We start from the raw sequence: 72089 nt of genomic DNA, 5'->3' as shown, positions 1-72089 counted from the left end.
AGACAGACAGATCAACCCGAAGGAGGAGAAAGCGAGCCGCCGTCACGACCTCCGCCACACACACACACACACACACACACACACACCGGGGGGCGGGGATAGCGTCGCCTTGATGGCCGCGCCGCTGCAACGCGACACACTCACGCTGCCTTTCACTCCCCGGTGCGTGTGTCGGTCAAGGCCGCCCGTGACTCCCTGTGGCGCGGCGAGGAGGGGGAGGCAGGGAAGGTGTAGATAGGTATGTAAAACCGATAGGAGGGAGGTATATGTAGGTAGAACAGTTGAGAGGGAAGTAGAAAGGATGGTAGGGAAGACTGGAGATAGGTCAGTGGGAAGATGAGGTGAGAAGAGGCAGAAAAGCAGACAAGACGGACGGAAAATATGGGAAAGAAAGAATGAAAGTGGAAAGGAAATAGAGTAAGCAGAAAACCAAGTAAGGTAAGGGAAGGTAAGATACGGTAAGTAGGTAGGTAGGTAGAAGGTAGGTAAGTATGCCATGTAAGTAGGTATGTAAGTGAGATGGGAGGGAGGGAGATAGATGTGACAGGTGAGAGGGAGTTACCGCATTCAGTTAGGTTCGTAGGTAAGTAGGTATGAGTAAGTAAGATGGGAGGGAGGTGGAGGGGTTGGTAGGTAAGATGGGAGGAAGGTAAGGTGAGAGGGAGGTAGGAAGGGAGGTAGGCAGACAGGTGGGACGAAAGGAAGGGAGAAAAATGAGATAAGAGGGAGGCTGAGAGGAAGGTGAGGCAGAGAGATTGGTGAAAGGGGAGGCGGGAACAAGGGGAGGAAGGTGAGAGAGAAGGTAAGATAGGGAGACAGGGAGGATGAAAAATGAGAGAGAGGCGGTGGAAAGGTAAGGCCATAATAAAGAGAGTGAGGGCAAGGGAGGGAGGAAGGTAAGGGAGAGAAGAGGGCAAAGGAGGGAGGACAAGGATGGAAGCAGGTAAGGACATAATTACATAGGTAAGAAGGCGAGCAAGTAAGGGAGGCAGGGATTCGGTAGGTAGGAAGGGAGGGACAGCGATGGGTAAGTAGGTATGAAGACGTGTAGCCAAGAATTAGGACATAAGAAAAACAGCAGGCAGACAGACAGACAGGGAGAAATTAGTGAAAGTAGAAAGGAAGCAGAGCAGGGAGCAGGTAAGGTCAGGACACCTCTCCTACCGAAATTGATCTCTCTTTTTGGCCACTCCTCTGTACTCTATTCAGGAGCAGTAAGTACCGGGCCTTTTTTTTTCATTATTGTTTTATTTTTGTTTACGCCCTTGAACTGTCTCCTTTGCTGTTAAAAAAAAGGTGAAGTGAGGTAATGTAAAGTAAGGTAAGGTAAGGAAAGGTAAGCTAAGTAACTAGGTAACCAGATGGGTAAGGAAGACATGGAAAACAAGAGAATAAAAGAATGAAGGTAGAAACAGAGTAAGTAGAGATACAGGTAGTTGGGTAAGTAAGGTAGGTAGGTAGGTACAGGAAGGTAAGAAAAAAACGACAGAAAACAATAGCATAAAAGAACGAAGGTAGAAAATAAGTAGAGTTGTAGGGGAAACAGGTAAGGTAAGGTAAGGTAAGGTAAGGTAAGGTAAGGTAAGGTTAGGTAAGGTAAGGTTAGGTAAGGCAAGGTTAGATAAGGTAAGGTTAGGTAAGGTAAGATTAGGTAAGGTTAGGTAAGGTAAGGTTAGGTAAGGTAAGGTAAGGTTAGATAAGGTAAGACAGACAGGTAGGTAGACAGGATATACACAGGTAGGTACAGGTAGGTAAGGAAGGCAGGTGAGGGGACGACGGGCACGCACCGAATACATTTTTAGGAGCGATTCCATTTTCCCCCTAAAGCCTAAAATCCCTTAATGCAGGGCCGAGCTTCACAACAGAATTCATGTTAGGCCTTTCTTTTTTTAGACCCCCTGCCACCCCACCCCCCTCCTCTCTCTCTCTCTCTCTCTCTCTCTCTCTCTCTCTCTCTCTCTCTCTCTCTCTCTCTCTCTCTCTCTGTGTGTGTGTGTGTGTGAGAGAGAGAGAGAGAGAGAGAGAGAGAGAGAGAGAGAGAGAGAGAGAGAGAGAGAGAGAGAGAGAGAGAGAGAGAGAGAGAGAGAGAGAGTGAGTGAGTGAGTGAGAGAATGTATGAGGCGTAACTTTAGGGTGCAAACTATTTACTGCCTCTGCGGGTCGAGAGAGAGAGAGAGAGAGAGAGAGAGAGAGAGAGAGAGAGAGAGAGAGAGAGAGAGAGAGAGAGAGAGAGAGAGAGAGAGAGAGAGAGAGAGACACACACACACACACACACACACACACACACACACAGGCCTAACTGACGCATCCTCTTATCCTACCCTTCGTCTTCCCACCCTCCTTTCCCATCACCCTCCTCCTCCTCTTCAGGGTATTTGTGGGCCGCGCCTCCACACTTGCGTTACCTACATACATACCCTCGCCCTCCCTCTTGCCCTCCTCCCCTCGGCATTCCTACTCATAAAGATGCCATTCAAAGGGTACCCGCGTGAGACTGACAGGGGAGTGAGAGAGGGAGAGATTGAGGGAGAGGGAGAGGAGGAGGAGGGAGGGAGCCCTGGAGAGAAGGGAGATGAGATGAGATGCATGCGTGGGTACTTGTGTGTGTGTGTGTGTGTGTGTGTGTGTGTGTGTGTGTGTGTGTGTGTGTGTGTGTGTGTGTGTGTCCTCTGTCCTCGTATCTCTCTCTCTCTCTCTCTCTCTCTCTCTCTTCATCCTTTTCCTCACTCACTGGCGAGGGAGAAAAGATTAAAAGGTTTTACTCTCTCTCTCTCTCTCTCTCTCTCTCTCTCTCTCTCTCTCTCCTTTAATCCATTAGAGTAATAAAAGAGAAAGAAAAAGAAAGTTAAACTGGGCAGCTGGAGGCCATGATACACACACACACACACACACACACACACACACACACACACACACACACACACACAGAGAGAGAGAGAGAGAGAGAGAGAGAGAGAGAGAGAGAGAGAGAGAGAGAGAGAGAGAGAGAGAGAGAGAGAGTCACCCATCTACATAATTATCGCCAAACATAATTAAATATTCACGAGCACGTATTAATTAGTTTGTGGGGAAAGGGGAGGGAAAAGGTAAGTATTCAGGTAGATTGGTAAAGGTAAGGAATGCGGGGAGGAGGAGGAGGAGGAGGAGGAGGAGGAGGAACGAATGGAATGGGTGAGAAAGACCACGTAATGAAGACAGGAAAGAGGAAAGGAAAAGACAAAAGAAAGAGGAGAGAATGTTAGAGGAGGGGGGGGGTAGGATGGAAGGGAGGAAAAAATATGGGGGGGGGGTAGATAGGAAGGGGTGATATTGGCAGGAGGGAAGAGGAAAGATGGAGAGGGGTAGAAGGGAGGAAGGAGGGAAGGGAGGAGGAAAGATAGGGAGAGGATAAAGGGAGGGGCTTGGGTTGGAAGGGGAGGAAAGAGAGAATGAAAGATAAGGGGAAGAAAGGAAGGGGGTGAGTTGGAAGGGGAGGGAAAGGGAAGAGGTGGAAAGACAGGGGGTAGAAGGAAAGGGTTAAGGGAGGGAAGATGAAAGATAGGAGGGAAAGAATGGAGAGGGTTGGACTGGAAAGGGAGGAAAGAGAAGAGGAAAGATAAGGCGAAGAAGGGAAGGGGTTAGCATGGAAGGTGAAAGATAACGGTAAGATGGGGAAGGGTAACGGGAGGAAAGAGGCAACGGGAAAGAAGGGTTGAAGGGAGAAGGTTAAAAGGGGGGAAAGGAGGAGGAGGAAGAGGAAAGATGGCGTGGGGGTGAGGGTAGAAGGGAAGGGAGGGGATGAAGTTGGAAGGGCAGAGAAGGGGAGTCCAGAACCTAATTAATTCCAGGTATGCTAATTACGCCGCCTTCATTAAGTCGGAATTTCGCCCATTCATGAATTACGAACTATTATGAACGAGACCGATCACAAAGGAACGAAAATGGGACAGGTGTGCAGAAAAAAATTATAAATGGAGGAATGTAAATAAAAATAAAAATAAAAACATGTTCACGACTTGTATAACACTGTAAAAATAATTAACGACTCCTTGTTATTATTACTATCATAATTATAGTTATCTTGCTGCATATGATATTAGCTGATGGACTGGAAGCAAAAAAATAATGGGCATGTATAATCGTGATGACCTCTCTCTCTCTCTCTCTCTCTCTCTCTCTCTCTCTCTCTCTCTCTCTCTCTCTCTCTCTCGAACAACAAGAAAAGCACGCACAGAAATAATTGGCGAGAGCTGAAAAAGAGGACGATTAACCCGCACTTTGTAGGCTGATTATCAAAGGCTGTTAGTGGTAATGAGTTGACGGAGGAGGAGGAGGAGGAGGAGGAGGAGGAGGAGGAGGAGGAGGAGGAGGAGGAGGAGGAGGAGGAGGAGGAGGAGGAGGAGGAGGAGGAGGAGGATTAGGAGGAGGAGGAGGAGGAGAAAATATGTCGTAGAGTAAGAAATATAAACACAAGTTGAAGAAAAAATAAATAAAGATAAAGACAAAAACAAACAAAAAGGAAAGAAGAAAGAAAAGAGAAGAAACGAGAGCAAGAAGTAGGAAGAAACAGACGATGACTACAATGATGGAAATAGAAGAAAAAAGAAGGAAGACATAAACAGAAAGACAAACAGAAAGAAGAAAGAAAACTAAGAAAACGAGAACACGAAGGAGGAAGATAATGACGACGACTACAATGAAGGTTTAAACTTTAAGCAAATCGTGATGACAGACGGACGGGTTAGCCAGGTAATGAGTGATTCCAGGAACGCTAATGATGATAACAAGCTTGCCGTGACCTTTCGGGGTAACGACACACACACACACACACACACACACACACACACACACACACACACACACACACACACACACACACACAGTAACACGTACACCACTGCCAAGGCCAACACATTATTAGTTTATTACATTCATCACTGTGTTGTATAAACGTCACATAACACTACTAAATTATAATAATATACAATTTAAAGAGTAAAGGTTAGCCGTACACCTAGTTTATACAAGTACTTACTAAAAACTAGCTGCTTAGAATTAAAACAATATCCTAAAATTTATAAAAAAAATATTAATTTCAGAAACTTTAAAAATCACGATAACATTACTGGTCTGTTATTGGCCGCATATCTCAATAGCAATAACTTCACAGGAATGAGACACTGATTAAAACACCCGATCATAGAAAAGTACAGCGTGAAAGGGATGTTGCAGACCTGAGACTGTATCTGGAATTTTAAGGGGGACTACGTCAATATCCTTAATTTTACCTGAAAGGCTGTTCAAGAAAAAGGCCGTCCCCGCCAAGGCCATGGGCGGCATGCAGTTTGATGTGAATCTGCCACAAATCTAAATTTCAGCTTTGATTCAAGAAATCCATCACGCAGAGAAAAAAAGAAAATGCAGATCACTACGCTTTTTATCACGATAACGTAGAAAATTACCTTCACTAAATTAGCTCAAAGTTCCTCGCTGCTGTCATCTCATGTGGCTAGAAAGACACGATAATACCATACAGCGCCTCAGTAGAGTGGCCGTGCATGGCGGCACTTAAAAGGCAAATTGTTTACTTCCATATTTACCGTTCCGCAGGTTGTCTGCTGTCGTCTGCACCCGGCAGCCAGTGCGCGTGCGCGGGCAAAAGTTTAAAAACACCAACTCTCACTTTACGGACTGCTATTTCACTGCATATTTTAGATTCCTGACATTGCCACTGTCATTTATAATTACCACACCTTCCCCCGTCACCAGCCCTCTCTTACCTGTGAAGCTGAAGGTGATTTAAAGGCCACAGCCTGAAGAAATTGTCGAAATTCACCGAGCTCCTCGTCCGTGACTGAGGGCACTGGATGCCAGAGGGTAATTGATAGAAGTAGTAGCAGTAGTAGTAGTAGGAGGAGATGGAGGTAATAATGGTTGGAGTATACAAACACAATCAAAAACATGACAAAAACAAAGGTAGCTAATAATAATAACGATATATTTTACACTCTGGGTATGCAGGAGAGCGGCGGCGCTGCGTCATACCAGTGTGAAAATTGTGTTAGCGTCCAAATCATTGTCAAGTCTGATGAGATTTCGGTTTTAAATGTCCCCTTCCACTCTCGCATTATTGCAGGAATACTCTCTCTCTCGCACACATACACACACACAACGGGGTCAAAACAACATTACATAACAACATAAACATGACTAAAGGTAAGACTCATAAACACACTAACAAAATATAGAAAGATACATCTCCTCCTCCTCTTCCTTGTTACCTCCTCATCACCGCCGTCTAAGCCGCATCACCATTCATCACCATCACCCTCAACACCACGGGAACAACTTCTAAGCACCGCGCGTGAGGATGAATAAACGTTAGCTGGTGAGGTAAGGAAGGTGTGTGTGTGTGTGTGTGTGTGTTACAGGGACGTCACTCACTCACTCAGCCCATGCCTCCTCCTCCTCCTCCTCCTCTTCCTCCTCCTCCTCCTCGCACCACCATCCTCCTTCAACAGCTGCTGATTCGCCCCTCTCCTCCTCCTCCCTGCTGTGTGCCTCGTCTCCCTTCCAACCATATCCCACTCATCTCCTTCCCTCTCCTCTCCTCTCCTCTCCTCCCCTCTCCTCTCCTCTTCTCCATGGGATAGACAGCTTGTATGGTGGTTACACGCATCACCTCCACCTCCACCATCACCACCACCACCTCTACCACCATCACCACCACCAGTTCTTGCTCTCTCTCTCTCCTTTTCTCTCTCCCTATCTGCAACACAAGCAACGTTATTTTTTTTCTTTATTTTATTACCCAGCAAACAAACGTACCTAACCCCCCCTCTCTCTCTCTCTCTCTCTCTCTCTCTCTCTCTCTCTCTCTCTCTCTGGTCGCCGTATTGTTTCTACTTTATTGTTTTCTTTTCTTCTCAGTTTCCCTTTCCATATCTTTCCTTTTTTTCTCTCTCATGGGATCTGCGGCTTCTCTCTCTCTCTCTCTCTCTCTCTCTCTCTCTCTCTCTCTCTCTCTCTCTCTCTCTCTCTCTCTCCCTGGTCGTCTTTTTTTTCTATTTTCTTCTCAGATTCCCTTCCCATACCTTTCCCTTTCTTCTCCCATAGGATTTGCGGCTTCCCCTCTCTCTCTCTCTCTCTCTCTCTCTCTCTCTCGACCCCAAACTTCCCATTCACTTCCGCCATATTCCTTCCTTTCCAGTTCCCTTCCTTCCCTCCCTCCCTCCCTCCTTCATGTGGCTTTCCTCCTCTTCCTTCCTTTTCTCTCTTTTCTCCCATAATTTTCCTTCCCTTTCCTTTTTTTCCTTCCTTTCTCTTTACTTATCTTTACTACCTCACGGGTCTTCCATAACATTCCTTTTCTTATTTTTTTCTTCCCTTTCCATTACTTTCTCTTTTCTTCTCATATCTTATTTTCTATTTTCTTTGCCTTCGTATCCTTTCCCTCGCTTCCTTTTCCTTCCCTTCCTTTTCACTCCCTTCTCTTCCCTTTCCTTCCCTACTTTTTCCTTTCCTTTCATTTCCTTGCCTATCCTTTCCTTCCCTACTCTTTCCTTTTCTTGCCTATCCTATCCCTTCCCCTCCCCTTCCCTTTCCTTCCCTACGTTTTCCTTTCCTTTTATTTCCTTGCCTATCCTTTCCCTTCCCCTCCCTTCGATTCCCTTTCCTGCCCTACGCTTTCCTTTCCTTTCTTATTCTTCCCTATCCTTTCCCTTCCCCTCCCTTCCCTTTCTATTCCTTCCCTACGCTTTAATTCCTTTCATTTCCTTGCCTATTCTTTCCCTTCTCCCTTCCTTTCCCTACGCTTTCCTTTCCTTTCATTTCCTTGCCTATCCTTCCCCTTCTCCTCCCTTCCATTTCCTTCCTTTTCTATCTCATCCCTCCCCTTCCCTTTCCTGCCCTTCCCATCCCATCCCTTGCCTTCCCTTTCCTTTCATTTCTCCCCTCCCTTCTCTTTCCCCTTGTGGACTTTCACTGCATGCCCCTGGGAACCCGCGGCGCCAGCTGTGCTAAATAAATAAATAAGGAAACAGGAAAAAGGAAAAATGCCAGAGCAGCAACGTTCCCTGAGAAATTGTGGTAGATATATTGTGAGAGATTATCCTGTGATGGTGGTGGTGGTGATGGTGGTGGGAGTGGTGGTGACGGTGACGGTGGTAGTGGTGGTGAGGAAGGTGGTTGGGTGGTAGTAGTAGTAATAGCAGTAGTAATAGTAAGTTAGATGAGGTTAGGTTTACAGGAGCTGCCTTGTATATACCTACCAGCCTCTTGCAGCCTCCTGACGTTCTTATATTCTTATGATTAAATTGGACGATGGTTGTGTGTATAAGGAGGAGGAAGAAAAAAGAATGAGAAGGAGTGTGACAATGGCTAAGGAAGAGGAGAAGGAGGAGGAGGAGGAGTGGGACGATAGCTAAAGAGGAGGGAAGACTCTTTTCTCTCTTTGATTAGTTCGGCTCAAGTGGGTGCGAACAAGTCTTTGGGGAGAAGGATCTGTGTGAATGAGGGAGAGCCGGGGCGTGGGAGAAACGGTTTAATAGGGATGGAGAGTCTTGAGGCGTGCTGGAGAGAGGTGGAGAGTGGAAGGGGTGGAAGGAGATGGAGTGGATGGGGTGTGGGTGGAGAGGAGTCTTTAGTTTGTGTGAAGAAGGACTTGAGGCGTGTGAGGGGGAGTAGGGTGAAGGGGGAGGAAAGGGGGGAAAAAGGGAAGGAGATTAAGAAGATTACCAGTGAATGGGTTGAGGTGAGCTGAATGGGCGCTGTTAATGGTCGTAATGTAAGTGTTTATTGGGCTATGCTGGCTTTGTTGTTAATGATGATGATGATGATGATGATGATGATGGTGGTGGTGGTGATGGTGATGTAGTTAGGTGTAGGGATGAAAGTGTAATTACACACACAATGATATATTAAGTTATGTGGACAGCGTCGTTGAAGAAGAAGAAGAAGGTGAGGAAGAAGAAATAGGATAACGATAATGAAGGTGATAATGAAGCAAGCAGAATAATAAGAACAAACTGAGAAACAAATAAATAACCAAACACAAAACAAAAGAAGACAAGGAGAGGAAGAAGAGGAGCAAGTAGAAAGAGGAAGACCAAGAGAGAAAGAGGAGGGAAATAATAAACAAAAATGACAATAAATAAACAAAATGAGGATAAAAGCAAAACAAAAGAAGACAAGGAGAGGAAGAAGAGGAGCAAGTAGAAAGAGGAAGACCAAGAGAGAAAGAGGAGGGAAATAATAAACAAAAATGACAATAAATAAACAAAATGATGATAAAAGCAAGACAAAAGAAGACAAGGAGTAGGAAGAAGAGGAGCAAGTAGAAAGAGAAAGAGGAAGAGCAAAAGAAAAAAAAAGAGGAGGAAAAAAAGAACCAATTTAGTTTTCATCGTAACGTGACACCCCCATTTATGCGTTGCGTTATCATATGTTGCAGCAAACGATGACACTCGCCCTTGCCTGCCCTTCTGCGTCCCGCTGGTGTGCAAGAAGGAGACCAAAGAGGAGGATGTGGTGCTCGAGGTAATGTGTCGCTTTAAAGGACTCTATATATACACGGAAAGAAAAATAAACTGTCCTTATCTGTATCACTTTAGCAATATTGGTTTAAAGGTGAGGTATATTGCGTAATGTGAGATAATTTAAGTTTGCTTGTTTTTCTGTATATATTGTCTTTGAAATGTGCGAATAAATGGTAGTAGCAGTAGTATATATAGTAGAAGTATTGGTGGTAGTAAGAAGAAGAAAAAGAAGAATGGGAGGAAGAAGAATGGGAGGAGGAGGAGGAAGAAGAAGAAGAAGAAGGGAAGGAAGATGGAAAAAGAGTGAAAATGAAACATAAAGAAGAGGAGTTAGAATGAAAATAAGAATAAAAAGGAATAAGAAAACAAAGCCAAAAACAAATTACATCCATATCATCACCAAGAACGATCAGATGAGGCAGGCTGTCAGGTGAGGCAAGTGTAAGTTACCGAGCACACAAAACGCCAATAAAAAAACGTATCCTCTCCCCGCCAAGGTTAAACACGCTGATTGACACTTCTTATCCCGCGAGTCCATCCCTACTCCTCCACCTCCTCCACTTTTTTCCTTGTTTTATTTTACCTTCTCTTCCATTCGCTGATTCCTCTCCCTTCACCCACATCAATCTCCACGTCCATAACCCTCCACCTCCTCTCTATATCCACTTTTTCTTGTTTTGCTTTTCCTTCTCTTCCCTTAGCTGTTTCCTCTATCTTCAGCCTCATCAATCTTCGTGTCCATAACCCTTTACTTCGCCTCTTTCCCGCCCCGCCCTTGTGCCCTTGTCAATCACACCCTTTGCATATGCCTTTCCTTCTACCTTTCTTTATCAGTACGCCCATTCCATTACTCTCTCCCTCATCTCTTCCCGCCCAGTTCGTCTTACATTATACGCTACTCTCAAACGCCACCTCTTCTCTTCCCCCTCAATGGCCTTCCCACCCCGTCCCTCTGCTCTTCCTCATCTCTCACTCATCCTTACTTCTCCTCCATCGTCCCGCCCTTTACGCTCCTCGCTATCACTCCTCACCCCTGTCCCACACCCTCTTAGCCTTGCTCTACCCTGTTCCTCACCTCTCTGGCCCATACATCACTCCACACACCCCTTATATGTCACTTCTTCATCGCTCCTTATACCTTTTACCTCTTCATTTTTGACCCGTCCCATAAATCAGCTTCTATCCCTTGTTATTTCATCAGTGTTGTCTCCCATTCCTGTTCTACTCCTTCCTCGGTCACCTTTTGCCTCTTTCTTTCCCCGTCCCAACCCTCAGTTTCTCTACCTTGTTTTCATCAGTATTGCCTCCTATTCTTCATCCTTTCTACCTTTCTCTTTCATCAGTATTGCCTTCTATTCCTGTTTAACTTTGTACAGTCTCAAACATCACTCCACCGCCACTAACACTCCTTCTCCATCTCTTACTGCCTCTTGTGCTTCACCCGCCCTCTTCCCTCCCCATCTCATTCCCTCTAGCATCCTCCCTCCCCGTCTTGTACCCTTTGCCCTCCCTCTCCCCACCACACAGGCACACACCCTTGCCGCACCCTTTCCCGCCCGCCAGCCAGCCCGCCCCGCCCACGCTAGGCTGACACACTCCTCCCCGCCTCGGAAATGCTACCCACTCCCCTCCGGCGTCAAGTTACATCTCCACAAGAACTCCTCGGGGAATGAGCCATCGTTTGGGGTGGTTTGGGGCAGGGGTAGCGGGGGGGTGAGGAGGAGGAGGAGGAGGTCATCCTCGAGCAGCTGGGAAGGATAAATGATGCTTCTCAGGAGGGGTTGAGTGAGTGAAGGAGAGGAGGGGCGGGAGGGAGGGAGTGATGGTGTGGCAGTAGATGAGTGTACGAGTAATGCTGTGTGTGTGTGTGTGTGTGTGTGTACATGACATACCATTACGAAATACTTTTTAATCAACCGTATGTATGCGGGACGACAAGAGACACAGGTGACATCCTTGCACCATGACCCCCGCGAACCCGTCATGGCAACAACAACGACCTGCACCCGGAAAGGAAGTCCCGAGAGGAGGAGGAGGAAGAGGAGGAGGAGGAGGAGGAGACTTCAACAAAGCATGGGTCGGGGGCAGCCAGCGGCCACAACCACCTGCCGGACGGACGCACCACCTTCTGCCACTTCGCCACACTCACCTTTTTAGCATCTTTGGGGGCGTCCTTCGGCAGCTGGTCCTCGGGGGCGTCTGGCACTTTGGGGTGGGTGCCGTTCACGATGGTGGTGGTGGCGTTGGGCTGCTCCGGGACTTGCTGCGGCTGGGAGGAAGAAGTTTCGGAGGGAACACTTCCATCGCCGCCGCCTCCGCCGCCACCGCCGCCGCCGCCCGCGTCCTGCTGTCCATTCTGGTGGGACGTGTCGTTTTCCACTGGCATCTCGTCAGTAGGATCAATTTCACAGTAGAACAAGAAGAATTACGTGGGGATCATTAAAATCTGCACAGAAGTCGCGCGTAGCCACCTTCACCCACTGATGTAAGAATCTCACTGACTCTTCCTCGCATCCCGCGCCCCGACCCGCGGCTGTCCGTGTCCCCCGCTCTTGCCATATGCGGATTCATTTTCCTATTTAATTCCCTTAAAAACAACTGGTAAAGGTTCTCAGAGTTCCCTATCGCTTAATTCATGTCTGGTTTATTGTCCACTGCAGTATTACGCGGTGTCATTCCATAGTGCAGGAGAAAAGAGTGAAGGTTTTAAAGGATCCTGCGGCGTGTATTGACTGGAGCCTGTCTAGCGCTGCACAGCGGGCGCGGCGCTGCTCAGGGCGGGGCGTTCAAATCTCCGCCTCGCTAACTCAAACACTATTACACGATGTCATTCCCTAGTGCAGGAGAAAAGAGTGTATGATGAATAAGGTTCCTGCGGCGTGTATTGATTTGGACCTGTCTGGTGCTGCACAGGCGGACGGGAAAAGGAGATTAATCGGATTTTCATGAGGGTTTTTTCAAATTCAGAGTACAGAAGAGAGGTCGCACTACCACCAGGGTCATCAAACTACCCCTGGAAATCCCCAAAACGCCTACGAAAGCCTTGTTAAGTAAATGTACTTGGCGCCGAAAGGTTAGAGCATACGAGCATTGTCGGTGTTCTCAGATGCCTCCACCTCTCATGTCATTATTTCTAAGGGTCAAAATGGAGATTAATCGGGTTTTTGTGTGTGTTTTTCACGAGTATGGTACAGAAGAGGGGTCAAACTACCACCAGGGTCATAAATGTACCTCTGCAAATCCCCAATACCCCTTCAAAAACCCTGCCAAATGTGTGTGAAAGCGGCGAACGTTTGAGAATATGGTTCCAGGGCGGGGCGTTCAAATCTCCGCCTCGTTAACTCAAACACTATTCTTATCTTGTCATTACTATCAGAGTTTTCATTCGACTTTTCCCCAAACATCATAACACACAGGACTTGTCGCTGATCCGCTGCCTTATAATTGGTATAATGTTTAATATCTCGCCGAAAAACAGTGCTGGGGGCAGTATTCTCTGATCCTTCCGCCGCTCACATCAACTATTTCCAAAGTCCAAAAAGGAGACCAGTCGGGTTATCATGAGTGTTTTCTTGGTTCATAGTACAGAAGAAGGGTCAAACTACCATCAGGGTCATAAAACTTCCCCTGGAAATGCCCACAACTCTTACGAAAGCCACCTGGTCGCTGCAATGTTGAAGAATACGACCCCTGGCAATGCTGGTTTACCAACGAACCTTACCTGCTGACGTCATGGTCACACTTCTACACCTGTCTCGCCTCTGCTTCCTCTTCCTGCCCTTCGCTTCCTTCCTCGCCTACTCCTCCCTCGTATGGAAACTACTACTGCTACTACTACTACTACTACTACTACAACTACTACTACTACTACTCTACTACTACAACTACTACTATTACAACAACTACTACTACTGCTACTACTACTACTACTACTACTACTATTACTACTACTACTACTACTACTATTACTACTACTACTACTACTACTACTACTACAACTACTACTACTACTACTACTACTTCCTACCTACCTACCTACCTACCTACCTTCCTACCTGCTCTCCTGTAAAGAAGAAAAAAAACTTTCAATACATCGAAATCTTGTAATTTTCATTCACTACACATAACTTTATAACCTTTTTCCTGTGGGACTTTCATAGAGGTAGGTACGGCCTTCATATCCATAACACGTGGTAAACACATCCTCTGTAACACATGACCCCCTGGCGGTGGTGCTGAGTGTTCCTCGCATCCCACTCGTGGCTGCGGCAGGCGGCGGTGCACTCCGTACGCACCCCCCCCCCCTTCCCTCCGCCCCCTGCACGGGCGGTCGATAATGGGAAGCCTGTGCGCCCAGGTATCCCGGATGTCACGGCCGCTCGAGTTCCGCACTAAAATGGCTAAAAACGAGGAGGCGGAGATGACCACCGTGTCCTGGTGGACACGACGTGTCCTGGTGCCACAACTTCGGAACATCAATTCATCGAAGAAAAAACATTGCATGCACAATGTAAATTTTCTCTGCTACTACATACTATTACTACTACTACTACTACTACTACTACTACATACTACTACAACAACTACTACGACATGCTACTACTACTACTACTACTACTACTACTACTACTACAGGTATGCCACAGTTATTGCCATGGATAATGTCGGGTCAAAAGCAGGGCCCCGTGTGTCACCTTTGGTACTGACGAGCATATCCACTTTGAGGCAGCGCCGAAAATAGCAACTCTATGAATACGATATGTTTTTAAAAGTTTTTCGAGCTATGTTTGTTATCTAATAAACATTAGTTTTTGGTGCGTGATTTAGCAAAACGCATTAGAAATTCTTCTTGATGACGATAATTATTCTTTGATAGTTTACGGAGAAACTGCTGCAGTGTAACACCCCAATGAGGATAAAGAAACGCATACCTAAATTAATTCCCCTGCCCCGTGCAACAATGTAAGCCAGCCGAGAGGTTCTAAAACGTGATGTATAAGTTACCAGGCTTTAAAATATGTCACCAGGCCAAAATACATTCAAGATAAATGTAACATGAATCAGAAGCTTAGAGCTAGGCACTTCGGACCATGCCTGTTTTTATTAGTTAGGAGAGTGCTATCTTTGGCAAGGTCTTGAGGTCTTTGGTCTCTACCACGGAGAAGCTGCCTTACCTGAGGTGTAAATTTTCCCAACACAAACCGACTTATGATTTTACTTTTTTACGCCCTTGGTCTCCACAGGGTTACTTTGCCACGCAAGGGTAGAATTTTCATTTGGTTGCATAAATGTTTTCCTGCAATATTGGAAATACTTCACCTTCCAGACCCAGGTGAAATGCCGTTTGCCACCTCCTCGGGACTCATTTAAACGCGGATGCGTCAACACTCCAGGAGGAAGAGAAACAGATTAACGATGATTCAGGTGATGGGTTTTAACACTGACTTCCTTTTGCACTCTTGATATACACACTTACTTTCACGCCCGACAGCGAGTTCCTTTTGTGCCAGAACACACTGATTATGATGGGAATAACGAAAAAATCAGTATGTAGATCGGTGATTTTATTAAATCCGGCAAATAAAGCAAAAGGATAAAGGTATTGCTATGATTCCACATCAGCTGACCTCAAATATGGAGAAAGTTTAGAAAGATATGGAACCTCTATTAAATGCTCACACTCAAAAAGGCTTTGCCCAACATCCATCGGGTTACATGTAACCAGTGGTGAGCACCGTTAACCGAAAAGTTAGCCTCGCTAACTGGTAATCCATTAACTAAAAAGTTACCTTCCTTTACACTGAACCGCTAAACTGATAAAGTAATTAGTGGAAGCTAACGCTAACCGCTAACTTCTAGTTTTTAATATGGATTTAGCTTCGGTTTAGTATTTTGGCTCTAAAAAACCTTAAAAACAGACCTAGTGACATGAAATTTCAATATGTTGTAGCTTAGACAAAATGTTTCCCTAATTTTTGTCCAATTACCCTACTTTAAGGCTCATTTTAGCCAAAAGTGGAAGCCCTGAAATTATTGGACCATGTTGCTCAACTGGTGCTCTGTCTGCCCACAACGGAAAAGAACAAACCTGTTTTTCTTGGTGGACTTAAAGTTAGCGGAAGAGGAACTACATTTAGCGGAAGCTAATTGGTCCGCTAACTGTTTCCGGGTAGGCGGTGGCCGAAGTGATAGCGTACTGGACCCACATTCGCCGCGTGATGGACGACGCGGGTTCGAATCCTCACGCTACCACTCGGATTTTTTCCCGCCGAGTGGAGTAAAAAACTACCACATGCTGTGTCCATGAAGACCCATCATGGGCCGACCATCAGGCCCCACCTGGAGATGCCCTACCGCGCATCAGGCCCACGTAAAAAAAAAAAATAAAAAAAAAACGTTAATCCGCTAACGAAAAAGTTAGTTTCGCTAATTAGCGGATGGCGGATTAGCGGAACCGTGCCCATCACTGCATGTACCCAATTACCACTGGTGATTGGTTACATGGTCGCTGGTGATTCACCAGCGACAGAGAGGCCATGCTCTTCCTACATCGTCTATATGGAGGGGCTTCACACCTGATTTAGGGTCAAATGAAGTGGAATAGACATTACTACTACTACTACTACTACTGCCACCACTACTACTACTACTGTTGATGCTACTACTACTACTACTACTACTGTTGATGCTATTGCTACTACTACTACTAGAGATAACAGAGCTGGGGGCGTTACTGGATTTGGGGTAGTCCGCTACCGCTCCTCCGCACCTTGGACGCAGGTAGTCCGCACATGTACTTCCGCGCCTAATTTTTTTCGCTCGGTCCGCTACCGGACCTCCGCACCTCCGCTACTGTACCCGAAACTATTAAAGCGCGCCTGAAAAAAAACTAGTCCGCACCTCAAAAACAAAACAAAATAGTACAAGACAATAATACATCAGAGCTTCATATATATATATATATATATATATATATATATATATATATATATATATATATATATATATATATATATATATATATATATATATATATATATATATGTATATATATTTAACTTCAAATAATCATCAAATCAGTTAACATAAAAACTGTCTTCAGTCTTCACAGTTTACAAATGACAAATCAGTTTAAATCATAAGCTCACTTTGGAGTCTACAAGTCCTCCTCCTCCTCTTCCTTCTCCTCCTTCTTGTGCTGCTGCTGTACCTCCTTGTAGCCCAGGAGGTGCATGTTGCCCCTCACAAACACCAGCTGGTAGCACAAAGCCCGCCAAAACGCGCGAAAGTAATGCCGCGGACTGTTTGTAGTCTTCGTTTTTTTATCCTTGAAAATCGCAGGTGCGGAAGTCTGGACCCAAAATTTCGCCTGTCCGCACCTGTTACTTCCGCACCTTTGAAAACTTTCTGCACTTCCGGGCTTCCGCACCTCGTTCGGCGGTCCGCAGGTGTGGAGGAGCGGAGGTCCGGACCGAGGTGCAGAAGTGCCCAGGTATGAGAGATAATAACACTGCTATTGGCACCATTTCGAACCCCCCGCCGCGTGCGCCACTCGGCCCGGGCCACAACACGCGGCGAGGGGCGGGGCGAGCGGCAGCTGGCAGGGACGGACGCACATACACCTACTGCCCGTGAGATACCCTTATTTACGCCCTTTTATTAGTCACGACGATAACTACACCTTCTTAGCGACCTTAGGACACCGAGGAGGGTAGTTTGTTGCATAGGGAGAGGAGGAGGAGGGGGGTGAAGAGCGGGGTTAGGTTTTTAAGGCTTTGGGGTAATTTTGTGTTTTTTAGGCCTAGGGACATTTATTTTGAGCCCTAGCACCATATATCAGCCTTTGGTATCTTGTGTCTGTTGTGTGGGTTGTTTCATGGCAAGGTGACTGGGTGGGTTTAAAATTCGTACGTTTCATTGATTTCTGGGTTTGCTGCGTCCCATTTCTTACCTGGCTGACCTTTCCTATGAGCCATGCTAGAGTAAACCGTCAGGCAAACGAACCGAAAGGTCTCACCAACCAATGCGCCAGCCTATCCAGGCTCATCAAACAACAGAACAAAATCCAATAAGCCATAGGCTAAATGGTACATTGGGAATTCATTTCATATGGTCAGGGATAATAGCCTTTGGTAAAGATTCGTTTTAGGTCCGTGCCAGTATCTCATAATCTACTTTATGAAACATCAGTATCTCTTCATATATCTTTTCTACAAACCTTCAACAGTCATGGAAATGCTTTGAAAATCCAATTCAAGGACTTTTTTTTTACTCCTGAAAATAGGGGATAATGTTTACGAAAGTGCGTCGCCTCCTCTGGCGGCGGCTTCGGCCAGCAAGCCGTAAAATAACTCGCAGAGGGTTTAGGGTCGGGGAGCATATTTAAACTACTCCAACCGAACTTTACGACCTACTAACGGGGGGGCTGCGCCCCCCTTGACCCCCCCTTCTAACCAGGGGGGGCATAGTCCGCCCTGGACCCCCCCCCACATGTATATGTGACTTATTTTAGCGAGGAGGTATTTCGCGTAACCGGCCGCAGCGTTGCCGTGCCCGCCGCCACAGGAGGCGACACGCTTTCGTAAACATTATCCCCTATTTTCAAGAGTAAAAAAAAGTCCTTGAATTGGATTTTCAAAGCGTTTCCATGACTGTTGAAGGTTTGCAGAAAAGACATACGAAGAGATAGAGATGTTTCATAAGGTAGGTAATGAGATACTGGCACAGACCTAAAACGAATCTTAACCTAGCCTTTTAATCAACCCATGATGGTACATACAATGTTTATATGCTATAGAGAAATGGCAACAACGCAGTGATAAATCTTAAAATCTACATCGCTAAGTGCCAGGGATTGAACCTTGCACTTGTACTCAGAAGTTCCAGGTTCCATCCCCAGCACACTGGTGAACATTTCAAGATTTTTCACCGTGTTATTGCAGTTTCTCTAATGTGCCTCTAACAAACTTTGGTATTATTCTAGTGTTTGGGGGAAGAAGAGGAAGTATGTGCAAACACTAGAATTTTATCTTTTTTTTTTTACCTGGAATCCCAAGTGGATCTTCTTTAGTTTTCAGAAGAAATCAAGTTAGCCAAATTGGTTCATCAGTTTTGCACCATCTGGAAACCTAACTCTGTTTCTTTTAGTTTTTATTGAAGATGGAGTTTGCTGAGTTGATTCGCATCTCTCGGTGTGACCGAGTGATGCTGCACCGGCCCCACCATGGGATGCTGGACGGAACGCTCTGCATCACAGGTCACCACCTCATCGTCTCAGCTCACGGGGAGGAGCCAGAGGAGCTCTGGGTCAGTACTCTTGGAAGATGTGTTGAACTGCATGCAGAATGTTTTGAATTTGGTTAAAGTGATTTGTAGATATAAAAAAATTGTTACAAGACTAGATAGCAAAATCCATTCTTGTAAAGGGTACCCAGATAACAATAAGGAAAAATAATGGTCTGCTATGAGTACAAACTGAATACTCTTGTTTGATGGGATAAATAAGAGCTATGACATTTTAAAATTTTCTAAGAATCATTTACAAAAAATGCTCAAATTTATGTAAAGGTATGTCTATACTTCTGTAGTACTATTTATCACTTGTCAACTCTCCTTTAGTTACTACACAGCAATATAGACGCAATTGAGAGGAGGCAGCAGGGCATGACGGGAGGAACACTGTGGCTCAAATGTAAGGACCTGCGGATTCTGCAGCTTGATGTCATTGGAGCTGACCACTTCGCCAAAGTTGCAGACACACTGGAAGATCTGATTCGTGTGGGTACGTATAATACATCACAAAATGCTCCTCCTTTCACACGAATTGGTTTGTCATATAAGTCGATGAAGTTTTCACCCAAGGTAATAATCTTCAGATTCAAAGGCAGAATTAACAATCTATAGTGCACAAATGTACAATAGAATAGCTTACCCAGAGCTTACTTGTAATATTGGGCTCAGTTTAGGGCATTCTGAATTCACCCCTAAAATTTAACCTGGTAGCAGCGGGGACTATGTTTTTTAATGGTCCCTCTAAGCGAGAAAAATGAGAAAAAATCACTCACGCAAACCATTTCATAGTAATATATATCAAAGCATTTGTGATCCATTTATGCATCATCTATTTTTTGGGGTTTATATCATGGCACAAATTTGGCCCGTCGCTGCTTCACGGTAAAGCCACAAATTTGGCCCGTCGCTGCTACCGGGTTAAAGTTATTCAAAGTAGTACAGCAAAAAGGATTTCTTTTTGTAACAAACTATGAAGAGATGCAGACGGATAAATTTCTTTCCTCATGACATATGCTGTAATCCCAAAAAATGATAGTAGTACTTTAAAGTACTTCATTATCATCATCGTCAGTGAGGCAGGGTTTCATAGGTCTTTGATCATTCTCAGGAGGCTGAAGAGCAAGAGAAGTTGGAGGGATCAGTCCCCTGCCTCGGCCTCCTGTATCTCTGGTGCCACGTCCCATCTTGTCCCCCAGCATGACACACAGGGAAACACAAATGAATACTTAATATTGATCGAACATCTGAAACTAAATGTGCTGAACCTTACTATGATTGAAATTAAAAAATGGATTGCACTAATTTATTTTTTGTCGTGGACACTGAGAAAGTGGAGTCTGTTCCCCACCTCGTAGTCTGCATTATAGCATGATCATTTTGTTCAGAAGGAAAATCCATCACCACCTCATCCAGTTAGGTATCTGCTAATTTTTGTTAATACCAGTTCTTTTTTCACTTGCCATTCATTGTATTTATCCATTGATATTGGCATTCATGAGCCTCATTACCATCAGTACCCTGGCTTTCTTTGAGATACAGTGGAGAGGCTTCTGTGTCCTAAGATGAAAAGTTAGTGATCCTTTGCATATCTTTCAGACGATCCCACATTCAAGTATCCATTCTTCTACCGAGCCATGTACACTGTCCTCGAGGACGGCTGGACCACCTTCCTGCCGGAGTCTGAGTTCTCACGCCTCATCCAGCCTGGTGATGACTGGAGGATATCTTATGTTAACAAGGATTATAAGGCAAGGAGCCACTGAAGTGTAACATTTCCCAGTCCTAAGCACATAAATTCACATGTACTGAAGAGAGATATGCTATTGAGATTCCAGTAGCTATATCTGAATATTTCAGATTTTTTTTTCATTGTAATCTGGGTTTTTACTCATTCATTTTATTTATTAATTATTTTTATCATGTTTCCCCTGTTGCTCCAGTATCATTTATTGGTGGGGCCTGGTGGTTGGCCCCAGGCCATTATGAAGCATATAGTGGTGCCATCTTGCTTGTCTCATGCTGCCCCCCCAGAGCTCATTTTTTATCCTTCTTTTTTAGAAAGAATCTAGAGCTTGGATTGATAAGTGGTCTTCAGGCTACTCGTCAATGACTGAAAAATTGCCAGCTTGTTTATAGTGGTGAGCAAGACGTGAACCTGCATCCTAGGCGCTGTGGCTGCACACTGACCACTCAGCCACTGCCTCCCCAAATTTATTTTTATTCATTTAAGTGACGAGAATGTAAAGTCTAGGTGTTAAATTGCTTTATGATACTCTTAAGTTTTCTAATGCATGTTAATGTATTGTTCTGTTTTAGGTGTGTCCTTCGTACCCAAATGCTGTTGTTGTCCCAAAGAATATTGAAGACAGTGACCTTGTAGCCATTGCCAACTTCCGCCAGGCAGGTCGATTCCCTGTCCTGGCCTACCGCCACGAAGGATCGGTAAGAAGTGAACATTGCTGGGGAAACACTTCACATTTTTTTAATTCTTAAATTGAAAGTCACTTTTTGACCCAAGAATTCTAATGGGGTAACAGATGTCAGTGATGATGATGTGGTCAGCACCTACATTGTGACATTTTACTGGGCAGTCTTGTCTGATCTTGCCATAATTACTGTATTCCATGAATTTGTATCCCCATATTTCCTGTTATGGGAATTGGGTTTTAAGGTGGTGGTGATAGCGATATTCTGTGGCGGTGTTCACAACCAACCCTTCCAGGCTGTCCTCCTGAGAAGCGGTCAGCCGCTCATCACAGCCAATGGTAAGCGGTGCAAGGAGGACGAGCGGCTCCTGAACAGCGTGCTGGCCCGGGAGAAGCGCGGCTACATCATTGACACCCGCACACAGAACCTGGCACAGTCGGCAAAGGTATGAACTTATTAGCATCATCCAGACTACCATTGTGCAAAGGTTTTGGTTTGGAATTATTATTTTCATTTAATGAAGCATGTTTTAATGCTTTGAGATACATTTTTTTTAAAGGTTGATGCACTGATTTTATTTTATAAGTAGGTGGAGTATATTTCTGAGCATGTTGTTATGGATATGGCATCATCATGTTTTGTACATGTTTGAACATCATTCAAGGTTGTCATAAAGCTTATGTTTTTGGTCCCATTTTATGTGTCTTTTTAACTTTGCAGCTTAAGATGCAGCGGTACTTTAAGGAGAAGTTGGAAAATATGATCTTTGATTTATCATTCATCGCTGGTTGTCTTACCTTGCAAGCAAATATAAATAAACTTGAGATCTCAATTATCTTAATTGACTCTCTGGACTGAGCTTTGTAGATGTGTTCCTGTGGACAGTGACCAGAGGCATTCCCTAAAACAGGCAGTGGCCTGCGGGACATCTTTTTTTTTTTTTTTTTTTTTTTTTTTACGTGTCCGCCTATAGCGCTGGTAGGCTTTCTTCAGGGGCCTGGTGGTCGGCCCAAGCCCGTCATGGTGCAGGCAATTTTTATGGTGGTGCCATTTATTCTTGGCTCATGCTACCCCCCGGAACTCATTCTTGATTCACTTGGACGTTTTTTTCTAGAGTCCGGAATATTGCTGAAGTGATTTAGGAATTTTGGATTTAATGAGAAATTCAGTCAAATTTGTTAGACATTGAAAAAGAATAATTTATTCTGTACAAGATACTTTATGAAAAGTTACTATGAATACATAATGGCCTTCATGTCTACATTATTTTCTTGTAGGATGAAAATCCTGAATGTTTACTCCATATTTGGATATACATAATGCTTCCCCAAGTTCTCAGTATAGATGAAATTATATTCAGACATCCATTCCTGCATGATTTGGTCTGAATTTGGTTTTGACTCCTAGTGCTTATGCATGTTAACATGGATGATATTCTGGTAAAGCTAACAACCATCTACATAAGACTCACGCCTAGTAATAACACGCTGAGTTTTAAGAAAACTTGGTAAACCCTCACTTTATGGGAATCATTGGGTCTGCTGATGCCGAAAGCTTATTACATTGAATATATAAAATAACAATTACACTAGAGGAAAGAGCAGTTTTCCAGAGGAAAATGGCAGTGCTGGACCAAGCCTGGCTTGCTGGTGCTATTTTGATTACAAGGAGCAGGCCAGCCATTTATGTGTCTCATCATCCTCTTAGTTGCACAAGACACAAACAGTCCTTGTCCGGCGCCAGTTCTATCGTATGGCAATTAATACTGAAGCAAAGCTTTGGGGCTTTTCAGCTCATGGTGAGGCACAACATTTCCTCACTTTGATCTTCAGCATCACACCTAGTCCAGTATGTCAGCACTATATCATTTTCTAAGAGCTGGCTGGCAGCTTCTGTGTATTACCATTCTCTTTTAATTGTGATTATATTTAGACAAGCAGTGCTTATCAGCATCAGTCCTATCGTATTACATTTATACGTACATTAATGCAAAGCTCTAAAGCTTTGCAGCTCATGGCCATGCACAGCCAGTGCAGTACTGATGCCGTGTGTGTTGTCCGGTGGACATTTCATGAATTACAGTTGCTGTTCAATAAATGTTTGTTTTGAAGCCATTCCTGGTTACATAAATTATCATAGATAATACCAACAGTGGATAAGTGGTGACACAAAGTGAAAACTATAGTAAAACCATCTTGCCCAGACCGTTTTGGCGTTGGCTGCCGTGGGTCAGCCCCGCCCCGCCGCTCTGCCACAGTCCCAACACCTAGCTCTTCTTCTCATATATGAACTACATTTACTACCTCTAAATGAATATAATTAATGATTTAATAATCCAATAAGGTTATATAGTGTTAACTAACTAATGGGGAGCATACGCCCGGAGACGCATCGCTTCACTCACTCGCTGCCTATACTCCTGGTGGTCCTCCCAGGCAAGCTCCCACGCAGCTGCCCTGTCCATCCCAAGTCCTTCCCGGCAGGATTGGCTGACTTGGCCCATCCATGAGTTACGTGGGCATCCCCTTGGTCTCCTCCTCTCAGGGTTGTCTCGTACAGAAACAACCCTGTGAGCAGGATCAACGTCTGGGAGGCGCGCCATATGCCCATATAGTCGAATTTGGCGTTCATGGAGTAAGTTGGTAGCAAGCCTCGGTTCAGTGTCACGGAGTAGTCACTGGTTCAACATGAAGTCATTCTAGCGATACCCCATGATCCTGCGAAGGCACTTGGTACAAAAGGCATTGACAGGCTTCTCTAAGTCACTATTCTGTGTCCACGTCTCACAGCTATACAGAAAGACAGGGAGCAGAAGTAACTTAAAATTTGAATCTTTGTCCACCTGCATAGATATCGAAAATGCCATATACTTGTATTGAGTGAGTCCATAATGCTGTGGGCCAGGTCAATTTGTTGAGTGAATTTCTGGTGAGACCCACCATTGTTATGCACTATGCTACCAAGGTATGTGAAGCTTTTGGTGACCTTGACATCCTCATCACATGCATGGACAGACTGAACTGTGTCATCCAGCAAGGCTCCAAACAACTGGACCTTGGTGTTGGCTTAGGAGACTTTCAGTCCTAGAGGCTTCGCCTCCTCATGCAGCACTTTGAGAGCCATCACCAGGACCTCCAGCAATTCCGCAAGGAGTACAGCATGATCAGCAAAAACAAGATCAGTTACCATGATGTTGCCAACAGATGCTCTGCAACATCTTTGATCAGCAAATTTGTCTAATACCCAGTCCATGCAAGTGTTAAAAAGTGATTGAGCAAGGACGCACCCCTGCCTCACTCCTGTAATAACAGTGAAGAAGCCGGAAACACCTTCCCACTTCACAGCACTCTCAGTCCAAGGGTCTCAGTGTTAAGATTATATGGACACTAAATGGGGACTTGGAGAGGCGGATTGATGCCTTTGGTAATAAATGTCTACGCAGAATCATGGGATATCGCTGGAATGACTGTGTCAAACCGGTGACTACTCCGTGAGACTGATTCGACATATAGTACCTGCATTGTCAGTCAATGCCAATTCCGGCTATACGGGCACGCGGCAGGAGCAGGAGGAGGAGGCCAAGGGGGTGCCCACGGAGTTCGTGATTTGAGCAAGTCGATAGATCCTACCAGGAGGAACTCAGGATGGGAAGGGGGCCTGAATGTAGAAGGAGGGATCCCCGGACCTGGCGTCGTAGGGTGGGCGAGGTGACGTGCCCCCCCCCGGCGGATGCCCCCGTTGATTGATTGATGATTTAGGATAATATCATTGATTTAGTATAAATACCACAGCACTTGACAACTTTGTTTTCAAACGTTGTCAGTGTGCTGATGATTTGACCCCAGGTCCCTCAAGGTCACATGCCAGGATGGAAGCTGTACTGGCTGTCACTCTTCCCGTTGCCCTGCGCTCTCATTCGCTACACATTTGAAAGCTGATCCACTTATTCTAAAGTTCTTCCTTCCTTTAATTCTATGGAATGTATAAAATTGAAACTTATTAATAACTTTAGACAGAATGTATGGTTTTCTTATAAGCAGAGAGAGAGAGAGAGAGAGAGAGAGAGAGAGAGACTACTTTGCACCTAGACTCTAATTCGATAATTGGAGACATTGTTGTTGCAGCGTAGCAGGTAGGGAATTACCCTCAGGAACCAACGCCAAAATGGTCTGGGCAAGATGGTTTTACTAGAGCTAGAATTACATCTCCCATGGCTATCAGCCAATAACAATTGCTGTGGCCTGACAGGGTATTTTGGGCCAGAAAAAGGTGAATTTGGCACCAAACACAACTGATTGGTAACTGTGGTCTACCCAACATTACTCAGAACCAGTGCAATAGAAAGTGGCAAATATTTTTTTTCTATCTATATACTGTTTATTAAACAAGGATTTTGTGACAAAGAGGTGGAACTTGTGTGAGTTTAAAACCTGTTAGCAATCACATGAAGTTATGAAGCAGTGAAAGTGCTCTGCACATCTTTGTCTTAGGTGTGTCAGCATGACACTTTTAAACTTGCCATAGTATTTGTATACCTCCTGACTCCATCTGTTGCACTGTGTTTAGTGGTAACTGCAGAGTGACCAAAGCAAACAAAGTATATTCTTTCAGTTCCATCATTTCCGGTGAGTGTGTGCCATTCCATGCTTTAGTATTTAAAAAAAAAAGAATAATTATATTAAAAAAAACTAACATTCACTTGGTACCTGCCTCTAAAGCTCTTGAAGAGCTCTTCAGAGCTGCACACATTCTCACAAGCATACAAATAATAGAACCAATAATAGAACGGCATTAATAGTAATTGCAATTGAAGAGTTTTGACAGATTGTCACCTGAAATGTGAGAAGAACAGCCACTCCACAACACAGTTTTGCCATAATTACTAACTCGATCAATCTGGTAAAGTAATTAGATATTAGAATTTATTTTGTCAATTAGAATTTTCTCTGGGTGGCTTCTGTGGATTCCTCATTCTATAAGTGTGTGCTTCCCATGGGTGGACCCTGTAAATGTCCTTCACTCTGTCATTTCCTCAGTGTTCACTTCTGTCTGCAATGCTCATACAGGCATTTGGTTCATCCTCATCCACTCTGCATTCGCTGTTCTCCTTTGAGAAGGAGATTGCTGTACTCTCCTAGCGAAACTACGGCCTTGCAGTGGTGTGTGCTGTGGTGAGGGGTGTGAGGCCATGCCTTGCCTTGCCTTGCTCTGGCCAGTTCTTGCAGGTTTTCTGTCCTTATTTGGTGCTCGACAGAAAGAACCTTGATCAGACCACCCTTCTTCATCTTCTTTTTTTCTTCTTCTTCTTCTTCACCTTCTTTTTCTTATCTTTTTTTTTCTTCTTTCTCTTCTTCCTCTTCTTCTTCTTCTTCTTCTTCTTCTTCTTCTTCTTCTTCTTCTTCTTCTTTTACTTTTTAAAGTTGTATGTATAATGTATGCATGCTTGCATGCACACAAAGTAATGGAACTGAAGGAACATGAGCAGCATTAAGCCTAGTGAAGGAGAAGTCGGTTCCATGATTTTGTGCACACGCATGCGCTCATGCATGCATGCACACTCGCACACACACAGGCACGCACGCACGCACACAAAATATTCAAACTGCAAGAACATGTTTCAATCACTCATCATTTTTAAATGTAATTTATTATTAATAGCATCATGTATAATTACATTGTTTTGATGTTTTGTATTGCAAATAATAGTTCTGGAATACTGATTAAAAATTATGTAGACTAAATTAAATAACCTTTTAATATCAGCTTCAAAAGGCTCAACACAATCAACATTTGCCCTCATTAAGGAAGTTGAGGGGAACTTTTTCTCAATGAAAAATAATGCCACTCATTGCACTGTATGATTGGTCTGGTCTGTTTGATCCAAAACCCATAATATCGGGGGCCACTAATTGGAGGATTGTACTGGCCAAGGAAAAAAGTGTGGGGACTGAAATGACACAGATTTGGATTAAGGATTGTTCTTGATTATCATGTTATGGCAGTTTGCACATCTTTTTGGATAAGTTAAAGCAGAGAGAAATGTATAGCCTATGCCCAAAGGGAAAAGAAAGAGTCACACACATGGTCTGGGGCAGGACCAGTGACTGCATTAGAATAGACTTCTAATGCACACTTCCATAAAATAGAAAATGCTGCATGGATTCATACAAAATACATAATGGTGCGGGGAAATTGAATAACTAAGTGGTTCTGCTTATACACAAGTAACTCCAATCACATTTTCTTCTTTTGGAAGCCATGTTATCTCTTAAATTAATTGAATTGAAAATATTGAACAATATTTTCAGCTTCCTCAAGTGTCTAGAGTGATTACCTAGGTTCTTTATCTTAATACAGACCTATTGACTGCCAGGCAAGGTGCTTGTCCACCTATAATTCTGATGCAAATTTGCAGTCAACTGCTGAAATTGCAGAGACCTGAACAGTCTGGGTTTGTGTCTGGTAAGTCAATAACTGACTGTATCTTAGCGCTTCATGCACTGGTGGAGCGCCGATATGAGTTTTGACAGGGGATGCTGAAGTCTCAATCTCAAGAAGGCGTTTGACTCAGTGCATTGTGAGGCACTCTTGGGATTTCCTGTGACTCTGTGGGATTCCTGCAAGGACTGTTGGTTTGCTGACTGGCCTGTACTCTGGGACTGAGAGTGCTGTGAAGTGTGGGGGGGGCTTGTCCAGCTTCTTTCCCTTAAATGCAGGAGTGAGGCAGGGCTGTGTCCTTGCCCCATCGCTTTTCAACACTTATATGGACTGGGTACTAGGCAGAGTCATTGTGGAATATCCATTGGCAATACTAGGGTCGCTGACCTTATTTTTGCTGATGATGCAGTAATCCTGGCAGAGTCACTAGAGGTTTTGGTGATGGCTCTCAAGGCACTGCACAAGGAGGTGAATCCTTTGGGACTGCAGGTCTCCTGGGCCAATACCAAGGTACAGGTGTTTGGAGACTTACTAGATGAAACAGTACAGTCTGTTCATGCGTGTGGCGAGGATATTGAGATCTCAGAATGTTTCACGTATCTTGGTAGTGTAGTTCAGAACAACGGTGAGTTTTGCCAGGAAGTCTTATGGTGGATTGGCTTGGCCCACGGTGTTATGAACTCACTCAGCACAAGTATATGGGGTTTTCGATACCTGTGCAGAAGGACAAAGATCCGGATATTCAAGTCCCTTGTGCTCCCTGTCTCACTGCATGCCTGTGAGACATGAACACTAAGTAGGGACGTGGGGAGGCAGATTGATGCCTTTGGTAATGAGTGTCTACGCAGAATCATGGGGTATCATTGGAATGACATTGTGTCAAACTGGCGACTACTCCGCGAGACTGATTTGACATATATTACCTGCATTGTCAGTCAACGCCAGCTCTGGCTGTACAGGCATGTGGCACGTTACCCAGAGGTCGTGGCTTGAGCAGGTTGGTAGATCCTTCCAGGAGGTACTCAGGATGAGGAGGGGGCCTGCATGGAGATTTATCTGGAGGGACCCCTGGACTTGGTGTCGTAGGGTGGGCGAGGCAACGTGCCCCCCATCGTGTGCCCCCATTGATTGACTGATATAGACTGACAGGAGTTGTGCACTAGTAATGGCGCCTTGCTGTCACCACTTCTCTTTGTCCTTTAGAATTTTTTTTTTTTTTTAACTTGTTTGTTTGACCTTTCTTCAAAAATATGCTGTACAGAATTAAAAGGAAAATGCAATATATATTGTCATGATACAAGAAAATGCTTAGAATTAGGTCTTCTTTACTGTCAGAACTGTAAAAGCTGCAGCAGTATTACACTGCTAAGTGTCCCAGACAAGGTGCTTGCCCATTTTTTTTGCTCCTGTGGGTTTACAGCCAGTGGCTGAAGAAGTAGAGACCTGAGCAGTTTGGATCCATGCCTAGTAAGTCAACAACTGATCATATCCCAGCATATCATGTGCTGCATTTTGGCATGGCATGGGGTGCTTGCAGCCTGTCAGTCTCAAGAAGGTGCTTGATTTAATGCATTTTGAGATACAGAATAATCTCATGCAGCTCTGGGTACTCCTTCAAAGATTGTTGGTCAGGTGACTGGTCTGTACTGTGGGAGTGAGAGTGCTGTGCATTGTGTGGGGGCATATCCTGCTTCTTCCCTGTGAATGCAAGAGTGAGCCAGGGCTGCGTCATCGCCCAAACACTTTTCAGCATTTGTATGAACTGGATATAAGGCAGAGTTATGGGTCAGAGTCATTGTGATGCATTTGTCGGGAAACTTGCTTGCAGGGACCCCTGGGGGAGGTGTCATAGGGCAGATATGGCAATGTGCCCTGGCATATGCCCCTGTTAAATGAGTGATTGCAATGCTTGACACTGATAGCTAATAGAGTTGACTTGAATTTTTCATTCGTGAGTTTTAGGTTGGTTAGCTAGTAGGTGTTGCTCTACATAAAGGAAAGATCCTTGCAGCCATGTTGCACTATTAAGGTAATGTATGTGGAAGCGTACATGGGGACTGCCGGGTTCCCCTAATATGGTACATTAGGGCTGAAAAGCTACTTACTATGGTAAAGCGAAAATCCCCATGTTGATTTCATGAAAGTATAAAGTTGTGTAGGGGATCAGTTGTCTTGCCAGTATTACCTTCAGTTGAACTTCTGGTTATAACAATATTTCTTGTTTAGATAATGTGTTAGAGTTCAGTGGAAATATCCTGATGTGTTATGAATGTTAAAAGGTGTGGCATTCATTATGTGTTTTGAAACCACATTGTTTACTTATACTTATGGTGGCTTATGAACAGAGTATTGCACGAGTGTCGGCATTGTAGATGAAGTGTTGAAGTAGAAATGAACAGGGAGTTTCTTTAAGTGTATTGATATTGTTAGTAACTCCTGAGGTATCTCAGTACGTATCATTAGGTATCCATAACTTGTGGCACATTCATGATTTTTTCTAGTTTCATTCAAGCATTAAAGCTGATTACCAAAAATAATCTAAAATCACAGTTGATTTTGTATTATATTGTGTTTAAGATTATGTTGTATTTTGATTCTTTATATTTTTCACAGTAATGTGTGATGAGCAGCCAGTTTCAGGCATGTTTCTTTTCACAATTCAGTACAACACTGACTTGCTTAAAGTTAAGGTTTGGTAAATATGATTAGTGGCACTAAGTATACCTAAATTTGTAATGTTCTAATAACCATAGTTTTGCACAGATTGCTTTCACAGTTAATTCTTTTTATACACAGAATCTTGCGCAGTCAGCAAAAGTTCAGGTATAGGAAACTGTTTTAGTAAATACATGTTGTCCATGTTATCTGCATGCTGTGACCTCTTGATGAAATGTACACAAACCTTTCTGTACTCTCCACCTGAACACTAAGGAAGACTCTGAAGAAGCATGAGTACAGGTGACAGGTGACAAAAATATATTTTTAGAAAGAAGCAATATAATCATGTTTCATGTTGTAAAAGGCAAATTTCTGAAATTAAAGCACCACATTGTTCTTACAGTCCTTAGGACAAAAATATGATTTAGGTCAACCAGTTCAACAATGAAAAATTGCTGTGTTACAGTAAGTTTAAATTGCTTTTGTTCAGTCACATATTGACTTGACTTTTAGTTCATTGGGTCAGTCGGCTGTGGCAAACTTCTCAAGGGTAGTTCCTGGAGGGAAAAAGCTGCCAGATCCATACATTGAGATTTGATTCAATCTTGCCTTTTTTATTATTTTCTCCAGAAAGTACAGAAGTGAGTGTACATTTTGTTTCAGATGTTTCTTTTCTATACTTTGATAAATTCAAGAAAAGTTTGCTTGCATTTAATTTAAGCCTGTATGCCTTATATAAGCTTCTACTGAAAATACGTATCAACCTTAAGCAACTTTTAATGTATGTTCATTGTAAATTTATTGAATTGTAAATTCACGTTAGTACATTGAACTTCATGTCTGTTGTACATAAGTATCATAGATGTGGCTCTTCTTGTATATAATTAAATGATTCATTGCTTTCTTTATTATAAACATCACTGTAAGTATAATTGTTTTTAGAAACTGTATATAGCATGATTTTGTTTGGTTGTAAATTATCACAGGTAAGTGAAGACACTTCAAGATCCTTACAACTGACTGTGAGGCAAGTTAGTTGCAACACTGGGCAGGCTACTCACTTTTCATCATGCCTTCATTCCTCCAGAGATCTGAGGATTATAATACATTAGAAAATATAGTCAAAACAACAAATGCAGTAGTATTACATTACATATTTCTTCCAATTCCTCTTAGATAATATTCTTAAATAATAGTTTGTGTTAATAATATCTAGGTAGAGAAATAATGCAAATAAGATTTATCAAATCACAGAGAGAGAGAGAGAGAGAGAGAGAGAGAGCAAATACAATCAAAGCTTCCATTTGTAGGATTATACACCCTGGTTCTAATGCCATCAATATTGCATATCACATAATGAACATTAGATTTATTTCACAACACATAAATAAACAAATAGTAGATATGTCTGGAAAATTTATTCTCATTATATTTCCTTCATGTTTTTAAATGTTGAGTATCAAGTTAGCCTACAAAAGCTTATTGTATCCTCAATCTTTCCTGCCTGTTACTAACAAGGTGCTTCATGTCTTAACACTCTTGTGGCAGTCTGCTGCAGGTCAGACAGAAGCTGGTCATTATACTTTATGATACATATCAGCCAAAATGGACAGCTTTGCACAAAATGAAAAACTGACTAAAATAAATTATATAATTATTTATTACAATTTCTTGACCAGATAGATTTAGACCACCTGCTTTAAATGTTAAAAAGGTCAGTTATGCACAACAGCTGGATGCACATTTATTCAGGTTTGCTTGGCTGTCTAGAAGTGGCTTGTAATTGCTCTAACAAAACAAATGAAGTAATGGTATCATTGCTGGAAAGATAAATGTACAGCTGTAAAGAGTAGTTCTAAAACAAATTCTACTTCATACTGAGATATTTGTAAACATCCCTAATGCCATCATTTGGAATGAAAGGCTTGCACAATGTTTCAAGTTGTTAACTATCCACATTATAAAGATATTGGTGAATTTCTCTACCAGTGGTGTTTGGCATCATGGTCTTGTGCAAATTGTTTAATTAATTAGAAGTCCTCAAGCCATTTAACTTCCAAAGGTAGTATGAATTTAAATATTTAATATTTGCTCAGTTTTATTGCGCTGTTTTTTCAAGTAATGTCCCTTCATTATTGCAAGTGTAAAACAGTGAAATGTTAATAGATTGGATTGTAGAAAAGCCACAAGAGTGTTAATCTCTAACTTATTACTACTATTATAGATTATATTTTGTGATATTCCTGTGCAAGTTTTTTAGCATAGAATGATTTGGTCATACTTTATTATGATATTCAAGTATATTTACAATACTATAGCATGATTTTTCATGTAGTCTAAAAGTACTTAAATGTGCTCAGACATGTCTATAATCTGAAACTAAGAGTCATAAGGTTTTAGTTTTCACTGTGCCTTGTTCCCTACTGGTTCAGTCCTAGAACATGATGCAGCAGGCTGTTATGACAGACAAACTAGGCCATGGCTAGTCAGCTTAGGGCTGGATGAACCAGTACACGAGGCTTGGCTTAGTGCATATTGTTGTTGTGTTTGACAGCTACGAGGCGGAGGCTATGAGCCGGAGGTGCACTACCCCAACTGGCGCCGCGTCCACAAGCCCATCGACCGCCACCACGTGCTGCTGGACTCCCTCACCAAGCTGATGGATGGTATGGAGGAGTTCTCCTTGTGCTGCATCTGGATTATCAGATGAAAAATTTCCTTGAATTTCTTGAATATTCATAATGTTAAGAAAAATGCTTACTTGGATTGGGTTGATAATTTTCTTTTTTAGGTGTGAATGACACAAACTCCGGGACTGACAAGTGGCTGAGTCGCCTTGAGAGCAGCAACTGGATGAACAACATCAAGGAAACACTGAACTGTTCATGTCTTGTGGCACAGTGCCTGGACCAGGTAGGCCGGGGGGAACACAGTGCCTTCTTGTTACTGATTAACCTGGTAGCAGTGGGGATCATGCTTTTTCATGGTCCCTCTAAGCGAGAAAAATGAGTAAAAATCACCCCTCACACAAACCATTTCATAATATATATCAAAGCATTTGTGATCATATTATGTATCATCTATTTTGGGGTGTTTATATCATGGCACAAATTTGGCCCGTCGCTGCTATACGGTAAAGCCACAAATTTGGCTTGTTGCTGCTACCGGGTTAAGTTCAGAGTAGATGATTTGGGTGTTTGAAGTGTAAGCTAAACAATATCATCGGCAGACATCCCTTTCGGGTAGCTCATTTCCACCACACACAAGTTTGCCAGTGGTGCCGCATTCCATGTTGAGCACAGACTGTGGCTGTTTCAGGTGGTAATGAAGCCCAACTACTGCGCTGTGTTGCGGTGAAATAAGGCTGTTTTTTGTAGTATCAATACATCCTCATTTTAGTTCTTTTATTTGTATGATGCAATGTGGTTGATAATTTTGTAATGTTTTTTTTTCTTAGGATGGAGCTTCAGTCCTGGTCCATGACACAGAAGGATTAGATTCCACCCTACAAGTTACGTCGCTGGCACAAATCATCCTTAATCCTGACTGTCGGACCGTCAGAGGGTGAGTCTACCTAGCAAAGGTTTTGTATCTTGGCCTAGAAGCTAAGTGTTATGATAGTATTATAAGAGCATCTTGCATAGAGTTGATGCCAATCCTCTTTTCTATACCATGAAACATCTCCACAGAACACACCTTTGAATAGATAGATGCAAAATTAAGCTGATCCTGAGATGAGAGAGAAAAAAGCTTGGTAATGAAGGTAAAGTAAGGTAAAGTTGGGGGCATAGGCTGTAGCAGCGCGTGGCCTCGGTGCTCATCTCCGTAACATTGGCCCTTGAGCCTGTGGTGGGAGGGAGCCCATTGCCCCGGGACACAGGGCCAGTGTGACATCCGGGTTACCACAGTTTACCTTCCCCTGGTTTCCCCAGGTAATAAAGCCCCTTGTAAACTTATGAATTTACTGAAGAGAACCCAATGGCAGTCAGCCTCTGAAACAGATATGCAGCCCTCAACAATGAAGATCTTGACATTGGAGAAATTAACCTGATTAATGTAACCTAATTAAAAAAACATTGTAAATAGTATATATGTATATTTTATCCCAGCTTTGAGGCGCTGATAGAGCGTGAGTGGATCCAAGGAGGCCACCCCTTCGCCACGCGCCACGCCCGCTCCTGCTACACGCCCAGTGCCCAGCGCTCTAAAGTCAACTCCCCGACCTTCCTTCTCTTCCTTGATTGTGTCTACCAGATACACTCACAGTTCAGCTGCAGCTTTGAATTTGCTGAAAACTTCCTTGTCATGCTGTTTGAGCATTCATACTCATCACAGTTTGGTAAGTTATGTTTTCCTTTTTAGGAACTATAACTTTGACAGTGTAAAAGATGATAATTGCATACTGATTACAAATGAAGAGTATTGGAGAGTATGATAGGATGGATATTTTGAGAGACTTATGAATGAACATGTGAACAGGGTGAATGCTCTTATGATTGGATTAGGAGCAGTTTTGAACTTGTGAGTGAGGTCAAGAAGGCAGGAAGGCCTCCCATTGGAGAAGGTGACAAGGGCTCTAGACAAACTGAAGAATAACCAATCACCTGGAGTGGGTGAAGTGTGTGGTGAAATGATTGAGTGGAGTGGAGAGAGGGCATTGAAACTTGTGAGGAGGATGTGCCAGGTGGCATGGGAGAGTGAAATCATGGAGGACTGGTTGTTCCTATCATCATCATCATCTGCCATTACTAGTTTACAGCAGTGGTGGGCACGGTTCCGCTAATTCGCAAACTGCTAATTAGCGAAGCTAACCTTTTCGTTAGCTGATTAGCATTTTCGCTAACTTTGAAAACAGTTAGCCGATCAGTCAGCTTCCACTAAGTGTAGTTCCTCCTCCGCTAACTAAAGTCCACTAAAAAATCATACAGGTTTGGTCTTGTCCGTTGTGCACAGACACAGCACCAGTTGAGTCACATGGCGCAATAATTCCAGGGCTTCCACTTTCGAGTAAATCACCCCTTAAAATAGGGTAATTGGACAGTTATTAGGGAAACTTTTTGGTATTATAGGGTAATGCATCTTCCATTTCCAACTCTTTGAACTCGGGATTTAATAACAAGAATTCAATATTTTTCAACTGACAAGAAATGATAAAATTAAAGTGTCAGTTATGGAAAAAAGTAAACAAATGCGTAAATTTGCGGGAAATCTTGGGTAAACTATACGGATTTAGGATAACCTGGAGACTTCTTTCTCTTCTTGTTGTTGTTCAGCTGCGACGTTGTCACCGTGTAGTTGCATTCATTATTGTCGCCTTGTTTATCATTATTGACATCATGGAAGGTGACCCGAGTGAGGACGTTTTTGTTCCCCCTGAGGATGCTGACCCTGTTAGGGAGCTGGCAGCATCTGTGGGTGAGGCGGACACTCAAGCTGACGGCCAGGAGTCCCAAAAGTTCCAGAACCCGTGGCCCCACCTGGAGAAGTACTGTGTCCTTAAATCAAGAGATATGATGAATGCCAATGTCTTGCACTTCCAATGTGTCATGTGGCAATCCACGGAGACCATCATTAACAGACAGATGGGGTTTTAGAGCCAAAATACTAAACTAAAGTTAAATCCGTAAAAAAAGTTAATGGTTAATTTCCACTAATTTCTATATCATTTTAGCGGTTTAAGGTAAGCAAAGCTAACTTTTTAGTTAGTGGATTACCAGTTAGCAAAACTAACTTTTCGGTTAGCGGTGCCCACCACTGGTCCACAACAGGGCACAGGCCTTCCCCATTATCATCCACCTCTCTCAGTCTGATGTCAGTGTGCTCCATCCTGCTCTGTCCAATGCTCTAATTTCATCTTTCTACCTTGTCCTCTGTCTGGCGGAATGTCACAATTTCTGGGTTGCCACTCTATTACTTTGGTTGTCTAATTGTTATCAGTTCTTTGCATGATATGACCTGCCTAAGTCAATTTATTATTCTCATGGGTCATTAAAATATCTTCAACCTCTGTCCGTTTCCTAATCCATGATGCTCGCTACCTGTCTCTCCACTTTATATCCAGTGTTTTTGTCTTTATTCCATGTTGTGCACTTCTTAGCTTTCTCTCTATATATTTTGTGAGGCCCCAAGCTCCTGAGCCTTATTTTATGTACTTAACCACTGGAGATCTAAGCAGACTTTATTTTCCTCCCATGCAGGCACATTCTTAGGCAACAATGAAGGAGAGAGAAGAGCAATGAGGGCTCCTGAGAGAACTGCCAGCCTGTGGTCGTACATCAATCGCCACGAGGTTCTTCCCAAGTACCTGAATCCCATGTATGAGCCAAACCAGCGAGTAATATGGCCTTCAGTGGCTCCAATGAGTCTGGTAAGGAGAGATTAAATACTTAGAGAAAACAATTGATATATCTCCCAGTCCCTATTTACAGTTTTGTCATCCTGCATACATAAATCAAGCTTCAGCTGCGTAGTCTGACGTTGGTGATTGTTACTAAGCTGTACAGGCAGCTTCTCTCCATATAATAACATGCTTTGTTGACATTAATCTGACTCACAGTTATAATAATGATGGGAGCAAGGGTGACAATTGAAGTGTTGTTTTTGTCATGTTTTCCTCTTGCAGCAACTGTGGGGTGGCGTGTACCTGCGCTGGGTGGTGGACCAGGGGCCGCAGGAGGCTGCGTGGCTGGTGGTGAAGGACATAAGGGAACGTGATGCTGCCCTCAGGTCCAAGGTGGCTCGTCTGAGGCGGCAGCTGCAGGACCTGGAGAGGGAGGCTCTGGAGGTTGGTATATTGTCTCCCTCAACAGAGGTGGAGGTGGTCTAGAGGGAGGCCTTGGCAGGGCTGGTTGTCCTTGAAAGCATTCATGTGTTTGTCAGGCAAAACCTCATGGTGTTTCCTTTTACTGTATTTATGTAGCTCTCTTTTCTCCACTACACTTTACAATGAATACAATAATTATATTTATATTTAATTTTCATATTGCCCTAGTCATTATACAGTGAACCCATAAGTGAAGTTATACTATAGGGGTCAGAAGTTGTGTCCATGAATACAGTTCAAATCATTATTTATTTCCTTCTCACTGCTGTTATTGTTTGAATTTAATATTTTGTTATGAATTTTAACTACTTATATAAAAATATTTTATTCAAAGTTGTATCAATATTTTGTTCATAAAACGTTGTGAACATTCTAGTCTCTATCTGGTTTCCCTTTCACTTCTTGAGTAGAAGTGTCGGGAACGGTTGGGGCATCTATGGCAAGCATCAGCTAAAAATACTCTGCCTTGTTACTTAAAAGGAATACGTTGCCAGCTAACTTGAGCAAAATTTGGCCTCTTAAGTACTCAATACTTAATCATACTTTGTATAAGTGTAAATTATTGACACAGTTTCACCCTCCTCACTTCGTAGTAGAAATGTAATACTTTTCCCAGTGGCAGTCTAGCATGTGAGGGGAGTGATAGGAAAGACAGCAGATTGTATGTGACAGGTATGTTTTGAGTTGCCATGAATTGGTTTGTACTCTAGTAGACACACACACACACACCACACCACACACAAAGTCTTCAAACCTTGCACCAGTAAATTCTCACCACAGCAACATTGATTTCCACTATACTTGTGTTAATATAATTGCACATTTTTTTATTGGTGGTTGACTGGGTTAAGTAAGACCTTTACAGTGGGAAATCAGGCTGTTACAGTGTGTTAGAATACTGCAGAGGAGAGGAGGGAGGAAGGGAGACCACATTGCACAAGGGATAAGTGTATGAACAAGATAAACTAACACTTCCTCCATGGCCACTCCTTGGACGAAGCCTCAAGTGCTGGCTACAGGAATAGACAGGATAATATAAGAATAATATAAGGTATACTTGTTCATAAAGTGAGCTGTGTCCTCGAGAGAAAAATATAATATACATCAACATAGAATAACCAACACAGCTTTGTTTCATATCACAGAGTAAGTGTATGTTGAGCTCTTTACTTCCTTGAGCATGATTTTTAAGCACAAGTAAGGGCATGGTGTACTTCCACAAGCCTAATAAAGTCAGTGCAGCATATCAGTGTTGGGAATAGTTAGAACATGCTGGTATGTATCACTGTGTTAAAGGAGTCTACCTTTAAAGTGTGTTTGAAACCTTGAATTTGTACAATTTTGTGTCTAGATGTACATTTCTAGTGAATCCTCCAAATAGTTTCTAGAAGGCTGAGGGTTTCTCATGTGTTGTGATTTTAATTAATGATTTTTGTATCATGTTTTATATTAAATTGTAAGTGGAATTACTGCAGGGGCAGACAATGGATGAAATACATAATGGGAGAAGTAATTACATGGTTATTACAAATCGGTGAAACATAAATCTGCTAAAAATGTCCTGGATCAGCAGAGAGGATATTGTTGGTAAAGAAGTCTTGCAGCACCACAGATTAAGAAAAGCATTGCAGTTTTCCCGCCTTGCTTTTGGGAAAACTTGAAACGCCAGAATTTTCTCTTTACTACACTCCCACATGACCTCTGTGTGTAACGAAACGCCAAGAAATTAATCCAGACAAGGAAAGGTTTTGCCGGCGCCGGGGACTGAACCCATGACCAGCGAGACGGGAGAGCCACTCCTTAACCAGTTGGCCAAAGAGGTACCTCCCTCACAGTGAGTTATGGGAGGCTTGTCCATCAGGCAAGTCAGCTGCACTACAAACTTACCATGTATGATTGGCATCTGCATTAGCTGCATGATAATCAGTTTTATTGAATAAGGTCTAAACAGTACATTCCTTTCTTATTGTATTAATAATCATTCAGTTTTATATTTTGTAATAGTTGGGGTTCTGATATGTAATCAGCAAAACAAACAGATCACTTAATACAAAAGTCTTGAGTTTGAGTTCTTTGACTTCATTATCTTCCTTGATGATACACTTCTTTACTGCATGAAGTTGAAAATAAGTGGAATATTGGGTGCAGTGTTAATATTGTAAATAGTGAGTATAATCTGAAAATGGTAGATCCATAGGATGAGTAAAGCCTGCTGTGTATACAGTATGAATTTACCTACTTCGCATTTCACTGCAAGGGGAAGGGAGTAGTAACCAAATAACTCAACATAATGGTTATACTCTAGACTTCTCTGTTTGTTCATTGTTTGTGCACATGTATACAGAAAAAAACAGCAGCATTAAAAGGAGATTAGGCATAGCTGAAAGAAATCAGCACTACCATCAATACAGTTTAAATATGTGAAAGACGAGGTTGACAGCTGCACATGTCTAGGACTCGAGAAAATAAATTTTGAAATGGAGATACAGAACTGTTAGAAGTAACATTTGACAGCTGGGCTCCTTTCCTAGTACACTGACACATGAGAGTCTGCAGCGATTACCTGTGAAACTGCGGAGAACTAGGGAAGTGCATGCGATTAAAAGCTGTGATTTTTCTTCAATCCCTCACCACACTTAGGTTTTATATAGCACTATTTGGTAAGCAAAGGTTTGTTAAAAGAACTGCTAATTTTAAAGTATGACAACCCATTGTTTATATTCAGGTTGAATTTTATGACTTTTCCACTCGGTCACCAAACTTCCCTCGAGTTACTCATTCCTGTACTACTTATGCCTTGATGCCACACCTGTTTCATGTCGGCATGCCTTGTGCTGTATAGATAGATATATTAGACAAATATTAATTAGTGATAAATGTAAGTCTAAAGTAACCCAACTCTCATATAGGGAGTTGAGCAGATCTTACCTGTGTGGTATGCATTCCTGGGCAAGTGTTAATGTTTGTATATTGAGAGTTTTAACTGTTGAAGGGACATGATGTACACTGGAACAGCTGTAGTCTGTGCTGTGTAGGTTTTGAGGGTTTTTATGAAGAGATGCTCAGTTCTAGTCATCACTTAATGATGAGTCCGTGTAGACTGTAGAGGGTCGGTGTGTTGCCGGCCCCCTGAGTTCACCCACCTTACATAACCATTTCTTAATACAAAGTGAATAAAAATTCAGCTTTCATAGAAAAGCTGAAAATTAATATATAATAATATATCAACTATGACATTATTTTGTTCCTCAGATATATTTTGTACTTTAGTCGTGTCCACTTGTAACTGTGTCATGGCTCCGTGCAGATCAAGAGCCACGGCTGGTTCTTGACGACTTTACTTACTTGTCATACACAGGCTAAGTTAGACCATGTACATGCTGTCATGGGTAAATGGTCAAGAAAAATAAATGTTTGTATTTTATGTTGTATTAGAATTTAAGAGATTATGTCTTGCCAATTTTTTTTTTTTTATATGTTGTTATAAACTGTATATTTAAGAAATGTTTTTGTTTTAAAGACATTGTAGAAAATATTGGTGCACTAACTAATATTCCTAGTTATACATATAAAGGATCAGACACATGTGCATCTACCCTCCACATTATAATTTCATTATCCTATGCTCATGTGGTAAGGTAAAGTAGGGGGCATCCACTATGGTTGTGCATGGTGGTGGTGCTCATTTCCATCACTTTGCTTGCCCCTTTGAGCCTGTGGTGGCTAAGAACCCATCTTCCTGGGTCATGGGGTCAGTGTAACTTTCAGGTTACCACTGATTACCTTCCCCAGGTTTCTCCAGGTACCCATTAACTGACCAGCCGGCAAGGGAAGATGAAGTTAGTTGAGCTGCACGCTGACTGCCCAGGACGGGATTCGAACTTGGGCCTGCAGATTCATAGCTAGGCACATGAACCACTGCACCATGGAAATGCATGTTCACGCGGATGAATTGGATTACATAATTTTTGCAACAACTCGGTGGTTGGCCTATAGTACATCTATTTAAATCTTCAATTTTTATTGTTTTCAATGGGACTCAAGTTGAAACTCCTTGGTTGTTGGTTGAGCACCATGCCAAGCACACCTACGTGTGTCACAAGAGGGATTGACACTACAGGGGAAAGGCAGTTGGGTGGGTTTTGTGTACCTTGATCTGGAGAAATCTTTGACAAGGGTCTTCATGCCACAAGTGACTGATGTGGAAGTTGGAATACATAGTAGGACCTGAGGGGAGCCCTCTGGAGTGGATAAAAGCCTTCTTAGGCCAGCATATGGGGACAATGTTAGGGTGGAGGGAAGTAATATGTGGAGCTCTGTTCCTGATCAACGTAAATTATATGATGGAAGGAATCAACATTATAGGAGCCTGCTTTCAGACAATGCCAAGATCATAAGGAAATTAGAAGTTGAGGAGGATTGTAAAATGCTGTAATAAGATTTAGTCAGGATTTTGTAATGGATCCAAGCATGGGAGATGAATTGCAATGCAAAAGAATGCAAGTTACTGGATGTGGGTAAGTGTACCAAGAGGCCATCACTGAATTATTTGAAGAGAAATTAAAAATAATCACAAAAAGGGAGAAGACGTGGGGAGCATTGGTCCAGGATGACCCATCCAGGAGGGGACAAGGCCCTTTTATGCGGTTAGCGTAAGTGGGGTGAAAAGGATTTGTGGAGGCAATATAGAATGCATAACTTGAGGAAGGTGATTTAGACAATGCTATGAAGTTTTCAGTACAGATTGAGTTAAGGATAGGCTGAGAATGTTTAGGGAAGAAGGGGACAGGCGAGTGCTATCTAAGAATAGGGGTTAGGTTTGGAAGGTTGCATTGAGTTGTCAGGTAAAGAAATTGAGCTTTTGAAGTATTGAAGAACACCAAGTTTCTTTTGCTCCATTGAGAAATAATAGCAAGGTCAGAAGTTAAGCATTTTGTGGCATCCAACTTTGAGATATAATTATTCCTGTTGGGTGGGACGTTGCTGAGAATAAATTGTCTCTAAGAGTAATTAGAAAAAAATGTTCTGAAAAGAAGATGCAAAATAGAAAGAGTGGGAGGAGAGTGCTGCGAAACATTGGTTTTTATAAGATACGAGGTAATGAAATTGGGCCAGCAAAATTGATAATGGGGCTGCCATCTCTAAAAGGAAGGAGAGGCTACATAACTGCAGTGGTCTGGGCAGTAAAGGGCGTAGACCACTGATGAAGAAGACCTCTTTGGGAGTGGGAGTAACAAGGGGACATGAGATAAAGTTAAGAAAGATAAAATGCTTTAAAGACACTAGGAAATACAGTGTTCCCAATAGACACATTGACCAATGGAACAGCCTGGGTGAAGGTTGTCCAATCCTGAAACTTAAATGAGTTCCAAAGTTTCGGGACCAAGACACTGCCGCCGCTGCTTGAGACGAAACCCCTTGAACGCAGCTTATTTCCTGCACTTGATGAACTAAGTGTATACAGAGGTTTGGATGTAAACACATCACCGCTGAGTAAACAAAAAAACAAAAAAGGACAAAAACAAAATCTACGGACGCACATACCCACGATTCGTTACTTAATATACTAGGCCTACTTAAAGTTAAAAGACAGATATACCCATAAAATCAAATCAAATCCCAAACCAAGAGAATGTTACGGTATCCGTGCCCAGGCTGCAAGATGACTGCATAGATGTTAAGCTGGAAGGTAGAAATGTACAGAGCAGCAGACGGGAGGGTTAATTATAGGCCGGGAATCACGATGCTCTAATTTACATCCCCGTCTCTTGGGCCATGGATGCAGGACAAGGGGCAACGTTTCCATGGTTACGCTTAATACCTGTGTAGCGGGCGTGTCAAGTCTGCAGCAAACTTCAAATTCTTAAACATTTCGGCGTCTAAGCACACACGTTTGACAAGGCCTTCGTACGGGATTTGAGAGACATTTACAGGAGTAGTTTCATGACCCTGGTGGTAGTGTGACCATTTTTCGGTACCATGAATGTGAAAATATACTCATAAGAACGTGATTAATCTACTTTTCGTTCGGCCGTTGGAAATAGCTGAATTGAGAGGTGGACGAGTCTGAGAATATCGACCTAAAAAGTGTTCCCAGTAGCCGTATTTAAATGCCTTCCATGATTTTTTATTTAGTTCCCGTTATTTGTCCGAGCCTAGGTGAGGTTTGTCCTAATTGGCTGTGAAAGCGATCGAGGCAGATGTTGCACGAAGAAACAGTTTAGTATTCCCCTTTTGTAATACGGACCGGCCATCACAAAAAAAGATAGTTTCCAGCCCTCCAAGCCCTCCATCACGCCTATAAGTCATTCCTTCTCTCCCAACACTGCATAGGAAAGCGATGACTGCGCATTGAAACGACTGAATCCTGCCTACCATGGGTGTGTGTGTGTGTGTGTGTGTGTGTGTGTGTGTGTGTGTGTGTGTGTGTGTGTGTGTGTGTGTGTGTGTGTGTGTGTGTGTGTGTGTGTGTGTGTCATTGCATACAGAACTCCGTTTCTAAACAATTAAACACGAACTCTTAAATCCTACTGTGTGTGTGTGTGTGTGTGTGTGTGTGTGTGTGTGTGTGTGTGTGTGTGTGTGTGTGTGTGTGTGTGTGTGTGTGTGTGTGTGTGTGTGTGTGTGTGTGTGTGTGTGTCATTGCATACAGAACTCCGTTTCTAAACAATTAAACACGAACTCTTAAATCCTACTGTGTGTGTGTGTGTGTGTGTGTGTGTGTGTGTGTGTGTGTGTGTGTGTGTGTGTGTGTGTGTGTGTGTGTGTGTGTGTGTGTCCGGTACCTTTAGCCACCCTCTGGACTGGACTGCAGCCATTGGGAAACAAGCAGAACGAGAAACAAACAGCAATTGCCAAAACAAACTTCTGCATCACACACTCCGAAGTTTACGAGATAAAAGCGCGCGCGTGTGCGCGTGTAGGGGATTGGGCAGAAAGACAAGCAGAGGAATGAAGTAGCAAAAGCCTCAATCCACGGAAAGGCGGACGGCAGGAATACCAACGCGCGCGCGCGTGTCTGTCTCTCTCTCTCTCTCTCTCTCTCTCTCTCTCTCTCTCTCTCTCTCTCTCTCTCTCTCTCTCTCTCTCGTGCAGGGGGAAAGCGCTGATGGAAACATGTGCACTAACTGAGTGTGTGAAAACAGATCAAAAGGAGCACGGATCAAAAGGAGCACGGGGAGTGAATAACCTTTTGAGGGAGATGAAGCGAGTAAAAGAAGGAAGAGCATGAACAGGAGGAGGAGGAAATAAATGTAGAAGAGGAGCAAAGTGAATAAACAGGAAAACAAAGTGCTAAATGGTTTAATACTGGGACTGATATCCGTGTTCCGCCTTCCTTCCTTCTTTGTGAGGAGAGAGAGAGACACATTGTGAGTGAATTTCCTTTTAGGGTAAATTAACCAAGAGCAGGCGGAGGAAAAGGATGAGAAAGGGATGTAGAGGAGGAGCAGGAGTGAAATGAACAAGAGATCCTTTTAAGACAAATTAATGTAGAACAAGAGGAAGAAGAGTGGGAAAACAAAGGTGATTAGGTTCGTGTAAGATATTTTAGATGATGGTGCGTAGACCTCGACAGGAAAGGGGGGGAAGGAGGAAGAGAAGGAAGTGTAGAAAGAGCAGGAGGAGAGAAAGAGAAATGGAGAAAAAAGATGGTGCTTAGACCTCGAAAGGAAAGGGGGGGAAGGAGGAAGAGAAGAAGGAAGTGTAGAAAGAGCAGGAGGAGAGAAAGAAATGGAGAAAAAAGAACAATGACAAAAACCCGAACATAAATGGGGAAGAAAGGAAAATAAAAGAAAGAAACAATCATAATAAAAGATGATAGGAGAGAGAGAGAGAGAGAGAGAGAGAGAGAGAGAGAAACCCACGATTAGCCTCATCTGTCCTTGACCTTGCTTGCCCTTGACCCCAGCTGACCTCCCCTGTCAGGCTCAACCTCAGACCTTCACTTATGCGAAAAGAATAGTTTTAGGCTTCTACCGCTTAAATAACTCCACCTTTTAACTCAGTTTTTACTTCTGTCAAATAAGTTTCCGGGACCTAAATACAGCCTCTTTCTGATTATTTCAAATTCGAATCTATTTTTCTAATTTTATTCCTTTTTACGATAGTTATAGCTGCATTTTTTTTTTATCTTGCTGGAGGGCTGGGATAGCAATTCTCTTTGGTTAATTATGTTTTTTTCGGCAATTAAATGAATGAGTTAAATTACACACACACACACACACACACACACACACACACACACACACACACTTTTACTTCGATCCTAATAGCCTACCTCCGTGTTAAAGGACAGGAATTTCTCATGCTTATATGGAAACTTAAAATAGCTTATGATTTAATTTTATCATTCGACTGATCAAAATTCATAGGCATTAAAAAGGAGGAAGGCAGGAAGGAAGCGAAGGCAGAGATATAGGGCAGGAAGTTTGAAATCATGCCTGTGTAAAACTTTCCTATCTGGCTCAACCTCAGACCTTCAATTATGCTAAAAGAATAGTTATAGGCCTCTATCGCTTAACTTACTCCACCTTTTCACTCAGTTGGCTTTGCTATAACAGGAATAATTTGTATTAATATTTTTAATCCATTGCAATGTAGAATTCACAAACAGAATGATTTTCCTACATGTCAGGGAGTTTGAACTTTTATTATGTAGCCTACTATGTAAGACTAACAACATTGGTGTGACGTAGCCTACTTTGTTACGTAGGCTTACTTATATTACATCTGGCAAAACCCTTTACCTTCCAGTTATACATTTACTACGCCAAAAATGTAGATAAATAAGAGTCATTCTGGTAGGTTTCTCGTAGCCTAACTGTTTCATAATTTAAAGACTTCAGGAATTCTTTAGGCTAACAGCAAGGAAGGGATTTTTAGGATACGGTGCATACGGTTGGCCTTACATCACTAAGTTCCATTATGCAGTTCAACTCTGATTAGAAAGTAACGATTAAAATCAGGCGGCCATTTCAGACTGCACAGAAATGAAAATCGCGTGCCTTTCAGAAGACTGCATTTATTGCTGGCCCCATCACCCCTCTAATTTCATCTAGTCATGTTTTTTTTTTTACTCAACCATACTCTAGAAAGTATCGAAATAGATAAAACATTCTAGACAGCAGAAAAGGATGACTACGTAACTATAAAAAGATAAACCAGATTTTAAACATGAAATAACACTGGAACCTCTCACTTGAGGGTAGTTTCTTAACGAGGGTGGGTGCGCGCGCGGCCGACTCATTGAAAAACGAAGTTATTTCTCTGATTTAGTGAGACTTAGAGACTTAGCGGTGTTTGAGTCTTGCCAGTGTGTGTGTCAGGAAGTCGAGTGTGTGTGGACGAAGGACGGACGGCTGAGGCGACGGAGAGGAGCTACAACGTGAGTAAATACCGTATTGCTGTGATGGGTTATTATCGGGTGCCATTTTTTTTCCTTTCTTCATTCTTATAAATTCCTTTCCATTGCTTATCTTTCTTCCATTTCGTATTTCCTCATTGTTTCCATTCCTCACTTCCTCTCCTTCCTATATATACACCGAACAAGTCTTATGATAATAAGCATGTATTTTAAGGTGATTTCAAGCTTGTTAACTATAACAGCCCAGCGATCATTGTGTGTGCGTGTGTGTGAGTGTGTTGCTTCGTCGGGTTCAGCTTGTTAATGATCGCTGGGCTGTTATAGTTGTCGTGTGTGTGTGTGTGTGTGTGTGTGTGTGTGTGTGTGTGTGTGTGTGTGTGTGTGTGTGTGTGTGTGTGTGTGTGTGTGTGTGTGTGTGTGTGTTGCTTCGTCGGGTTCAGCTTGTTAATGATATCTCGGCTGTTATATATTTGTGTGTGTGTGTGTGTGTGTGTGTGTGTGTGTGTGTGTGTGTGTGTGTGTGTGTGTTTGTTCGTCTTCAGCGCTTTGGGCTATTGGGGGCTGTTATAGTGTGTGTGTGTGTGTGTGTGTGTGTGTTGCTTCGTCGGGTTCAGCGAGTTACCCGAACGCTCGCTCACTCGTGGTTCACATGCTCGTACTCATTCTTCTCGCTTAGCCTAACTTATTACCTCTCTAAACACTCACGGAATCTCCAAAATTAAAATTCGACTGGGTAAATAAACCGACTGGAGCAAGGTTTTCATAAAAGTTAATTTTTTTTTAATTCACTCAGTAGCTTAGAACGGTGATAGCATCGAACCAGAGTCATATTCAGTGAGTGGTTTGTGAGTATCTGGTTCAATTAAGACGGGAAGTCCACTCTGAATATTGTTAATCATGCTTGTTTGAAGAGTCGTTTCACCTATTGAGGCAGTTAACACGAAAACTTATTATCAACTACTGATGGTTAGCAGTTGCCGTTTTCTGCCTCAGTTTAAGTACTTTTTTTATCATTTTAATTTAACCTTTTAATCTAATAAGCACAGTACGCTCACCTAATATATAGAGAGAGGTTGGTCCCGTTAACAAAATATGAATTTTGTGCTAGAATATTTATTATAATTTGAATATTATAATTTAATTCAAAGTCATCAAATTACTCAACGATCAGACAACGTTGTTAGGCTATTTACCGGCCATTGTGATTTCTCAGGTATCTTTAATTTCTTAATTACTTCCAAGCAAACCGCGAGTAACTTTGGACGTATTGTGTGGGTTATCTAGCCTAACATACGTCTTGAATGGAGTTTTCTCGCTTTTCTCGAGTGTAATGGCTTACAATGGCTTTCTGTCTCTTTTCTAACACCTTTATGCACTGTTCATATATTATCTTGTCCAACCTCCTGGGTGCCTGCATGACTGCCGAAGTTTAAGCCGAGTAAAATACTTTCTCGAAATTTATAATACCGAGTAAAATACTTTCTCGAAATTTACAATAGTTTTGAGTAGTTTTTGTTATGAATAGAGTTAACTGACGTCTAGGGGTTGATTTGTATTTAAAAGATAGCAAACTGGTGAAATGCCTGAATTTACTCTTTTCTCCACTCCCACAAGACCATCGCGTGTAACGAAACAAGAGAAATTAATCCAGACAAGGAAAGGTTTGCCGGCGCCGGGGATGAGGCTTGCCCATCAGACAAGTCTTGTCACTACACAGCTCCCCATTCTTACTTAGATTATTTTGTGTGTAGAGTTCCCATTTTCTATGAACTTCGGAGAGCATGGGCCATCACTCTATACCTGTTACCCTCTCGGGGTGACAACAGAACCACAGGAGAGGATTCCCACCGCTTTTGCCACCAGTGAAATACCAGAATTTTTCTCATTACAACAACCCACTGGCTAAGTGGGTTATGGGAGGCTCGCCCATCAGGCAAGTCGTGTCACTACACTGGGACATAACATAAGTGAAAGCAAATAGTACAATTTTACTTATTAAAACTTAACCTAATAAGACAATTACACTGGGACATAACATAAGTGAAAGCAAATAGTACAACTTTACTTATTAAAACTTAACCTAATAAGACAATTAGAACATATGACAAAATAGGCAATGACAAGAATAAATGGCTTGGTTCCCCGAGGTGATTAGTTATAGTTACAATTACACATAAGGAACCAAGTATGAAAATTATCTTTGAGAAACCAAACAAGAATTACAAATGTGGAACGAAATATTAGTTCACTGAAGTGTTTTAGTTTAGACTTAAGAATTACACATAACGAATACAGATATATATGCAAGTGAGAATGTGTGTCACACCCCGTGATGAATCCCGGTTAACTCACGATAAATTGATGAGTCCTTGCGTCCTCGGGGGAAGCGAGCTACCTCGGATGAGACTGCCGGGGTCAGTTGGTGGAGGTCTATATATCACCTCGGCGGGCGAGACGAGTCCGCGAAGTGTGAGGCTTCATGATATTCAATTGAATGAGGAGTGAAGCCTCGGTGTGGAGTCACGAGTCCTCGAGTGAATGCGTTGTTGCGTGGTGGAGCTTCGAGGATTCGTGCGTTGAGTTGGTTATTGGTGAAGTGGTGATGTGTGATGGCGCGCTTCGAGGCTCGAGTAAACGAGGGTACCATTACATTTTATTTTTCATTTTTTGCTCGGCAGGCTTTTTAACAACTAGGATGATGACGTAGGTGTGTTCAGTCCTTGAGTGGCCACAGTAAAATCTAGTTTGTTCTCGTTCTCGCTGGTTAAAGGCTAGGCTAAATCTGAGGAGCAACTGCTTTGTTTTACTTATCGCGTTTGTTATGTTGTTAGTGAATAGTTTGTTGACTGCCATGCGTAAATTAATTGGTCAGCAGTTCTTTGATGATGCCTTTTTTTGTGAATTGAAGTGATGGGGGTCATTTTTCCAGCCTGTGTGACCTGCGGATTTTAATGAAGTCACTGAGAAAAATACTAAAGCAGCAGTAAGTCAGTTACAATCTCAGAAATTAGTTCCTCGTCCCGCCTTGTAGCTACAGGAAGATACGACGGATTTATGCTTGCCATCGTTCAGATATATAATGCTTGTGTAGTTTTCTATATATTTTACCGTAAGGTGTTTTCAAGTCATTTTTTTATTTGTTATTACTAGTCAATTCTTACTTCTACGAACCGAAAATTAATGTAGATGTTTTACTCTAGGGTCGAGGGATTGTGTGTGTGGGGGTGCCAAGGTGAAAGTCCGCGCCGGGCGGCACATCATCCAGCCACACCACTGTCTGGCTGCTTCCTGGTGGTGCAGCGAAATTAATCGAGAAAAAATGAATGTATACATGAGGGGGAGCATGTTGCGAGCTTTTATTTTCTCTCCTCTCTTATTTTAGCCCATGTTCTGTCACAACACGACTGCCAAGCCTGTTCCACTCAACCACTCTGTTGGTAAAATAATTTTTGCCAATGTCCTTATTGAATCTAAATTTAACCAGTTTAAACTTATTACTACGAGTCCTACCTGGTCGAACCCTTCGCCTTTCTGGAGAATTCGTTTAATTGTTCGTTTTCCTCATATAGCAAGTTTAATCCGTGAATCATCTTAGTCATCCTCCTATGTACCGATTCTAAGATTTTTTATATCCATTCCATAATAAGGTGACCAGATCTGAACCGCATAATAAAGATGAGGGCTAACTAATGCTAAATATAGCTTGAGGATGACTTCGGCGATTCTAATGCTTACGATCCTTGAAATGAATCCCAGTACCCTGTTTGCTCGATTGATCACTACCACCTCCACCATCACCACCTCCACCATCACCACCACGATCACCATCTCCACCTCCACTACCACCACCACCATCATTTCCTTTAGTCTCACCACCCACACTATACCACCACTACCACCACCATCACCACCACAACCAACACCATCACTATCACCACTATTATCACCATTCCCACCACCAACGCAAGTCAGGAAATGATTCTCTCTCTCTCTCTCTCTCTCTCTCTCTCTCTCTCTCTCTCTCTCTCTCTCTCTCTCTAAGGTGGAGGAGAGGGAGGTATACGTGAATGAAAAGTATGTGGAAAACGAGTGGCACGTGCTGAAGGAGGAAGAGGAGGAGGAGGAGGAGGAGGGGAAGGAGATTAGTGCTGATTTCTTCTTGTGTTGGATTAGATTGTTGATTGTTTCCTTGTTTGTTTCATATTTTTTTTTTTTTTTATTTGTCTATATTATTTTCTTCCTCCCCGATTTTTTTCTCTATTATTTGTTTTCTTTTTGTCTAGTCAGTTATTTATTTACGTGGTTTGTTTATCATGTTTTAGTTATGCGTATATTTATCTACCTTGTTTATTTGCTTATTTATCTCAATTTATTATCATACTGTAGTTTTTTCAGTATAATGACGTACTTTTGTGATTTTTTTTTCCTTACGGGTGGAGATACAGTTTTAAGTCTACATGATACTTTTATTGCTAAGTAAAGTTCATCATCATCATCATCATCATCATCCTACTACTACTACTACTACTACTCCTACTACTACTACTGCTACTGTTACTGCTGCTGCTAAGAATATAATAATAATAAATGTAGTAACTTTAATTATCAATCGTCAGCGTCACCTTTTCAGCGAGCACATAGGCCAGTGATATAATAAGCCCGGCCTGTGTCTTCCCTGTACAGCCCGGCCCGTATGTCTGAACTAATTATTAACGTCCGTGGAAACTTGACCCGTACACACGCAAACAATGGCCCACGCCTGAGGACACACGCCAGTACCAACCCGCACATGGCCGGGGCTTTAAATATACGTATAGATAGTTGTAGCGGTTATTATGATAAAAATGATTGTACTACTACTACTACTACTACTACTACTACTACTACTACCACTACCACTACTACTACTACTGCTATCTTTTGTCTCTTGGGTTTCTATAGTATACTTGCTGGCTGATCGTTGTTGCCTCCAAAGTGTCAGTCTATAAAGAACTCACTGAAGGCAGACTATAACGTATCGGCGCCTCAGTTCGCCTGTTTGAAAAGCCTCTCGTGGAAGTTGCTGGGAGTTTCATGGCATGTTTTGTGATTCTAGAGAGGTAGACAACTAAATCTCGAATGGATAAGTCACCCATGAAAAATCGAATTAATCTTCTCTGTGACATTGGAAAGCCGTAATGGGAACCCGACCACACAAACCCTGTGGTCCAGCCTAGGTGGTCTGTTCTTACACCCAAGTGGAATTATATTAATCAAATGCCTCCCAAGACTGCATTTCTACTTAGTAAAGGTTAAGTAAAGGAAGTGTCGGTCGAGCTTGTTTTTAGATGAGTCAGTCGTGTTGCACTGGAGTACTGAAGGTTGGATCTTACTCCATTCTCGCTCTACAACGTTGGTGAAGAAAAAAATGGTAGAGTCTGAATATATTTATTTGCATAGCTTTTGTGCCATTATTTCTCGTTCGGAACGTGTCATCAATCATAGCAATATAATTTTGTCCACAGTCGTAAAATTGTTAAGTATTTTGAAATATTCGACCAGTTTTCCTCGGAGGCAACTTTTAATGGAGAAAAGGTTAAGGTACGGTAAGGATCGTAAGGTTTGTCGCTCGAGGAAGAGACCATCTTTGTTGCCCTACGTTGAACACCTAACTTTGCAATATCCTTCGCATGGTGGGGAGACCAAAATCGTAATGCATATTCCAAGTGGGGTCTGACTAAACTTGTACAGTGGAAGTACTACATCTTTGTTCTTGAATGAGAGGTTTCTCTTAATAAAGCCAAGCATTCTGTTAGCTTTATTTGCTGAGAGAGAGAGAGAGAGAGAGAGAGAGAGAGAGAGAGAGAGAGAGAGAGTCCACGAGGGAAGGAGGGACGTGACTGGGAAGAATGAAGGTTGTTTGTAAAAAATAAAGAAACATATAAAATGAAAAAAAATGTGAACGGGGGAATCTGTAACTGAGTGCGAGGAGGAGGAGGAGGAGGAGGAGGAGGAGGGGAAGGAACACAAAGGAAGAGCAAACAACAGCAGACCTGATGGTCCTTACGAGGCTGTTTGTGACAAGCTACACTAACTATCTAATCAAAGGTGGAAAGAGGAGGGAAAATGAGGAGGAGGAGGAGAAGGAGGAGGAGGAGGAGGAGCATAAGGTGGAGGAGGAGAAGGAGGAGGAGGAGGAGGAGCATAAGGTGGAGGAGGAGGAGGAGAAGGAGGAGGATGAAGAAAAAATAATAATATGAATAAGCAGAAGAAAGGAAAAACATAGGAAGTCTTTTTAAACATGTACTTATTAATATATGAAAAATCTCTCTCTCTCTCTCTCTCTCTCTCTCTCTCTCTCTCTCTCTCTCTCTCTCTCTCTCTCTCTCTCTCTCTCTCTCTCCAAGGCATTACGGTCTTTGTGGAGGCTGTAATTTTAGTAATGCACAGGACTCATTAGAAGATGGGAGTCGGGAGGGAAGAAGGGGAAGAAGAGGGGGAGAGAGGGGAAGAGGAGAAAGGGAGGGGAAGAGGAGAAAGGGAGGGGAAGAGGAGAGGGGAGAGAGAGGGGAGACAAGGCGTACCAAACAATCTGTCCTCACTCTCTTCCTCTCTCTCCATCTTCCTCCTCCTCCTTTCCTCCGGTCTCCATCCCTCCAGCTGTCACCTTTCCTTTCTCTCTCCCTCTCTCTCTTTCTTTCCTCCATCTCTCCCCCTTTAAAATTCCTCCCTTTGTATCATCCCTCCATCACCTCCCCCATCCCCCTTAAATCTCCTCCACCTTCACCTCCTTCCACTGCATCCACCTCTTCCTCCACTTTTTGTCCCTCCATATAGTTTCCTTTCGTCCACTTTCTTTTTCAACTGTCTTCCCTTCCTTCCTTATTCCACAAATTGGTTCCCCCTTCCCACCCCTTTTCTCTCACTCTCTATCTCTATCTATCTATCTTTCTATCTATCTAGGTGTCTGTCATGCTCTGTTTTCCATATCAGTCTGTCTGTCTAAAAATATAGGGCGTTCCTTACACACACACACACACACACACACACACACACACACACACACACACGGTCAATCCCTCACTCACACAAAAAGAAGAAAAAAAGAAAAAAAAAGTCTGATGCAATATCCAATCACAAAAACAAATAAATAAAAAAAAAAAAAACCGAGCAACCTAATCCCTGTCTGTTAAAAAAACAAAAACACGCATACATCATAGAATAGATGGATGGATATAACCGAAGCCATATATACAGAGAACAGATTTTCGTTTGATCATTAGGCACACACACACACACACACACACACACACACACACACACACACACCAGCCATGAATGAGTACCGTGTGTCAGTCGAGGGTTGTGTGTGCTTTGTGTTTGCTTTGTGTGTGTGCTTTGTGTGTGTGTGTGTGTGTGTGTGTGTGTGTGTGTGTGTGAGGAATGCCCTTTATTTTTAGACAGACAGAAAGGGGCAAAAAGACAAAAGTTCCAACTAAAATTCTTGACATATAAGAAAGTCACATTTTTCCTTCCTTTCCCCCTCTTATTATATTTATGAGTGTGTAAGAAGAAGTAGAGGACAAGGAGGAGGCTTTTTTTCTCTCATTTCCGTTGCTGTATTTTACTATCTATGTTATCCTTGGCGTTAATGGAGCCACTAATTTGTCGCCTCGGTGTAAGGTGCCATGCTCTCTGCCACTGGCTCCTGTGTTCCTGTGCTTTCTCATGCCGCCGCCTCATCCCATCCCTCTGCCAAACACACCTCGTCTACCTCCATCCATTCACTCAGCTAAATGCTCTTCCCCTCCTCTTTCACCTCCTCCTCCTCCTCCTCCTCCTCCTTGCTGCTCACCCGTTTATGCCCGCTAAGCCAACAAGGTGTATGTTACATGTTCTTATGCTCATCCACTCCCCTCTTCCATCTCTCGAATACCTCGCCCTCCCTTTCACCACCACCACCACCATCCACCCACCTTCACCACCACTACAACTACCTTCACCACCACACGCTTCCCCTACACACCCACCTCCACTTACTCCTCACCAGCTTACTCCCTCTCAACGTGCCCTTTCCCTTTCAACCACCAACACCTCCACCACCACTTATTTCTCCTTCCTCAATCCCCCTTCTCTCTTTTTTTACATCTCCCTTTACCTCTCTTCCTCCCCCCCCCCCCCATCACTACCACCACCACTGCCTACCTGCTCCATCCCTCTACCCCTTTCAATCCTCTCTCCACCCTCCCTTCCTCCTCCTCCTCCACCACAACCACCACAGCCTCCCACTCGCATCACTTCCACCTAAACACCACCACCTCCCTTGCCTCCTCTCCCTTATCACCTCCTTCCTCAGTACACACACACACACACACACACACACACACACACACACACACACACACAGGGGCCACGTGATACATACTGGAGTCGTTGGTAATTATGTATGTGTTCTTTATCTTGTTCTTCATCTCCTTTGTTATATGTGTGCTTGGTTTGAGAAGTATGATAATGATGAGGACGTATATTAATAGTTTTCATTCTTCGTTATCTTTCTCTGCGTGTGGTTTAACGTTGTATTATTAATCTGACTCTTTCTCTTCATCTTTTCGTAATTCAAGTGCTTCTTAATTAACTATTGTCTCTTAGTGGGTCGAGTGTCATATATTTATAAATCATCTTAATTCACGACTCCTCTACCTCTTTTTCCATGTTCTCTGTGCGTTGCTGAATGTGATAATGACGTGTGTGTGTGTGTGTGTGTGTGTGTGTGTGTGTACTTATTGTTTCGCTTCCGTTGTTATTTGCGTCTCAAAATTCGGGTGTCTGTTTGATTACGTATTGTCTTCATGATCAGGTGTCACTGCATCGTAAAAACTCTCGTCTATCGCTCATCATCCTTATTGTTCTCTGTTTAGTTGTCCTTTTTACGGATAGGGAGTTAGATCAAGGTGAAGGTAAAGTTAGGGGCATACGCCATAGGGATGAACACACACAAAACGTTGACAAATGCGGCACCTGGAAAATAAGCAAAATCTCCATGAAATAATGCTTAGATGTATGCAGTTTGAAGGGTCTTATGGTCTATAGGGAGGGTCTTTTCGCCTGGGTTGTTGTCATCTGTGGTGGAATGGACTATAGCACTTGCCTAGGTCTTGTTTTCCCTCTTTTATATTTCACTTTTTCATTCTAGTGTTGCTTAATTGTCATCTTCTGGTCAGCTGTCACGATCATTCTTATACGTTAATTATTCTTAATGTTTTTATTCTTTTCCTTTGATATCTCATCCTCATTGTTTTCCTTTGTTCATTGTTTTTATCCTCACTTTTTCATTTCTTTTTCTTTTTCTTTTCGGCTACAGGAGTTAGATCAAGGGATGACCATATTAAAAAAGGCATAAATACTTCACTAACAAAGAAAAGATAATCTCTCCATAAACTTGATCAAATTTCCGTTCTCTTTGATACTCGTCTTAATACTCTTCTTTAATCTTTCTCTCTCTCTCTCTCTCTCTCTCTCTCTCTCTCTCTCTCTCTCTCTCTCTCTCTCTCTCTCTCTCTCTCTCTCTCTCTCTCTCTCTCTCTCTCTCTCTCTCTCTCTCTCTCTCTCTCTCTCTCTCTCTCTGTCTCTCATCTCTCTTTCTCTCTCTCTCTCTCTCTCTCTCTCTCTCTCTCTCTCTCTCTCTCTCTCTCTCTCTCTCTTCTCTCTCTCATCTGTTTCTTCATTACTATTATCATCATCTTGGCCAGGTGTCACGCTAATAACCTCGGATCCATCACTCACCTCTCCTGTTCTCGGCGCGCGGATGAGCGTCATATCACTCTGCCGTAATTAATTGTGTTCCTGCATATTCATTAATCTCCATCCCTCATGCCCCAGCCGCCGCTCGTCCCTTACCTGGCTACCTCCTCGTCGTATTAAATTACAGGTAGTACGCTTATATCTCTTTGTGTGTGTGTGTGTGTGTGTGTGTGTGTGTGTGTGTGTGTGTGTGTGTGTGTGTGTGTGTGTGTGTGTGTGTGTGTGTGTGTGTGTGTGTGTGTGTGTGTGTGTGTGTGTGTGTGTGTGTGTGTGTGTGTGTGTGCCTGTGTGTGTTTATTTGTCTGTGTTTGTTTCTCAGTGGTTGGTTTTCGTTTTGTTTGTCTATTCAATGTCTCTTTCAAAATCATCACCACCAATACCATTATCACCACCACTACTATCAACACCATCTGCAATTCTCACCCTTCACCACCTCTACCACCATCACCTGTACCATCACCTGTACCATCACCACCACTACCATCACCACCATTACTTTCACCATCTCCACCACCACCACTGACACCACCATAACTACTACTTCCATTGCTGTTTTGACCATTATCACCACTACACCACCACCCTTATCATCACCACTGTCTGCCCCAACACCCTCACCACAGTACCTCAACCACCACCACCACTACCACTACCTCATCCCACCCCCACCACTACCCCCAATAACACCACCACCACCACCACCAACAACAACAACAACAACACCAACAACACTCAGCAGCAGCAGCATCATCTTTTCTGTTCCGCTCCAGAAAACTCCATTATTGAACGCTGATTGAAATATGACTTTTTCCTTTTACCTTCAGTTGACATATTTGCTTACAAGAACGAGATTTTTAGAATTTTATTTTGGGGGGAGGGAGGGAGGGAGGGAGACGGAGGAAGATTTTATGTGGATGGGACAGAAGGAAGATGGGCTGGAGGAAGGGAGGGAGGAAGGGGGAGTAGACTGAGTGATGGGGAGAGAGAGGAAGGGAGGAAAGGAACAGGTGAGGAGAAGAGAGGCTTTTGTATGGTTGGGACGGAGGGAAGATGGGTTGGAGGAAGGGAGGGGAGGATGATGAGGAGAGTGAGGAGACGAGTGGGAGGGAGAGGGAGGGCAAGGAAGGGAGCTAGGGAGCGGTTGAGGGAGGTTGAGAGAGAATTTCATGCAAGTAGGAGAGAGGAAAGATGGATCAGACTAGAGGGAGTGAAGAGGGAGAGACATAGTGTGGGATAAACGATAAAGGAAGGAAGGGAGAGATTGTAGAAGGGAGTGGAGGAAGTGGGTCAGGGAGGTGGTACAAAAGATAGGAGGAAAGGGATGAAGGGAGAAGGAGGAAAGAAAATGGGTCAAAGTAATGGAGGAAGGGGTGTAGGGAGAAGGAAGATAGGTTGGGAGTGGAATAGGGTGATGGAGAAAGGGATGTAAGAAGGGAGGAATCGAATAAATAGGTCAAGTTGAATGGGGAAAGGGTGGGAGGGAAGGGATGAAAGAAAAAGGGAGGAAGGGAGGGAATAGGTCAAGTTGAATGGGGAAAGGGTGGGAGGGAAGGGATGAAAGAAGAAGGGAGGAAGGGAGGGAATAGGTCAAGTTGAATGGGGAGAGGGTGGGAGGGAAGGGATGGAAGAAGAAGGGAGGAAGGGAGGGAATAGGTCAAGTTGAATGGGGAAAGGGTGAGAGGGAAGGGATGAAAGAAGAAGGGAGGAAGGGAGGGAATAGGTCAAGTTGAATGGGGAAAGGGTGGGAGGGAAGGGATGGAAGAAGGGAGGAAGGGAGGGAATAGGTCAAGTTGAATGGGGAAAGCGTGGGAGGGAAGGGATGGCAGAAGAAGGGAGGAAGAAGGACAGGGTGTTTTAGGGAAGGGCAGGAGGGTGAAGGGAGGAAGCAGGATGGGGTGACAGAGTTATAAGTATTTTTTAACCTTTCCTTTCTATTTTTCTTAGTCATGTTTAATTATTTTTCCCTTCATTTTTCCTTTCTTCTCTTTTCCATTTCTTTCCATTAATTTATCTCATTTATATTTCCCTTTATTTCCTTTGTTTTCATTTCTTTGATTCCTTACCATTTATCTTTCCTTTTTCTCTCGTCCACTTTACTTCTTCCTTTCTTCCCTTGCCACTTTTTTTTCTCCTTCCATTTAGTCTTCTCAGTCTCTTTCTTCCTTCCTCTTCCTCCTCCTCCTCCTCCTCCTTCGTTTCATTCGCCTCGACTCCCATTTATCTCCTCCACTTTTACTTTACTTTGCTCTTCTCTCTCCCCTGTTCCCTTCTTTTCCTTCCTTTCGTTTTCTTTCCTTCGACTCCCTCTCATTCACTCCACCTCCCATCCGTCTCCTTCCCTTCCCTTCCCTTTCATCGATTTTTTCCCTTCGCTGCATCTGGAAAATCGAAAAAGTGACTGAAAGAATCTTGTTTCCAGCCATGGAGGAGGAGGAGGAGGAGGAGGAGGAAGAGGAGGAGGAAGAAGAAGAGAAGGAAGAAAAGAGTGGTAAGGGGAGAGTAATTATAACGACGGAAATAATGATAGAAATAACACTGAAAATAAGAGAAAAGAAAAGGAGAAGTAGTAGTAGTAGAAGTAAAAAGAAATGGGAGGGTAAAGGAAAAGTGAAGTAAAGAGGGTGAAGAAGAGAGGAAGGAAGGATGAAAGGGTGAAAGACTAGAGATTTACCTTTAGAAGTCACCTGATATTGTTTATTATGCCAGGTAGTTGAAAGCAGTACAGTATAGATAATCTTGTAGAAACACCCTTGTAGAGTCTCCTGAAGGGGCGTGAAGGCTGTGTAGGAGGGAGTGAGAGGAGATGTAGCGAGGAAGAGCTATGGTAATGCTCCGTCTTTTCATCCCTCCTAAGCCCCTTGTCCTGAGATCCTGCTCTCGACCCAACAAGCTTTGCAAGGATCTGTACCTTTTATACTTTTCCACTCCATACCTCACAAGAACAGATTGAGATGGTATGGACACGTGATAAGAGAGGAGGAGGAGGATCATGAAGGAAGGAAAGTGATTAGAATGGAAGTACAGGATAGAACAAAGAGGGTGAGGGTGAGGGAGAATTGGATAGTTTGCGTAAAGAAAGACTCGAGAGACAAGATTAAGACGGTATGGACACGTGATAAAGAGAGGAGGAGGAGGAGGAGGAGGCCCATGTAGGAAGGAAAGTGATTAGAATGGAAGTACAGGATAGAACAAAGAGGGTGAGGGTGAGAGATAATTGGATAGTTTGCGTAAAGAAAGCCTCGAGAGACAAGATTAAGATGGTATGGACACGTGATGAGAAGAAAGGAAGGAGTACGATTTAGGAAGGAAAGTAATGATATTGTAAGTACAGAATAAAAGGAATAGAGGGAGACTGAGGAGCAGGTTGAATTAGTGAATAAAGGAAGATATGAGGGACAAGAACATTGATGAATACAGTACAAAACAGACATAACAGCGACTCCATTAAAAACTAGGGATAAAAATGCTGAGAAAAAATACTTCACACTCAGTCCCCAATCCCTCCTTAATACTTAAACCACATTATTTATTCTCGCTGTGGACGTTTGCCGTGACCTCTAAGATTTATGGCGTGGACTACGGAATAAGATCTTTGGTGTGTAGTGTTAAGATGTCATTCATATACAATTCAATCCTATTTTTGTCTTTCTGACAACTCTTTTTCTTACTAATCATCGACTCGTACTGTTCTTTCATCCTACCCCATTGTGCAATCCTCCTCTCTTTTTTTTTCCTTATGCCCTACAATAACCTTATACAACTGTCGTATATATTTCCTCGCCCACTTATCATCTCCCTGACTTAATTATTTTTCCGCTAAACCTCGTCACATACTGCTACGACATCCTCCTCCATTGTATTTTTTTCAGTGTAATCTTCCCCTTCTGCTAGAACACTCTTATTCACCACTTCCTCATTTATTTCCTCTTTCACATAATATTTTCCTCTTTTTCTCAGCTATTTCTCGCTAAACGCTAAACGCGGCCGCGCTGCACACGACTTTCTACTGTCTTCTACTGTCTTCTACTGTCCAAACCCCTTATGCAAGAGTCAACCAGCATCTTCACTCTTTCATCCCTCACGCTGGTAAACTCTGGAACAATCTTCCTTCATCTGTATTTCTTCCTGCCTACGACTTGAACTCTTTCAAGAGGAGGGTATCAGGACACCTCTCCTCCCGAAATTGACCTCTCTTTTTGGACACTCCTTTGACCTCTATTCAGGAGCAGTGAGTAGCGGGCTTTTTTTTATATCTTTCTTTGCGCCCTGTAAAAAAAAGAAGAAAAAAAATGGCAACCTCTTCCTTTGTATAATTTTTTCGTGTAAGTCTCCCCTCTTTCCCTTCTTCATAACAAACTTATGCAATAATGTCTTACTTCCTCGTTCACGTAGTATTTTCCTATTTTCCTTTACTCTCTTCTCGGTAAACCCTCGATTCTTACTGTTCTTGCCTCCTTCTCGATTTTCTCTTTTTGTGTGTAACTCTTCTTTCTCTTCCCTCCCATACAACAAGCTTATGCAACATTGTCTCACGTAATATTTTCCTCTTTTCCTTTACTCTCTTCTCTCTAAAACCTCGATCCTTACTGTTCTTGCATCCTTCTTGATTTTAATATTTTTCTGTGTAACTCTCTCCTCCTTCAGCCATACAAAGAGCTTATGCAATATTTCCTCACTTCCTCTCCCACCTTTCAACTCTTTCTCAATTCCTTTCTCGCTAAGCCTCTTGCATCCTCCGATATTGTTTTCTTTGTAACTCTTCTCCCTCCTTTTTTTTCAGCATTTTCTTATAAGCTTCCACGCTCATATAATTTTTTCCTCCTTTACTCAAGTCCCTTCTCGATTAATCTATACTCGTGTTGGTTTTGTATCCTTTTCCGCTGTTTTCTTTTTTTCTGTGTAACTCTCCTCTTTTTATTCTGCTAGACAACAAACATATATAGAATTTTATAATATACTGCCTTCCCCACTTGCTATATGTCTCTTTTACTCAACTCCTATCTTGTTAAGCAGATCGATACTGTTCATACCTCCTACTTATTTTTTTTTGTTCCAAGTCTCCTTTCCCTTCTGCCATACAAGTTTATTTAGCATTTTCTTATACACTTTGTCTCCTATGTAATATTTTCCTCTTTTATTCCGCTCTTTTTCTCATTAAACCTTGACATAGCTATACTGTTCTTGCATCTTGCCCCGTTTTTATTTTGTGAACCTCCCTCCCTCGTTTTCTTCGGACATACAACATATTCAGCATTTTCTTATATACTTCCACGCCCACTTACCACCTCCCTCTCTTACACTGTCTTTTATCTCGCAATACTGTGAACGAAATAGAAACCGTATATTCCATTACTTCCCCTTTCCTTTATTTCAATTCATCTTTTTTTATTTTATTTCGCTAAACCTCTTGCCTCTCTACCCGAATTTGACTTCTTTTCTGGCTTCTTTTTTCCTTTTTTCCTTTTTCTTCTTTTTCTGTTTTCTATCTTCTTCTTCTTCTTCTTCCATTTTTTTCTGTGTAATTCTCCTTTCTCTTTTCTTTCCGCCACACAACAAATATAATCATTTTCTCATATACTTTCTCTCCCACTTGCCATCTTCTTCTTTAACTATATCTTTCCTCTCTCAGTACAACGAACGAAATAGAAACTCCCACTCCATTACTTCCCTTTTCACTTTCTCACTCCATTCTAAAGTCGACGGTTCAGCCTTCTCTCCTTTTCTCTCTTTCCCGGCACACACACACACACACATTTAATAATATGCTCTTCCTCTCTTCCGCAGCCACGCTACTTTATGTCCTCCTAAACCATCTCCGGCCGACACTATGGAGTTAAACTATCACTGCCGGCTGCCTTTTATTTTTTGTAACAATTTATCATTTCCGCTAGTCACCCCCTCTTTCTTATTTCTTTTTTTTTCCATCCATACAAGAAGCTTACATAATCCTACAACCGTTCTGTGCTTCTGCCTTATATCAACTCCTTTTCTCTGTCTGTCTGTGTATCTATCTATCTATCTTATTCAAGTGGAGAGTATGAAGACATCTCTATACCCCAATTTGACTTCTTTTCTTGCTTCTTTTTTCCTTTTTTCCTTTTTCTTCTTTTTCTTCTTTTTCTTTTTTTTTCTTTTTCTTATTTATGTTCTTTTCTTCTTGTTCTTCTTTTTCTTCTTCTTGTTCTTCTTTTCCTTCTTGTTCTTTTTTCTTTTCTTCGGAGCAACGTTTAGTGGGCTTTTTATTTTATTTTGCCCTTGAGCTGCCTCCTTTGCTGTAAAAAATATCTACCTATCTACCTAATGCTATCCTTCACATCACACCTTTCATTAAGAACTAAACAAACAGACACTCACTATGGCGCCTCTCTGTCTGTGTCTCCGGATTGCGTCAGTCTGTGCAAGCAGTGACGTGTCTTGGTGATAACGCTGGTAACCCCGTCTGCGTCACGCCTTTACGATAAGCTGGTGACGTGGGGAGATGTCTGCCGGAGGTCTGTCTGGTGATAAGGTGTGAGGTGACGCATCTGAGTGTTGGTGGGAGGAGGATAGTGGTGATGGTGTGGGATGCTGGTGTGGTGGTGATATGCGGTGGTGTGGCGTGCGTGGTGACGAAGGTAATGGTTAGGTGGTATACAGGATGTGGTGATGTAGACGGTGTGGTTGGGGAGAAGAGGATGGTGGCTTGACGCTGTGAGAGGAAGATTGGAGGGGAGAGGATGAGGGGCAGGGAGCTGTGGTGATGTAAAGGATGTATATGGTCGTGAAAAGGTGATAATGAGGTGTGGTCGGGAGAGGATGCTAGTGAAGGAGTGCTGTGGTGAGGTAGGAGAGATATAGAGGGGAAATTATGAGGGTATAAGAGAGCATTGGTAAAATAGAGGATGTACGGTCATAATAGGGTGATGGGGATATAGAGGGAATGTGGTTATGTGCGTGGTATTTTTTATTTATTTATTTTTACGTTTCCACCTATGGCGCCGGTAGACTGTCTTGGTGGGGTCTGATGGTCGACCCCAATCCGTTGTGGCGTAGGGAAGTGTTTATTGTGATATGGTCTTCCGGACACCATGTTGGTAGTCTTAAGCCACTCGGCGGTGACATGAAAAATCTCATCTTGTGGCACCGGGCGGGACGCGAACCCACGTTATCCTGGACGCGGCGCCGTCCGACTAACTACTTCGCCACCTCCTCCCCTTGATGGTGACAAGATGGAGAGGGGGTTGTGGGAGGAAATGAAGATGAAATGTGGGTGTAGAGGTGGTGGAGGAAAGTGAAAAAGGAGTGAGGGAGGGAGGTGAGAAGGGGGTGAAGGGGACGAAGAGGTGCAAAACAGTACTTCCGTTAACTCTGGCAGTCTGAGTTAAGTAATTCGTATTGCAGGCTTTGTGACCAGACCTTATCGAACGCCTTGCTGATGCCACGTTGGATAATAGTGCAGTTTTTTTCCTTGTTCTTTAGTGAGTGTTACTTTTTGGCTGGCGATGGAGATGGATGACGGGGTGCTCCTTTCTGCCCTGAAGCCGCACTGGGACGGGTGAAAAAGGTTACTCCTTGAGGTGACATCTGACGCGGAAGTTGATTATTCTTTCGGAGATTTTTCCTGGAACTTCTAGGAGTGAGACTGACCTGTAGTTTTAAGGAGTGGGAGTGATCTGATGTAGTAAAAGAGTAAAAATAGGGCGTGGGAGGAGGGGAAGTGAGATATGGTGTGGAAAGAGATGCAGGAAGGGTGTGAGATAGTGAGGTTCATCCATCAGGCAACTAACGACACGCCCTGGAGGAGGAGGAGGAGGAGGAAAAGGACGAAGAGGAGGATGAGGAAGAGTAAATTCGTGAGTTGACTGTAGTGCAAATTTTAGCGCCCACCGAGATGAAGTGGCAACGCGGAGATTATGAAGGCTGAGATACTTTTTTCCTTCCTCCTCCTCTGTCTTCCTCCTGAGGTGTGGCGAGAAATAGCAGCTTACCGTGTGGGATTAATAAGTGAAGGGAGAATAGGCCTGGCGGTGGAAATGTGTGGTGAGAGTCATGTCCTTATTATCCAAGCTGTGTAGAGAAGTGTATTGTATTATAAACCAGCGTTGTCAAATTATCGTACTCAACACAATCGTAGTTTCTGACATATAGCTATTACGAAAATGAAAGAAAACCATCACTATTTAACATTTTCAACGATAACTTTAATTTTCGATCGTTATTTGTAAAGGTAGGAAAGTTTTAGGAATGAAAATGCTGAAAATACGATGTTCAGAGTACGACAATTTGACATCGCTGTTATGAACACTATTGGCTTCTTTCTTTTTCTGTCTTCTCTTCTTACTGATATTCTCAAAGATGTCTGGGTTTACTCACACATTTGATAAGGTTTTCGTAGAGGTAATTTCAGATTGTATTATGAACACTATTGGATACCTTCTTTTTCTGGCTTCTTCTCTTACTGATATTCTCAGATTTCTTGGCTTACATACTCATTTGATAAGGTTTTCGTAAAGGTAATTTCAGATTGTATTATGAACACCTTCTTTTTCTGTGATAACTTCTTTGACCCATATTCTCAAACATTTCTTGACTTACACACACATTGCATAAATCTTTCATAGAGGTTGTGGGTGTTTCCTTGGGTAGTTTTATGAGCCCAGTGATAGTTTGACAAGGCTTCTGCACCATGAATGTGAAAACCACTCCTCAGAACGACTAATCTCCTTTGTGGCCTTTGGTAATATTTGTTGTTAGCGCCGAAAGCGTCTGAGAACACTTTTTATTTTTTATTTTTACAACGAAGGAGACAGCTCAAGGGTACAAAAAAAGGAAACAAATAAAAAAAAAGCCCGCTACTCGTTGCTCCTACATAAAATAATCGAAAGAGGTGGGCGAAAGAGAGGTCAATTTTGGGAGGAGAGGTGTCCTGATACCCTCCTCTTTGTTTCAACTCTTTAAGCCCTAGGATAACGGTATTTTTTATTAGCAAGTTTGTATCAGTTGTGTTGCAATCACCACCCATCCCATGAGGTTTGTTCGTGGAAAGTGGTGTTTGTTTACTTGATTATTCCAGATACTGCAAGTTGAAAATAGAACGCTGACTAACTTATGGCTAAATATAGATCTCGTTATCATCCTCGTCAGCCAAGCAGACCTGCGGTGCTTCCTCGCCTCCCTGAAGATTAATCTCATTTCACGACCTTGGGGGTGCGTTACGTGTCTCGCCCAACGCAATGCTTCATGAACCAGTGACACAGAGGGACACGGTGCACCCCCTTTCGTCCCTTCCCTCTCTCCCGCTGTGCTAACTCGTTCCCCTGAAGACAGACAGTATGGCCTTGGGTGTGCATTACGTGTGGTGACGTCCAACTTGACGCCTAACTTAATACTATGACGCAGAGTGACGCCGTACCCCCTTTCCCCTTCCCGCCGGCCTTCACCCTGAGCCTCCTGCCCCTCGCCACCTCCATATCAAGTAACGCTTGTTGTCATGCCGCGTGTGAGTCTCGTGACAAGTGTTCCTCCTTGTGGGGTGTTCACATTCACCGTGATCAAGGGATTCCCACCCGGGAGAAAACAAATGACACATTGTTTACTGGTAAAGAGTGTTTTTTTTGTATGATAACAATATCTATAGTGGTTTGTGTGGGAGTTGATACTGCATATCAATGCCATATTGTGTTTCCCAGATAAAAACAAAACAATGAAGAAAAGCATAATATATAATTCCGTTTTCTGCGCACACACACACACACACACACACACACACACACACACACACACACACACACACACACACAATGGTTAGCGTGACGGCCCCGCGTTCAGGAGCTCCAGGAAGGACGCGGGTTCGAATCCTGGCCGCTGCACAGCTGAGGTTTTTCAGTCACCGCCGAATGGCCTAAGACTACCCACATGCTGGCCTGAAGACCATCCATCAACCTGGGCTCTAGATAACCTCTCCAAAGAGAGGCTCAAAGATGAGTTCCGGGGGGGTAGCATGAGCCAACACAAGATGGCGCCACTATAAACACTCGCCTGCGCCAGAACGGGCTGGGCCGACCATCAGGCCTCACCGAGAAGAAACCTACCGGCGCAATATGCCGCGACGTAAAACACACACACACACACACACACACACACACACACACACACACACACACACACACACACACACACACACACACACACACTAGGCCCTCATGAAATAACTCTTCAAGAAGCACAAACACACAACAATACAAGTTTTATTCAGCCTCGTTCATATGCTGACCAAGTCACCAATGGAAGCGTTAACCACTATCTTCACATTCATCCCATGCCCTCATAAACTCAGGAACAGCTTTCCTTTCACTACGTATCATCCTTCGTGCAACTTCAATAATTTTTTTCAAGAAGGAAGTAATAGAACACCTCTGCTAGATCTGATTATTCTTTTGTCTTGTGTTGTGGTATTCGTTGTGGGAGCCGCGGGTTACAAGCATATTTTTTCTGTCTGCCTGTGCCTTTCTCTGTCTCATTTTGTTTTGGCTTCAGTCTGTCTCCATTGTCGTAAAATTATGGGACTGCCATTGGTCAAGTCATCCTCAGAGCATATATGAAGCATTCTCGCAAATACATTTTGACTATCATAGGTGAGGAAGTCTTACACTGTGCAGTGCTGTTAGTTCATCTTTACAGCTCCGATAGTGTTTCATTATATGTGTCAAAGATATTTTTTTTTATACTTTTCATTAACCCCTTTGAATAGGGAGCTTTTTAACTTTAGCAATGAGTGGAACTAGATGAAACAGTACAGTCTTCTCAGTACAGTCTGTTCATGCGTGTGGCGAGGACATTGGGATCTTGGAAAATTTCATATGTACCTTGGGATCGTAGTTCAGAATAAGGGTGAGTCTCGCCTGGAAGTCTTACGGCTGATTGGCTTGGCCCAATGTGTTATGGACTCGCTCAGCAGAAGTATATGGCGTTGTCGATACCTGCGTTGCAGGACAAAGATCCGGATGTTCAAGTCCCTTGTGTTCCATGTGTTACTCTATGGCTATGAGACATGGACACTAAATATGGACTTGGAGAGGCGGATTGATGCCTTTGGTAATAAGTGTTTACGCAGAATCATGGAATATCGCTGGGATGACTATGTCAAGCCGGCCACTACTCCGTGAGATTGATTCGACATGTATTCCTTCATAGTCCGTGAACGCCAACTACGGCCATAAGGTCACGTGGCACGCTACCCAGAAGCCGACCCTGCTCATCAGGTTGCAATCCTGAAGGAGAAGGCCAAGGGGACGCCCGCAGAGTTCATGGCTCGAGCAAGTCGATAGATCCTGCCAGGAGGTACTCAGGACGAGAAATGGGCCTGCATGGAGACTTGCCCGGAGGGACCCCCGGGCTTGGCGTCGTAGGATGGGCGAGATGACACGTCCCCCGCCGTATGCCCCCATTGATTAATTGATTAAGGGAGTACTGTATGTTCCGTGATCCCGAGGTCCCGGTAATATGACTCCTTGTTGCCGGCCACGCGCTGTTGAGGTCTGAGGCGGATCTAAATTCAAGGATGTATTGGAGGATATGATTTCTGTGTTATCTTTAAAGTGGGCGTCGCTGCTTGTTTGAGAGGGGGGGAGAGCTTGGGGCACAGCTGGGGGGGTAGAAGGTGGGGCACAACTGGGGAAGGGAGGGCAAGAGCGACAAGACACACTTGAGGGAGACAGGACCAGGGGGGAGGGGGGGGGGGCTCAGCCCGGGGAGGCAGGACAAGGGAGGGGGGGGAGGGGGGAGGGGGGGAAAGGAGGACCACAGTTGGGCTCGTGCTTGCTTGCTTGATCTCTGTCCGGTTGTATTTGTGTGTGTCTGCCTGTACTTGTCTGTTCCTCTCTCTCTCTCTCTCTCTCTCTCTCTCTCTCTCTCTCTCTCTCTCTCTCTCTCTCTCTCTCTCTCTCTCTCTCTCTCTCTCTCTCTCTCTCTCTCTCTCTCTCTCTCTCTCTCTCTCTCTCTCTCACGATATAACCAGATCGCCTCCGCGGTGTAGTGGTTAGTGTCCCTGACTGAAGAAAAATATATTTCTTCACCACCGTTGTAGCACGAGAATGAAATAAAACTTCCACCTTCAGTGGTTCAATGCAGCACGTTTGACTCAGTTAAGAATAAGCTCGGCTGTTAATTCCTTCCCCTTAACAATCAATGTAACTTTTTTTTTACCAGGGTTTTACCATTTACATATTTCTTACCTAGGCACATATTCTCAAATATTTTTTGGGCCTACACACGCACATTTGATAAGGCTTTCGTAGAGGTTGTGGGACTTTCCATGAATAGGTTTATGAGCCTATAGTTTAACCAGACTTCTGTGCCCATCAATGTGAAAACACTCATGAGAACTCGACTAATCTCCTTTGTGGCCTTTGGAAATATTTGTGGTTAGAGGCGTAAGGGTCAGAGAACACGTGCCTTTGTTTCAACGCTTTAAGCCCTCGGATAATGGTATTTTTTTATTAGAAAGTTTGAATCAGTTGTGTTGCTATTGCCACACATTCTATGAGAGTGGTTCTTGGAAGGTGAGTAATATGTGTATATTTATTGACTCAAGATACTGCGAGCTGAATATAGAACGCGTGAAGTAACTTATGGATATAAATAGATTTCGTTATCACCCTCGGCAGCCAAGTAGACGTCCGGTACTTCCTGGCTTCCTTGGGGTGCGTTACGTGTGTCTCGCTCAACCCAAAGTTACCTGAACCAGTGACACAGCGATGCGGTGCATCCCCCCCCTCCCTCCTCCTTCCCGCTGTGCTCCCTCGTCACCTGGAGACAGATAAAGTGTGACCTTGGGAATGCATTACGTGTAGTGACGCCCAACGTGACGCATAACTTAATCCTCTGACGCAGAGTGACGCCGTACCCCCCCACCCTCCCGTCCGCCTTCCCTCTGTACCCTTGTCATCTGCTTATCAGGTGACGCTTGTTGTCGCGTCTCGTGTGTGAGTTTCGCGACGACAGTGTACCTTGGCGTAGGGTTTTCACATCATCGAGTGGTATCTAAACAATTTCAATTTTTTTTCCGCCATGACAGCATTATTTATGGTGTTTTTGTGTAGGAGTTGATAGTGAATATCAATGCCACATTGTGGTTCTCGTAAAGAAGGAAGCAATTAATACTGGATGATATGTAACTCAGTCTCTTGTACACACACACGCACACACACACACACACACACACACACACACACACACAGTCCATAAAATAACTCTTCAAGAAACACACTGACAATATTAGTTTCATTCAGTCTTGTTCATAATTTGATGATGAAAGAAGTAATCGAAAATGCTCTCACGACTCCTATGCTGGCCAAGTCACTAATACAAGGGTTGACCAGTATCTTCCCTCTCTCATTCTCTGAACTGGTAAACTCTGGGGCAGCCTTCCTTCCTCTTCTACTACCTGAATTTTTGAGGCATTGAGGGACACCAAGTTCCTCCTGCCCCATTCGGAAATGGTAGCAAGATCCAAAGTTAGGCCTACAAGGGTAGGCGGTGGCCGAAGTGATAAAAAAAAAAAAAAAAAAAAAAGGTTCAGCCTAGAAACATGTTATTCCTGTTGGGAGGGTCTTCTTTAAAAAAGATGAGAAGTAATAGAGAGTCATCAGCGTAGGGACTAGGACAATATATATATCGAGAAGAGATCAGATGAACAATGGAGGACAGTGACCGTCTACCACAGCAGATAGAACGTCCATAAAGGAAACTGGAGGCAAAACTACAGAGAGGGGAACTTTTGAGGGAGGAAGGACAAGAATGGCTCATCTGGGGGAAGTAGGGCAAGTGAGAGCACAGCTGGGGTAGGACGGACAAGGCGGACTCGTCTAGGGTAGGAAGGACAAGGGGGGCTCATCCAGGGAAGGTAGAACGAGGGGCGTCAGTTTGGGGGGATTGAACAAGCCGGGGCTCAGCTGGGCGAGGTGGGTAAAGGAATGGAATGGAATGAATGGGCTATAGTAAGTGGTGATAGGAATGGTTATTGGAGTTTTTTCTTGTATTTTCTATCTCTATCTTTTTCTTATTTGCGGGACACTGGCTCTGAAACCACTCTAATTTCACTCGTTAATCACTCCATAAATGATCTTACCGTCTCGTATCCCCGGTAGCGTGACCCGACTTCAAGTTGTTATATGAGACTAGCGTTCGGGGATAAACAGGGAAAAATTATATCTTTCATTTATTTAAAATTAATGAAAGCAATTTCCTCAGTCAACATTTTTCACTCAGTTACCATCATATCATGGCACGTTCGGTAATCAATACGACATACAACAAACTACACGTCGCGAACATAATACTCTATCTAAAAAATGCACTTACAGTTGTATACCTATAATTTCCTACTAAAACTCACACAAGCACCAGAATCACACGCCTTGGTTTCCATATCTCTTCTTAACATCACCGCAAATTTATCACTCTTCACCGATCCTACATACACATTCCTACACTTTAAATCTCCAGGCCGAAAAATCACATAGTCGCGGTCTTGCTCTTTAGATTCTGGTATTTCTACTCACAAATAAAATCACCACAGCCATTGAGCTGAGTGAGTGTCTGCTTGAAACAGGAGCGAGGATCGTTTTGCTTGCATCAACCATATCTAGCTTACACCTCTGCTCCGTTTGGCTGGTCTGATAACATTTGTTGCGCCTATTTTTTCACATAACCAGTAGCAAGTACTTCCTCGCTACAACCATTGGCTCAATTTGAACTGTCAGTGACCACCCACAATATTTACTTTTCTTTTATTCGTTATTCTCTCGGGGGGACACACCCACTGTTCACTTATACCTACTCTGCGAGGACATATTCCCTGTCCTGTTATTCGCTTTTCTGATAGGTTGTCACGCCCATTTTCACGTTTCAAAGTCTCCGAATGATTATTGCTTTTTCTCATACTTTCCTGACTCCGCCTCCTGGGCATCTGTGCTCCCTATCCTCTTGTTTATAAACACATCGATATCTGCTTTGCCTTTTGCCTTTTCCTCGCAAGAGTTTACGACTCTGTACATCTGGTTTATTGCTTTCTTTCTTGACTTTCCTCTCTCTATTTATGACCCTTGTCTCCAGGTCTACATCCGGTATTTGCTTTTCTCTTGGGTTTCCTCTTTCCGCCTTCTTTTACGACCCTTGAGGAATGGTATCATTTCCTCCTGTTGTTTTCGTCTTTCCCTCATCTGCTGGGTCCCAACACTAGGTTTGAAATAAAATAGGAGTTATAATGCGTGACGGGCAAACCATCCTGCTGACACACACACACACACACACACACGCACAAACGGACGCACGCTTGCACGCACGCACGCACTAAAAAAATAACTAACCAAATTATTATTATTATTATTATTATTATTATTATTATTATTATTATTATTATTATTATTATTATTATTATTATTATTATCATCATCATTATCATTATCATTATTACTATTACTATTATTATTGTTATTATTTCAAACTCTGCGGAATGGTTAAATTAAGGAATAAAAAAATGAAGAGAAGGAGAAAACAGGTGCAATAATGAGAGAATGATGGCGATGATGATGGTGGTTGTGGTGGTGGTGGTGGTGATGATGATGATGATGATGATGGTTATGATGATGATGATGATGATGGTGATGATGATGATGATGATGATGATGATGAGGAGGAGGAGGATTGGAGGGACGAAATCTGCATGTAAGTGAGTATCGTTCATGTCTGTTTATGTTGTTATTATTTAATATTCTCATTATTCTCATTAATATTATCCATACTACTGCTACTA

General features: G+C 43.0%; 1 protein-coding gene across 2 annotated transcripts; it reads left to right on the top strand.

The window, feature by feature from the left end:
• Window positions 1–16998: 16998 nt before the first annotated feature.
• LOC126981008 (myotubularin-related protein 9-like) lies at window positions 16999–40754 on the top strand. Of its 2 annotated transcripts, XM_050831560.1 has the most exons (13): window positions 16999–17146; window positions 18663–18821; window positions 19134–19296; window positions 20403–20554; window positions 21123–21248; window positions 21529–21678; window positions 30468–30494; window positions 32884–32995; window positions 33121–33242; window positions 33787–33893; window positions 34439–34668; window positions 36527–36696; window positions 36952–40754. In XM_050831560.1, the coding sequence occupies exons 2-13, from the start codon at window positions 18675–18677 to the stop codon at window positions 37153–37155; spliced, it is 1710 nt and encodes a 569-aa protein (XP_050687517.1). In that variant the 5' UTR covers window positions 16999–17146; window positions 18663–18674; the 3' UTR covers window positions 37156–40754. The 2 variants fall into 2 exon arrangements, with proteins under 2 accessions (XP_050687517.1, XP_050687518.1); XM_050831561.1 differs by lacking the exon at window positions 30468–30494.
• The last annotated feature ends 31335 nt before the right edge of the window (window positions 40755–72089 follow it).

Source organism: Eriocheir sinensis, chromosome 46 (assembly GCF_024679095.1).
Source record: "Eriocheir sinensis breed Jianghai 21 chromosome 46, ASM2467909v1, whole genome shotgun sequence".
Lineage (NCBI taxonomy): Eukaryota > Metazoa > Arthropoda > Malacostraca > Decapoda > Varunidae > Eriocheir > Eriocheir sinensis.
Note: the sequence above shows the minus strand (reverse complement) of the source record. Positions and strands in the feature narration are given on the sequence as shown.

Coding starts and splice junctions, on each gene's coding strand:
- LOC126981008 (XM_050831560.1), top strand. CDS start 18,675: ATGGAGTTTGCTGAGTTGATTCGCATCTCTCGGTGTGACCGAGTGATG. Junction 18,822..19,133: donor AGGAGCCAGAGGAGCTCTGG/GTCAGTACTCTT, acceptor ACTCTCCTTTAG/TTACTACACAGCAATATAGA. Junction 21,679..30,467: donor ACCTGGCACAGTCGGCAAAG/GTATGAACTTAT, acceptor TTTTATACACAG/AATCTTGCGCAGTCAGCAAA.